At 38.5% G+C, this 71805-nt stretch overlaps 6 protein-coding genes across 7 annotated transcripts; all 6 read right to left on the reverse strand.

Moving 5' to 3' along the window:
* Positions 1 to 1768: 1768 nt before the first annotated feature.
* LOC114541456 (putative ankyrin repeat protein RF_0381) lies at positions 1769 to 4902 on the reverse strand. Its single transcript, XM_028561375.1, has 5 exons — positions 4740 to 4902; positions 3446 to 4000; positions 2283 to 3337; positions 1977 to 2213; positions 1769 to 1789 (listed from the first exon to the last, which is right to left on the reverse strand). The coding sequence occupies exons 1-5, from the start codon at positions 4900 to 4902 to the stop codon at positions 1769 to 1771; spliced, it is 2031 nt and encodes a 676-aa protein (XP_028417176.1).
* Positions 4903 to 18389: 13487 nt separating this feature from the next.
* On the reverse strand, positions 18390 to 24310 carry LOC114541457 (serine/threonine-protein kinase pakC-like). The gene is made up of 5 exons (XM_028561377.1): positions 24124 to 24310; positions 23137 to 23654; positions 22992 to 23076; positions 21288 to 21361; positions 18390 to 19199 (listed from the first exon to the last, which is right to left on the reverse strand). The coding sequence occupies exons 1-5, from the start codon at positions 24308 to 24310 to the stop codon at positions 18390 to 18392; spliced, it is 1674 nt and encodes a 557-aa protein (XP_028417178.1).
* Positions 24311 to 24743: 433 nt separating this feature from the next.
* Positions 24744 to 27850, reverse strand: LOC114541458 (putative ankyrin repeat protein RF_0381). The gene is made up of 6 exons (XM_028561378.1): positions 27661 to 27850; positions 27040 to 27153; positions 25501 to 26655; positions 25204 to 25425; positions 24808 to 25005; positions 24744 to 24751 (listed from the first exon to the last, which is right to left on the reverse strand). The coding sequence occupies exons 1-6, from the start codon at positions 27848 to 27850 to the stop codon at positions 24744 to 24746; spliced, it is 1887 nt and encodes a 628-aa protein (XP_028417179.1).
* A 4154-nt stretch (positions 27851 to 32004) lies between these two features.
* Positions 32005 to 37740, reverse strand: LOC114541459. Its single transcript, XM_028561379.1, has 2 exons — positions 37330 to 37740; positions 32005 to 32343 (listed from the first exon to the last, which is right to left on the reverse strand). Exons 1-2 carry the CDS (start codon positions 37738 to 37740, stop codon positions 32005 to 32007), a joined length of 750 nt encoding a protein of 249 aa, XP_028417180.1.
* Positions 37741 to 41548, reverse strand: LOC114541460 (putative ankyrin repeat protein RF_0381). Its single transcript, XM_028561380.1, has 6 exons — positions 41359 to 41548; positions 39292 to 40577; positions 38940 to 39180; positions 38643 to 38882; positions 38346 to 38585; positions 37741 to 37994 (listed from the first exon to the last, which is right to left on the reverse strand). The coding sequence occupies exons 1-6, from the start codon at positions 41546 to 41548 to the stop codon at positions 37741 to 37743; spliced, it is 2451 nt and encodes an 816-aa protein (XP_028417181.1).
* Positions 41549 to 49491: 7943 nt separating this feature from the next.
* Positions 49492 to 57284, reverse strand: LOC114541462 (serine/threonine-protein phosphatase 6 regulatory ankyrin repeat subunit B-like). Of its 2 annotated transcripts, XM_028561383.1 has the most exons (4): positions 57246 to 57284; positions 56081 to 56553; positions 52999 to 55334; positions 49492 to 51235 (listed from the first exon to the last, which is right to left on the reverse strand). In XM_028561383.1, the coding sequence occupies exons 2-4, from the start codon at positions 56268 to 56270 to the stop codon at positions 50426 to 50428; spliced, it is 3336 nt and encodes a 1111-aa protein (XP_028417184.1). In that variant the 5' UTR covers positions 56271 to 56553; positions 57246 to 57284; the 3' UTR covers positions 49492 to 50425. The 2 variants fall into 2 exon arrangements, with proteins under 2 accessions (XP_028417184.1, XP_028417183.1); XM_028561382.1 differs by lacking the exon at positions 57246 to 57284 and having other exon boundaries at positions 56081 to 56997.
* Positions 57285 to 71805: the final 14521 nt, after the last annotated feature.

Raw genomic sequence — 71805 nt, forward strand, 5'->3', positions numbered from 1 at the left:
TTTTGGCTCAACCTAAACCACGGGAACCACAGTAGCCCGCTAACAGGCGCGCACGGAGCACGCTGAAGTATTTATTACATCACATGTATATAGTTTCATAAGGTTGGCAACACTCGCTAAAATGTTTCAATTTACGAACTGTGTTCACAAACTTACAGTCTTATACATGAAAATACTCGTACTTAAATAGAAAAATATACACAAAAAAATTAAATCTATGAATTAATGAATTAATGTGAATTTCTTGAGCGCAAATTAGCATGAGAATGTTTAGATACGCTGTAAAATCTGATTTACATAATAATAAGACTGATATATAAATTACAGGGTTAAAATTGAAGTAATTACTGCATCTCTTATGGGTATGATAATTACAATATTAGTTCTAAGAGTAGATAAGAATGAAACAATAAGAAACGTCAGGTAATGTCATAAGCTATGCAAAATAAATGAGTTTTTAATTTTTTTCTAAAATTACAAATTGTATCTAAATTTCTGTGCTATTTTGGAAGACGATTCCATAACTTTGGTGCTGCAAATTTAAAGGCTCTATATCTCAAATTGAGTTAAATGATTTCTGAGGCGGTACATCCAGGAGTACTTCATTATTTATTCGCAGGTAAAAATTTGGCGTCTGTGATTCGAATTAGATCACGCAAATACTCAGGAACTAGTCCATGGATTACTTGAAAGGTTAATAAGAGAATATTGAATTCAATCCAAAATTTAAGGGCTGATGTGCCCATATTTTGAAGCCATATAAATCAACGATATCGTTGCAAACTAGCAAACTGAATATAAAATTAAATTCGAGCGATTCATCAAGTTACCGCGAGCCTTTGTACGACCCACATCGAATGGCAGAAAATCCCAAAGTTTTTATACAATACGCAGTGCTTCCCAATAATAAAGCCCCACTACTGCAAGCCACCTGCTATACAAGCAGCACCACTTCAACCGAAACAACAAGATCGGCAGAATGAGGACGTTCCATCTATGCCAGTAAATCAACAACAGGAGCAGCCACAAGACGAGTTAGAGGTTTATGCACGTTCTTCATGTCCATTTTTCGTGTTAGTGTTTTTCGCGCTATACCCTCTTAACTCAGATTTTAGCGTTTGATATGCGTAGACGTGAGCTTAAACAATCTTATATATTTGGGCGGGATTTCGCCGTATATTTCACTGTTGGATACACTTGGATTAAAATTTCTCGTTTCTTTGTGGGCGAGGCTTCGCTGTCGTGCATGTGTGTATGCTTGTGTGAGATTACTAGAAAAATTACTTCACTCAAAGTACGTTTCAGTCAAAACTCTCCAACGTCTCGTCGGTAAATGCACTTCGTTTTCCCTCGCTATGCTAGCAGCACGTTTCTTCGAGAGATGAACGCAGCCATCTCCCGCGGCCTCCGCACCTTAAAACCCCAGCTATTAACGGGTGCGCTACATCAGGAAATTTCTCATTTTCTTGGAGATTGGGATAGCCCGCTTCCTTAGCAGGAGGAGATCAATCATCAAGGAGGTAATCAAGCCGTCATAAACGCTTGGGACAATCAAGGTGGAAAAAGCCCCCGTCTTAACCGAGCGATGAAAGAGTTAATTTTTTTTAATCTTTTTTAACCATATTAAACCTCACGTATGTCCGGACTCAAGCGAACTCCGCCGACGCTCTTTCCAGACGATCATCAGAATATGACCATACTTTGACGCCTGCCATTTGGGCAACAATTCAACAACAGTTCGCGGAAGGCCAGGGTCATACATGTGGCCTCATGGCCCTCGACTCCAACGCTATGGTGGATAGCGTTGAAAATATGCCTTTTTCAACCAGGCATTTTACCATTTCTAGCCACTCCTTATTAACAGCACTCTCCAATACTGTCCATTTCTTATTATTTTTTCCATTTACATCAGCGCCTTTTCCCACAAGATATTTCACCATTTCTAGCGTACCCTCAGAAACAGCAGAGTGCAGCACTGTTTCCCGGTGAGTATTCTTGGCATTTACATCAGCGCCCTTCTCGACAAGATATTCTACCATTTCTAGCGAACCTTTTACAACAGCACTGTGCAACACTGTCCATCCGCTATTCTTTTTTCCATTTACATCAGCGCCATTTCCCACAAGATATTTTACCATTTCCAGCGTACCTTCAGAAACAGCAGAGTGCAGCGCTGTCTCCCCGCGAGTATTCTTGGCATTTACATCAGCACCCTTCTGAACAAGATATTTTACTATTTCTAGCGAACCTTTTCCCACAGCACTGTGTAGGACTATCGTTACGTTATCCTTTTTTGCATTAACATCAGCTCCATTTCCCGCAAGATATTTCACCATTTCTATAGTACCTCTAGAAACCGCAGACTGCAGGACTGTCTCCCCGTGAATATTCTCGGGATTTACATCAGCGCCATTCTCGACAAGATATTCTACCATTTCTAACAAACCTTTTACAACAACACTGTGCAACACTGTCCTTCCGTGAGTATTCTTGACATTTACATCAGCGCCATTTCCCACAAGATATTTCACCATTTCTAAGTTGCTTTCAGTAACAGCAGAATGCAGCACTGTCTTCCCGTAAGTATTCTTGTCATTTACCTTAGCGCCTTTCTTAACAAGATTTTTTACTATATCTGTCCTGCCTTTAGAAAAAGCAGTGTGTAACATTGTTTCCCCGTTAGTCTTCTTACAAGTGACGTCAGCGCCCGTCTCAACAGGGCAGTTTACTATTTCTAAAGTATCTTGAGTAACACACAGTGCACAGTGCAGAACTGATTTCATTTCAGTTTTTTCATTAGCATCAGCACCATGTTCAACAAGATATTCTATTATTTCTAGTGTGCCTTTGAAAATCGCATTGCGCAGCACCGTCCATCCCTTACTATCCTCGCTATTTACATTAGCTCCCATTTCAAGAAGATATTTTACCATTGCTGGCGTACCCTCAGTAACAGCAGAGTGAAGCATTGTCCAATCGTAAGTGGCATCCTTGGCATTCACATCAGCGCCCATTTCTACTAGATATTTTACAACTTCTAGCGTACCTTTAGAAATAGCATCGTAAAGCACCGTCCACCCGCCATTCCTCTTACCATTTACATTAGCGCCCATTTGAACCAGATATTTTACCTTTTCTAGCGTACCGTTTGTAACAGCATCATGCAGCACTGTCCACCCATCGGTCTTTTTGCCATTTACATCTGCCCCCAGTTCAACAAGATATTTAACCATATCTAATGAACTGTAGGACACAGCATAGTGCAGTACTGTCCAGCCGTCTGTAGTATCCTTGCCGTTTACTACAGCGCCATTTTCAACAAGATATTTTACAACTTCTGGAGTAGATTTTGTAATAGCAGCGTGCAGCACTGTCCACCCGTCAGTACCCTGGCCATTTACATCAGCGCCCTGTTCAACAAGATATTTCACCAATTCTAGCGTACCTTCTGTAACAGCAAGTTGTAGCATTGTCCCCCCGTCTGGAGTCCTAGCATTCATGTCTGCACCACATTGTTTAACTAAGTACTTGACAATTTCTGTTCCACCAAAATAAACAGCATGATGTAAGGCACTATTTCCCGAATCATCTTTACCATGTATATCAGCCCCACAATCTTCAACGAAATATTTCACAATTTCTAATGACCGAGACTGTATTGCACTCTGAAGAACTTTAAAATCGTCTTGAAAATTATGTTCCGGGCCATATTGAACAAAATACTTAACAAGATCAAATAAACCATTTCTTGTCGCTATCGACAAAACTGTTTCACCATCTTCGTTCTGGGAATAAATGCTTGCTCCATGGTCAACTAAATATTTAACTAATTTTTGATCTACTGGACTAAACTGAAAAGCACGCCAAAGAATTGTTTTCTTCCAACGATCTTCTTTGTTTTCACCACATTCAACTTGCTTTCTTATTTCGTCCCAAAATTTCTGTTTCCCTTCTTCACAGAAATTTATGCTTCCACTTGCCTCTTTCTTTTTCTTAATACCTATAAATATGCAACATTAAGATGCAATTTACATGAAAAAGAAAGATTAAAAATAAATAACCGGGCCGTGCCCAAAGAAATTTAATTGCGGGTGAGACTCCCGCATTGTATCAGGTGATAAGAAAGTTAAAAATGTGTCAACGGGTTATAGGGTAGAAATTTAAATTATTGAATAGGCTGAATGGTTCCCACGGGATATTTATTATTTTACCCATTTATATTTAGTATCGCCTTTGGTGATAGCGAACGCAATTGCCTAGGCCAATTATTGTGGGACCTTGATGGTTAGGGCCGTCAAACCAGAAGCTTAATTATGGGGGGTTTATTATCATATATTAATCTTAAGGCGGATTTGCTGGATGGAAATGTTGCGAGATCGACTTTTTGCGATCACTTTTTTATGAAATACAAACAATAAAGCGGAACTAAGCCCATGCATTAGATGAGCTTGAGTTAACACATTTCAAAGAAAGCGTTGGCAAAAAAATCGGTTGCGCGACATTTTGCACTGAATGGTTCGAAAGCCGCCTTTATACCACCCGTCTGATTTCTTTGCTACGCTATTGTTCCTACGGTATAAACGTGAATATATGAATATGCAACACCCCTCCCCCCCCCAATTACACGGTCTAGCTACAGCCCTGATCAAAATGTCCGAGTTATAGTAGAGGATAGGATTTTTCCTCTATCATAGGACACTTTAAATTCTTAATACCATCACATTCTTTGTTTTGAATACCTTTTTCTTGGAGTTCATCTTCAACTTCTTTCTGTTTATTAACAGACTGGGCTTGTTTATTTTCGGACGAAGCGATATTATTGTTTTCCATAAAGCTTGAAGTTACGTCGCTGTCCTCAGCCTGGGACATCATAACATTATCATCTTCCTTGAGTTCAGTCATTCTTATATTATTTTTTACAATCTTCTTTGGTGCTTATAACAAAGTCATATCATCTTGCCTGACCGTCATCTTCGAAATAGCGCGCTGGGAACCTGAAAACCAAGTTATTAATTACTGTTAGCTCCAAATGTTTAAAACTGTGGAAAAATCACTATCCGGGGGAAGCACTATCTAATTTTCGTCAAATCGGCCCTAGAAGGATAACAGCTATCTTTGGAGCCAATTTTTAGCCGAATTTAGACCATCGCCAGTCACGTTTCTTTGTTTACGTCGGCGCGATTGTCTACGGTGAAGCCACAAAAGCAGACGAGATAACAGCCGTGGAGTCGTTCCAGTTTAACTGTTTAAGTAAAGTGCACGGCTTTATCTAATGCACTGGCAAAACAGATCAGTAAATAGATTTAGTGTTTAAATAAAGTGTATGTATGTATGTATGTATGTATGTATGTATGTATGTATGTATGTATGTATGTATGTATGTATGTAACTTTATGTTTCGGTTGTATATCGCGTATCGACGATCGACAAACAAACGAACGAAAAATGCTTTACATGCAATAGACCCTCCATGCAGCCATAAGAATAGCCAATACTCGCCGATATTGCTCGACCTTCATATGATCACTCGATCTTTCTAGTATAATGAGCTTCTTAATTCACAATGCTGTTTGCTAACTTGCTACCCTGAGTCCCTAATTATCAATGATGATGTGAAGTCTGTTCTACGAATATTTTCTGTTCAAAACAAATTAAGCAACATTTCAAAAGTTGTCCTCAACGGAAAATTAATTAAAATGAATTCAAATAAGACAAAGCTTCTTTTAGTATCCAACTGACATGACGCGAGCTCTGAAATATTGGCAAGTTTTTTATGAAACTAAAATATGTCTAAAACAGACTTTACAAAAATCTAAGCAACACAACAGCTATGGGGTTTAGACCAGTCACCACAGAAAGTGTCAACTGTACCGATCAGAGTGTATATTCTTTATACATGTATATTAATGTTCATAAACCGTAACTAAAACAATCGTCTTTAAAAGGGAATCAGTCGGGGATACAATGTATGAATACGCACCCTCGATTTTGCCATCTTGTTATAGACTATTCTAGGGCTATTCTAGGTATAGTTTGGGTCTCTACGGTTAATTAACACTGCTACACACAATATGCCTCGTACAAATATGATACTCGATAATCCCGTGATTATTAGTTGCGTCTCAGTTCTGTGGTATTGAACATATTACTGACTAAGCAGGGTTATTCATTAACTTTCTACCTTAAATGGTTGATATCCAACGATGACGACACGGCATCCAAAATAAAGCAAATATAATTTGGATAAAAAATGTTTGTAGTCTTCTTTCCAAACTAATCTTCGATCACGAAATCAAATGTCGTCAATAATATTATTAGTTATCCAATAATAATAGTTAAAGCCATCCAATCACTTTGTTGTATGAACTTGTATCATAGTTAATATGGTTGTATGCTGTATGTTCTGTCGATGAAGTAATCCCGCCGGAAGTAGAATTGCCCCGAATAGTAAACGAAACTAGTTCTCAGGCTTTAGTAGCGTAAAAACCGTCCAAAGTATACAATATAATTGGCACGGCCGTATTTTGTGCAAAACATTTTCAAAACTAAATTTTGCCATTTTACTAATTCTAGTATGAATTTACTAGCTGTCGTGATTTATTTCCGTCTTCTTGCCTAGATACAAAGTTAGACTGACATGCAATATGTGCCATTTTGGTAATATTTCGTTATTAAACGATTACTTAGATTACTTTACAAATCTCGGAAACACAAATCATTTTTCCGTTTCCATCATCTGAAATATTTTATTTTTAATTTTTGTACTAGTTTATTAGTACAAAATAACTGTACTAGTTTACTGTACTAGTAACTGTACTAGTTTTTGTACTAGTTTATTAGTTTTTTGTACTAGTTTATTATTTTATCTAGTTTAATATTGAATTTATTAACCAGATATTTTAAACATAGGGGTTTAAGGGTCTTAGTATCGCTGCCACCAATGTAGAATAGGATTTATTTGAATAAATGCTTTACAACAAGGTATCGTCAAAACCAAAAGACCAACAACTCAGACAACAAGCTCACGTCAACATCAAGCGAGTAACCGTAACAAGCAAACGTGATACCACATTTAAATATTAGTCTAACAGTCATACTACATCATCCCCCTCTACAGAAAAGGCGGAGGCTTTATTAGTTATCATATAAATAATAGAAATGTCAATAAGTGTCGAAAAATCAATCCCCGAGAACATAGTCACGCATCCATGTTGGCTGTTGTCGATTACGCCTCGGTCTGTTTGTCATTAGCGGTTGAGTTGTAACTGGATCAACGTTACTGGGGGTTCCTCCGGCTGCCTGGCTACTGCTTCTCAGTGTCTCTGTTCCGGATTGAGTGGAGAGGAATGGTTGATTGCTTGATTCCCACAACCAATCATCATCGTCCTCGTCATAAGTGGCATGCTGCTGGAACGTCTTTACAGTCTTTTTGTTCGCTGTGCTGGATTGCTCGCCCCTCTGACTGACCGGTTGGTCCAACGTTTTCTCCGAGCGCTCGGGATTCTGCGAATGTCTACATCTCTTTATGTTGTTGAAATGCACAACCACCCGTTTGCGGCTACCTAACTTCTTTAAGCGGTACACCACATCAGTTATTTTCTTTACGATCATATATGGACCCTCCCATGATGCTGACAGTTTCTTCGATTGTCCTTTTTTGACAAAGTGCACCATTCGCCAAACTCGATCGCCAAATTTGTAGGGTGTTCCTTGTACTCTTGCATCATAGTAGTCCTTATACCTTCGAGTAGCTCTCTTTGTCTTCTCACGTGCCAACTCGTGTGCTGCTTGGAATCGACCTTTCAATTCTTTAACATACTCGGAAGCACTCTGTGCTGGTTGGGTTGGAATATCTCCAGGTACTAGGATATCTACAGGCAAGCGAGCTTCTCTGCCGAACATCATGCGAAATGGTGTGACGCCAGTTGATGATTGTACACTTGTTCGGTATGCCATAAGCACTTGTGGAATCCAAATGTCCCAGTCTTGTTGGTTGTCATCCACACACTTAGATAGCATATTCTTCAATGTGCGGTTAAATCGCTCCACCAACCCGTCGCTTTCTGGGTGATATGGAGTGGTTCGAGTTTTGTGGATGCCCAGCATTTTGACCACCTCTTGGAAGACGTTGCTTTCGAAGTCCCGACCCTGGTCGGAGTGTAGCGTTTGCATTACCCCGTACCGCGTTATCCACTCGTCCACCAGTTTTCTTGCCACAGTCGGTGCCTTGTGATTAGAGATCGGGTAAGCCTCTGCCCACCTGGTGAAGTAATCTGAGATGACCAGTATAAATCGGTTTCCTCTAGCTGTTGTGGGTAACGGACCGACAATGTCAAGGGCAACTCGTTCCATGGGGTATCCGGTCGAACTGGTTACCAGCGGTGCTCTTCCTTTCTTTTGTGGTGGGTTGTGTTTCTCGCATTTCTCACAGTTGCGACAATGTTCCTCTACATCCGTTTCCCAGCCTTTCCAATAGTAGCGCGCTTTCACTTTCTGAGTCATCTTGTTAATTCTTAGATGACCAGAGGTTGGAATGTCATGTAATGTGCTGAGTACAACTGGGATTAGTTTTCTCGGGAGGCATATCTGCAGGAAGATGGACTTTCCATCCTCGGATTCGTACTCGCGACAAAGGACACCGTCATCCCGCATCTTGAGTCTACCAAACTGACTCCACAGCGATGATACCAAGGGGCCCAGCCCCGCAATCTCGCTTCGCGGCGGACGTTTGCCTTCTTTAACCCACAAGATCGCTTGGCTGATGTAAGGGTCCTCGTCCTGGTACCGTGCCATCTCCCGACCACTCGTGACCACAGCTAGAGGTGAAACAGCTGACACACGTCTCCCGTTCTCTTCCGGCGCACTCTCCTTCCTGTTACAGGGTATTCGCGACATGCCGTCAGCGTTTCCATGCATGACTCCCGATCGGTGTACCACGGTAAACTCGAATTCAGCTAGCCTCTCCAACCACCGAGCCATCTGGCCCTTGGGGTTTTTGAAACTTCGTAGCCATTTCAACGCACTGTGGTCAGTACGGACAGTGAAGTGCTGTCCCCACAGGTATGGTTCAAAATGTTCCATCCCCCACACCATAGCCTGCGCCGCAGACCCATGCCCGAAATAGAAAGGCGGGGAAAAAGAGGGTCTGCGTATCAGAGCCAAATTTCGTGTACTGTAATTTATGCAAAATGTGACGTAAATTGAAATTAGTAATTAATTTTCGCATTTTATGCACGAAACATTTATGATCAAATTTCACAATTCACATGTCCGTCGATCTTCCTTTGAGTCTGCAACAAAAACCTTATCGTCTTTTTGATCTTCATTAACAATTTGCAATGCAAATGCCAATGTCGAGTACTCACGAGTGTATCCTTTGTAAAGAGATTATCGGGAGAGCGAAGGACAAATACCTAGTTCAAGGACGGAGCAAAGAAGACTTTGTGTTTGAGCTTACTGCTATTTGAAATCAAACGCGCCGCGAGCCGAATTTTTACCGTTGTTTATTAGCAGTCAACGTTACTTTAACCTCTACTAAACGTTACGTTCACCCAAACTCAACGTTACGTTGGGGCTATTGTCAACGCAACGATTCACGAGTGATTATCAACGTAAGATGCTGTATATTCCTACATTTATATAAGATTCACTGCACACTTTCGCCAGTAGAGTGTTTACATCTACATCTACATCTACAAACGTTAGGTCGGTAAAGTCCATATCCGGGTATCACACCAACCAATACTGAATACTGAATAAAATTAGCCAACAATAAAATGCGTATGTTTTGATTAGCCAGTTCTAATGAGTTGACGGTTGAAATATTTTTTAAACTGTCACTCAAATCATCGTGTATATTGAATCAGAACATAAAGTTGATCAGGGCAGAACTTAACGTTGAGTAGGGGTGAACGTCACGTTGGCTGCTAGCAAACAACGATAAAAATTCGGCGCACGACGCGTTTGAATTTTAATTGCAAATAGCAGTAACAGCTTGCCATTTGTTGTTGACTCCCACGAAAAATAGTTTTATTATTCCACTCTAAACCAATCAAAGCTTTGTTGATCGTGAGTAACCAATTAGGCTTCGTAATTAAATATGTAGCCAATCACACAGCGTCCCCCAGATTCTGGGGATAAATAATTATAGAACACGGAATTTGGCGCTGTCACATAGACGGTATTTCCGCCATTTTCCGTCTATGCGTAGACTACCCACACCATCGCTAGCAGTTCTTTACGTGTCGTGCTGTAATTTCTCTCAGCTTTGGACAGGGACTTCGCGGCGAACGCAATGACTCTCTCTTTTCCCTGCTGTACCTGCGACAACACGGCACCGAGTCCTTCATTACTCGCGTCGGTGTCTAAGATGAATGGGGTCTCGAATTCAGGATACGCCAGCACTGGTGCAGTTGTTAGCTTATTCTTCAAAACCTGGAACGCGTTTTCACACTCTCGACTCCATCGGTAGGCTGTCCCTTTCTGCTCCAGCTTGTATAGAGGAGATGCTATGTCCGCGAACTTTGGTATGAACTGTCGGTAGTAGCCGGCACAGCCCAGGAAGGAGCGGAGACTCGTTAAATCACCAGGACTAGGCCATTCTCGCAACGCTCTTATCTTCTCTGGATCTGTAGAAATCCCCTTCCGGCTCACAACGTGTCCCAAGACCACCGTTTCTTCTTTCAACAGCTGACACTTCCGAGCGTTTAACTTTAGACCAGCCTTCCCCAGGCGACTCAGCACCGCGTTCAACCGTTCATAATGTTCATCGAGGTTACGTGCGAAGATAATTATGTCATCCAGGTAGACGAGGCAGTCTAGCCAGTTAAGTCCGCCCAAGATGGTGTTCATAGCGCGCTGGAAGGTAGCTGGAGCATTAGTTAGGCCAAACGGCATTCGTTTAAATTGGAAGTGTCCGTTGGGCGTCGAGAATGCCGTCTTCTCTCTGTCATTTTCATCCACGCTAACCTGCCAGTATCCTTTGACTAGATCAAGGTGGGTAAAGTAAGCAGCTCCCGACATGGTATGGAGGATGTCTTCGCACCTTGGTAGGGGGTACACGTCCTTCTTTGTTACTTCGTTTAGTTTTCGATAATCCACGCAAAACCTCTTCGACCCGTCCTTTTTCGACACTAGGATGACCGGAGCGCACTACGGAGAGGTCGACGGCTCGATGACGTCATTCGATAGCATCACTTCCACTTCTTGTTGGACCTCTTGACGCTGTTTAAAAGGAATTCTTCGAGGCGGTACTCGGACTGGCGCAGCATCACCTGTTGGGATACGGTGTTTGACACCCGATACTTCGCCAAGGTCATGGGATCCTTTCGCCAATACCATGTTATGACGTACAAGCAGGTCATAGATGCGGTTCTTCTCGTGGCTCGGCACAGCCGGGTTATCAATAGGGAATAGTTCGGCCAAATCTCTTCGCATCTTACCAATATTCTCTCTTTGCGCAGTCATGCAATAGGAGTGCGTTGTTTCGTCAGGCGGGTCCATTGTTTTGACGCACTCGTACCATGGAGATTCAGTTCTTAATTCCGTAAGGGGAATTAGGTTTCCCATAGTACTACACCGATAGATTCGTCGTGGCTTGGACCTCGAGTTGAAAATTCGTACTGGGATCGTTCCCTTTGTTACGGTCGCAGCTACCTTTATGATTCCTATCGCATAACGTTCCTCAAACCGCGATTCTGGTTCCAGTACACCAGTCATTTCCTCCACAGTTGTACCACCGTCTACCCTACACGCGATGTTTATCATCGAGTACGGAGGAATAGTAACTGTCTCTGCCACTCTTACTCGACAAATCTGTTTGTTCTGTTTAGAAATCAGTTCGCTTGTCCCGCCATTGGCCTCGAGCATTCCTTTCGCAAAGTTAATAACGAAATTGTGGGGTTGTAAAAAGTCTGCCCCAATAAGCATGTCTTGTGCTAGATCATCGCACACTTGTATCTCGTGACTTGCGATAACTCCCGCTAGTTTTATCTTAACATCCGCCACAGTATGGACTAGCAGCGGACTGTTGTTCGCTCCCACCACCGGTTGACTTGTTGGTCGTGTTTTGGTATCAACGGTTCTCACCCTGTTGAACACGTCCCTGTGCATCAGAGTCACAGCGGCTCCGGTGTCTACCAAAGTTGTCACCTGTTTTCCGTTAACTCTGCATTCAGCGTAGATGGCGTTGTTTGTCGTTGCACTGGCAATCTTTCGAGCGGGTGGTGGTGGTGAGCGCGCGGGCGGATTCACTTCTGGTGTGAACCCGCCCTGGTCGCGTTTCCCTGGTTCTCGTCACGTGCGACTCTACTCGAACAGTTTCGTTGAAAGTGGCCTTCCTCACCACACTGGTAACACTCGTTTCTCCTAGCTCTTCGTTCTCGTCTTGGCTGACCGCGTTCACTACTCTCCAACAATTTCTCGATTTTGCTATTTCGTTATTAAACGATTACTTAGATTACTTTACAAATCTCGGAAACACAAATCATTTTTCCGTTTCCATCATCTGAAATATTTTATTTTTAATTTTTGTACTAGTTTATTAGTACAAAATAACTGTACTAGTTTACTGTACTAGTAACTGTACTAGATTTTGTACTAGTTTATTAGTTTTTTGTACTAGTTTATTAGTTTATCTAGTTTAATATTGAATTTATTAACCAGATATTTTAAACATAGGGGTTTAAAGGGTCTTAATTTCGAGTGGAATTAAACTATAGTTTCATATCGTCTTCAGAGTCTGCGAGAGCAAAGAAAAATAATAGAAATCTGAAACAATCGATAGATTGGGTTCTAGAGAGGGAAAGTGGTTTAGCCTCTTTGAAAGGCGTTTAACTTAAACGGTGGTGAAACCCAAGTTTAAAAATACCCTCATACATCTTGTGCACGACTGAACCAGCCTCTTCAACCAGCCTTAATATATAAGTACTTCCACTGAAAATTAAATTAATTACATCGAAATATTTCAGCTCAGTTGTTTAAAGATAAATGATTTTGCTTTCCATTTTGAACTTATCTGCCGTTTAAGCTAAAAGACTTTCAAACAACCGGCTTCTAGATCGCGTTCAGCTATACTGATAGATCAGAGTCTAAGGAAGCGCGCGTATAATTTCAAGCCAATCTTTTAGAACTGGTCGAATAACTGGTGATAACCAGGTTGGAAAACAGGTGACTTCTATTCCTAATGCCTGACAATCAAACAACGTTTCGAGCGATTTTTTTTCTATCCTAGCCAAGAAGATTTCTAAACTCTGCAGCAATTAAAAATAACTCTCAATAAAAGTGTACGTCTTTACGAGCTGCTTTTTAAAATCTTTAATCTACCTCTTTCAGTAAACTGGTGGAACATAGTTAATAATAGAAAAGGTCGTTTGTTATTATTATCCGCCCTTCTACCCAAGATACGACTTGTCGAAATCAGGTTGGTCATACTGCATGCGTCCATACCCGGTAAAACAGTTACATTCAGGAACTTATTGAGATCAGCGGCTGGAGGAGGTAGTGGTGCTGGTTTTAACAAACTTTTGTCGCCATGGTTATAAATTTTGTTTTATAATTTATGGTTTCTAATTTTAATGATCAAAATTACAGATTACGATACTTATAAAAGTTATAAACGTCACGTGACAAAGGACAGAACGTGTAACTATTATACTATACTGATATGCATACAAAAAGAACAAGTTTATTTGGTGTTTTTCAACTGTCATGAACCGTTTATATTTTTCAAACTAAGTCAATAAAATCATCCGGGATGAATTGAAATTAACATCTTGGTAGGTGCAAACAGTGGACAAAAGCAATTCAACCGTGGTCGGTAGCCCGTTGTCACTATCAATTAAGCTCTCTATCGGAATGGACGTTGGATCATGAGGCTAAAAGAGATATTTTGAAACAAACCAATAATTTATGCGAAATATTTTATAACAAATCATTAGCTTCTAAAAAACAATACCTTCTACAATTTATTGGCAACAAAAAGTATAGTAACCATGAATTTTAACTGTAGCAGCAAAATATTTTGACGGAAAAAGTACCATCCAGTTGGGCTGTAATAGTCTTCGAGTTGTGTTTATAGGAAATACCATATTTTCTGAATTGACCGATACGGCATTTTGAGGGTATGTGTAGTACATTAGTTGCGTTCTGTCTTCAATAATACCACTTGCGCCTTTTAGATAGACGTTTATGAAACTTTCTGACCCTGTGTTTGGTGTGTGACCAGAATAAACTTTCGCAAAAACCACGATATCAACTGCATCACTGAGAACTCCAGCATCAGCTAGAGAGATCACAACTCCTGTTGGGGTGATAACGTGATTCATACTAGAAAGCTTGTGGAACTAATAATAAACAACTAAAAATTCTGGTGAGGAATAAATTATTATCATCACCAATGGCGTAACTAGAACGATGATTGCTCTCACGTAGTCTAGTGTGGTCTATAGAGTTTCCTGTGTCTGCTAAATAATGTGCCCTTTTCTAAAACCTGCAACTCTCGTCATGAACTGCTTTAGACGCCACTAACAAGTTAACTCAGCCAATTATTTGCAAGTGATTTAACTAATAAACATGCAATACCTACCGTTTTATGACAATCCAGTTGAACTTTGAAGTTCTCGGTTTTTATTATCTAAATCCTTGTAGCAAACATAGTTTAATTTTTTAATACATTAACTTTGCCAAATGTATAAAATAATTTTGCATGCGTTGCGACTGTACACAAAAAATGACAAGGCTGTATTTTCTGCATTTCACAACATTTTGTAAACCAAACTTTGCAATTTTACTAATTCCAGTATGCTCTTACAAGCTGTGGTGACGATCATGGTGATTGCTAATGGCCCATTTAAACTATGCAATTTGTCGTATGCTAAACAACGTGTGGAAATCATCCCAGTACAGCATCAAGACCAAACTAAGACTGTACCAGAGCTGCGTACTTTCCACCCTATTGTATGGCTCAAAATGCTGGAGGATGACTGAAAGCGACCTCAAACAACTGCCCACCTTCCATACCAAGAACCTTAGAAGAATCCTGCCAATATTCTGGCCCGAGACAATCTCCAACCAACATCTTCTCGCCCGCTGCAACCAAGACAGCATGGGCACCGTCGTCATGCAAAGGCGATGGGGATGGATCGGATATGTGATGAGAAGAAAACTTGGCAACATTTCCCGCACAGCCCTTCACTGGACGCCAGAGAGGAAACGGAAACGGGGGCGACCCAAGAACACCTGTCGTCGAACCGTAGAAGGGGAGCTTAAGACCCTCCATCACACATGGGGGACTGTTCAAAAGCTGGCCCAGAACAGACAGGAGTGAAGTACCTTTGTTTCCGCCCTACATGCCAGCCGGCATAACGGGCATGAGTGAGTGAGTGATTTTTCGTATATGATTAGTATCCTGGCGTATGTGAACGTATGAACACACGTACCAGCGTGACACTTTAATCCAACCTGAACTAAATTAAATGAAGATTGTGGCCGTAGGTCCTCTTCTGCATTTGTCGGAATGATAATTCCATACAACTTATCGTGTAGTGTAAATAGACCTTATCATGTACTCAAATACCTCACTCTTGTATAACAATTACTTATTTTACAAGAAAACTTCGATTATAATTTCATGTTCTCTTTAGGATCTGGGAAAGTACACAATAGAGAATTAACACTGAATTGCTTCGAAAATTCTTGGAAATATGAAAGCGAGATATAAAACAACTGGGTGATGTTTACGATGGATTGGCTTCTATGAAGGTAATGTGTACCCAGTATCTTACCTATAGAGTCTTTAGAGCGCGATAAATGCATGATATCGTGCAGTCACTCCAGTATACAAATCAGTGACTGAGAAAGCGAGCGCGTCAAATCTGAACCACTGAACTATGACGAACACAACCGGAATGATAACTGGTAATAAACCTGTTTGCAATCAGGTGACTTCTCCTCCTAAAGACAAACAATCAAAAGTCTCTTAGGGCATTCGCTGGAGGCGATTTTCGTGTAAAGCAATTCAATATTCTTTGCGGAAAGTGCTTTTTAAGCCATCTTACATCATCACATCGACAGAAATAGTAAAATATGAGTGGGTGAGGCGCCGTTCGAACTAGCTTAGTACTATATTTAGAGATAAGGCGCTTAGAACGGGCGGGGTTCTGGTTTTGCCAAACTTGTTTAAAGCTCGAATGGATACAAATAATTATAATATTAATCCATAGACAATCAAACGAAAGGAATGTCCATGAATGTCGTCCTTTGAATTTCTATGACTAGACCAAGTCGTGAAAAATTTTAGGTCAGACTTAACGGACAATCTCCTGAACAATTTAAACAAGTTTTTAAATATTAAAAATTCATAACAACATATTAAGACAAGTATGTGTCTTTGTTTGGATGAAGTTTAAGCCCGGCGCACACTGGAGGAAACAGCTGAGCTGAGCGTCACTCGTGGCTGTTGGCTGAGCTGTTTCCTCAGGTGTGCGGTGTCGTGTTCCGCGATTTTCGCCACGCGTGCCATGAGCGCAGAATATTCAACATGTTGAATAATTTTGTGCACGAGTGAACATTTCCTCACAGTGTGCGCGCGTTCTAAACTATCAGCTCAGCAATCAATGCCAACGCGCATGCGTCTTTTCCATGTTTTACTGAAGTCAAGATGGCGGCAAACAACTCACCAGTTGCTGAAGCAGTGTTGGAAGATAAATTGGCCGATTTTTGGCCCGATTACCCTTGTCTGTACGACGTTCGAAGTCCAGACTTTAAGAACCGGGAGATACGCGATAAGGCGCTTCAAGAACTGGCCGAAAAACTCGGAACAACATGTAAGATAATTCAGATTTTATTAGCGCAAATTAATGCACAAACAATTATAATTTTGAAGCTAAGCTTTTATATATATTTTTGAAGGTAAGACCGCGCTTGTGTTTAGCAGCTTATAACTAAACAACCCATAATAGTTCCTTCATATAACTCACCCGATTGTTTGTGTGCCTCTAGTAATGCAACAGTAATCTTAGGCCTAGATAATGAGACGATAACATCACTAAGCTCATTACCATCTCATTATCTATTGTTCGAATTGTACTATTCTACGCCAGTGGCGTAGGAACCGGGAAGACACGGGGAGCACGTGCCCCTCCCCTCAAACAAATTAAGGGGATAGCAGGCCCATAAAAAATTAATTTGATTAGAGACTAATAATGCAGAACGCGAATATATGAATATTAGTTGTAGTTGCATTATGTCTGGAAGGTTCAATTAGCAAAAATATGGATTTGCATCGATTTGAAACGAGATTTTTCCAGTGTGATTATAGTTCTTATATTTAGTTATTTATATATTGATATTACAACAATAAAAATTCATAAAAACCAGTAAGTGTCATTACAGAGGTCAGTAGACTATGAAGGTATATGTTAAGGTATATCACTAGACTATGTTGCCATACATACAAATGGAACAAGTTTACGTGAAGTTTGACTCACATGCTCTCTACGGTTATAAACAGTATATATTTTCAGGCTAATCTACTTTTGTGTAGATTCGCACTAAACGACCTACTAGTTTGTTAAAACACACACACACGATTGTTTTTGGCCCTTAATGAACAAGAATTATTGAAGAATGGTAATCAACCGTCATGCTTTGCAATTATTATCGCTAACATCTTGCCTTAAAAGTGATCCACTAACTGTCTTGCATTTTCATTAGAAGGGTAAATTAGCAAATAAATTTCGCATGGATTATAAACAGAAATCTAGATTTTTAGGCGTGAAATGTGACTGAGTTGATTTGACCACGCAAAGCATGATGGTAAACACACAATCCTTAAAATATTCCTTGCATCAATAAACACCGACAAATACACCCTATGCAATCTCCCAGCCATCTTCATAGTTCATCCTTGTACCAAACCCTTTGTATCCTCGCATGTTAACGTTGCACGCAGTATACGGAAGGACCAAGGCACGAGTATGAACCGACTAGGCATGTGCTAGGAACCGATTAGGGCGGTAAAAATAACCCAAATTACATTATGACTGCAACAACTATTGCCGAAAATTATAGTCCGTTTATTCAGATGAGCAGTTCACCAACGTTTATAATTTATATAATGATTATCAGGTTAACTAACTGTTCTTTGTACAAGTTTGTCTAGATTACTAGATGATCCTCTCCGTAGTAGAGCTAAAATGTAGCACACATGCACACAAAAAATGGATACAAAAGTAAATACGATTATGTTGATTTACTCAGTTCAACAACAAAGGAATACCATGTTGTGAAATTCAGATAATTCTTTTCCTTACGAACTCGTCGTTCATAATGTGAAAATATTGGGATAATTTCTCATAACATTGCTTTCCTCTCCGTTAAATAGTTCTGAATCAATCTTTATTAATGAAAGAGTCCCACAGCGCTTCCTCAGCAAAAGGTCTCTTATCAATCTTGTGATGAATCAGCCACGCCACAAACTTTCGAGCTTTACGATCACCAAGTTTCTTCAAATTCACAGGGTTTCCTTTCAAAATATTTCTCATTCGATCAAACTGAGATCCAAAAGGGTGTTCACCTTTTGTTAAGATGAAGAAAGCAATCATACCCGCTACCTGGACATCCGATTTCTTTTTGAAAGGACCTTTTTCTTGTTTCTCTACTGCTTCAATTACTTCTGTTGGCACCCATCCGGGAGTGCCGTTAGCGTCTGTTTTAACCGTCGTTTCATCCTCTTTTAGAACGCGGCTTAATCCAAAATCTGCCAATTTCATGCAACCCTCGATATCAGCCAGGACGTTTGATGGTTTTAGATCTCTGTGCAATATTCCTTTACCATGAAGAAATTTAAGTCCTGATAGAATTTCTTTGATCATTCGTGGACCACGCTCTTGTAGATGTTCAATGCTGGATGCATGAACAAGTTCCTTTAAGGTTTCTTCGCAAAGATCAAGAATAAGATACATGGAGGTATCGTCACGGTGAAAATGTCGATAACTCACTATAAATGGCGAGTCGCTTGTTTTAATAAGATCCATAATTTCCCTTTCGTTTTCAGCTACTTTATCACACTTTTCTACCTGCATTTTCTTTACAGCAACTTCAGTCCCATCCTTCATGAGACCAACATAGACACTTGAATATCCACCATCGCCAATTCTGAATTGCTTTTCGGCGACAAAGGCCTGCATCGGAATGCCAATCTTTGAAAAAAAAACACGATAAATATTCCACAGTGAGAAGAAAAAAGCAAGAACACATTCACAGTTTAAAAAGTATATTCTCAACTTCTGATTATCGAAATCTCAAATCAATGCTATATTTGCAAGTGATTTTATCAGAAAGACATAATTCTAATGAAAATATTGTACATTGTACACAATAGGCTTATGCGAGCCGGGGCGTTGGTAGCTGCTGCTTGAGCCCCTCCCCGGTTTTCCGTTCATTCTTTGAGCAAAATATTCTTAACAAATAAACCGTTCTTTTGATGCTGTTCGTTTAAGCTTAGATTTAATCGGGTAAGAATATATTTAATACATATAGATTCTGGTCCTATTTTACTAATATCGCTGCTATTTCGCCGTTTAACAAGATGTGGTCGTGTATGGGCGCGTTGACACGTCGTTGTTTGCATAAGAACGACGGGAAAGTATAAGACAAAGTGAACGTATCATGCGGTTTATTTACAATTTTAAACTATTGAACTTCTATACTTTTCAAAGTGCGATGTGCTTCTGAATGTCGCGATCGAACAACATTTAGGTTTGCAAGGCATCAAAATTAAATGAGTATGAACTGTATTGTTTATGTCCAGAAGCTTCATATTGAAGACTCGCACGTGCGCGGCACGCCGGAGTTAACGCCAGAACGGGCGTATTGTTGGATTATATTTTGAGGAGTTACTCGATTTTTGCGTCCGAAATGTTTTAAGCAACCCTCAGTCATCGTTTCTTTACATTGTGAATGTAATTTGATTTGAGCACGCAAAGCATGATGCTAAACACACAATCTTTAAAATATTTCTTGCATCAATAAACACTGACAAAATACATCGCATGCAATGTCGCATCCATCCCCATTATAGTTCATCTCCGTACCAAACTCTGCGAATTCATGTGCGACGGCACATGCGCCGTCTTTAGGGGGATAAATTCCTTTCAAACAAAACCCACACCGCGGAAAAGCAATATTTCAATTTACAGTAACGGTAAGATTCCTCAACATTTTTGTGAACTTAGCAAAATGGATAGAGAATTAATAAATAATACAAATTAAACTGATGACCTAACTAAAAAAATAAACCACGACTACCCCCCGAAAAGTTTACTCTATGACTGACTGACGCTTTGCACTAAAAATATTTCTCCAGGAAAAACAAAACAAAACAACTGGGCCGCTTGTGTAAAACTATTTAACAACAAGTTGCATATTTAAATCCTAGTTAACTCAGAAATACACGACTCTGATTAACTACAGTTAGAAGTTAACTAGTCTTTTATAAAACTGGCCCCTGGTGGTAGAATGCTACATCAGATGGTGTAGAAAAAATCGATTGGAAAATTCGGAAGACAAAAATTTTTTGCGGAATATTTGCCTCAGCCACTCCCCTCAATGGACGACTTGCGCTTTAGACTAATTTTTGATCGAAGTAACTAGAGGAAAATAAATCATCACAGCTGGAAAGATCTTACTTAAATTAGTGCAAATGCAAAGTTTGGCTGCGAAATTTTGTAAAATACGGAAAATATAGCCATGCGAAGTTGGCAAATTTTGTATACTTTTGCATTACGTGCGGAAATGTGTAACTAAATTAGTTACAAACTTTTGGCCGTAATACAAAAGTATACAAAATTCGTCAACTTCGCATGGCTATATTTCCCGTAATTTACAGCAATTCGCAGCCAAACTTGGCAGTTTTACTAATTTTAGTAAGCTCTTTCAGTAAATGTCCTTTTTATCGCCAAAGTAAGAAATAAGTCTAAAGCGCAAGTCGTCCATTGAAATGGGCCCCTCACGCCATTGGTTCTTTTACCTGCCCAGTCTTACATCACTATACTCATCCATGTATATATGCATGGTTTGGTGCGGATCTGAATGGTTAATCTTAGTTTTGGTAAACTGAACCCTAGCCTGCAACGCAGACTATATATTGGGGATATATAGTCTGCTAATCAGCGGCACAAAGCTTGTATGGTCACGTGGGTTTCCCGAGAAATTGTGGGACTCATTTTGATTGGTTAGCTTATAATCATGCAAAATAATCAAAATTTCAGAATATTTATAATTTTCACAAACAACATGACGTCCTTCATCGAACCATCTTCGCTTGAGAAGAGCACTTTTCGGAAGCTATTCGGATTGTATGCTGTTTTTTTCAAGTGGAAAGTCTTCATCGAGAGCAAGTCGAGGCACTCAAAGCCTTCTTACTCGCTAAGAATATCTTCTTTAGTGCCGGCACAGGCTACGGGAAGTCTCTAGTCTTCCAAGCGGTTCCTCTCCTCGCTGACCTTCTCGAAGAACAAGTCGTTGGAACCAGCATTGTCATCGTAATATGTCGGCCGCAATGTCGAGAGAATGCTTTCCTTTTATAAGATTTATATCTGACTTCTTTTCCAGCACAGAGAAACACAGCACGCACATCAGCGCGGCCATGTTGTCACAAATAATTATGCAATTTGCGCGCAAATCATATACATAATCAAATTATAATACCGGAAATGATTCGAACATTCACGTGACCATACAAGCTTTGTGCCGCTGATTAGCAGACTATATATACCCCAATATACAGGGTGTATAAAAAAAATGTCCCAAATGTAAAATTTCCGTTTTTCAGGATATTTTGCAGAATTTGGCAAATTTTTGTGTTCCTAGAGATAGTTAAGACTTATCTGGTATACCTAGGCCAAGTTTGGTTTTTCATTAACAAAATTATGTTACCGGGGGGGTGGTTCCTTTCCACTGATATTGAGAGGGCTTGCGCGCGAAAATGTGAAGCTGAAATTGAGATATTATTTAGCTGTCTAAAAGTAGGAAAGCTTTTTAATAAACTGTCAAAGTTTCAGGAAAAATAATGCATACTGGGAGCAACGCGCGACCCCTAAAAGTGACAAATATTTCATTGCGCGCAGTGGATTAAATGCATGGTTGATTTTAGCGTGACCGATCTCATATAAGGCTGGGTAAATGAATAAATTAAAGCGAGAAACTGAACACAAAAACAAAGCGATTTAATAATAAGATTCTTATTCTTGATGTTAATCCTCAACATTTCCACCATTTCTTTCTAAGCAAACTGCGGCTCGTCTGAGCATGGTAAACACTGAACGGCAAACCACATTTGTCTGTCCTGCCTCAAATTATCCATTTCGTTCGAAATTCTTTCTTGCAAATCGCCTACGCTACCACCGGCAAATCTAGGCGAATGGACAGACAAATGGTTCGCTGTTCAGTGCTTAGTATGCTCAGACAAGCAGCAGTTTGCTTAGAATGAAATGGTGGACATGCTGAGGATTAACATCACGAATAAATCGCTTTGTTTTTGTGTTCAGTTTCTCGCTTTAATTTATTCATTTACCCAGCCTTACATGAGATCGGTCACGCTAAAATCAACCATGCATTTAATCCACTGCGCGCAATGAAATATTTGTCACTTTTAGGGGTCGCGCGTTGCTCCCAGTATGCATTATTTTTCCTGAAACTTTGACAGTTTATTAAAAAGCTTTCCTACTTTTAGACAGCTAAATAATATCTCAATTTCAGCTTCACATTTTCGCGCGCAAGCCCTCTCAATATCAGTGGAAAGGAGCCACCCCCCCCGGTAACATAATTTTGTTAATGAAAAACCAAACTTTGCCTAGGTATACCAGATAAGTCTTATCTATCTCTTGGAACACAAAAATTTGCCAAATTCTGCAAAATATCCTGCTAAACGGAAATTTTACATTTGGGACATTTTTTTGATACACCCTGTATAGTCTGCGTTGCAGGCTAACTGAACCCGTGCGCGAAACCAAATGCGCGAAACCAAATTCGCGTCAGCGAGCTGCGATGTCGTTTGTTTGTAAACTTCCCAATAACCTTAGATAGGATATTTTGCAAAACTTATTACTCAATCTAACATATGTTTAAAAATATTACCTCTTCTAACTGGTTACAGTTCGTTATTTTCAACTTCTGAATTTTCTCACGATGTTTTACGGAACTTTTAAAGATAGTTGCAATTTCATCATGACCAAGGTGGATGCTCCATTCAAGAAGATTCATTCCTTGACCTTTAACAATAATCTTTTGCTCTCTCCACATCGCGATGTCCTTCTCATAAAGAAGATTGACCAAGGCGACGAAATTGTTTCTAACAGCCATTTGGAGGATGACAATACCAACAGAAAAGAGGTATTCATTTCTAACAGTTATATCAGCACCTTGTTCAACTAAATATTTGACAGTTACTAAATCACCAACACGAACAGCAGACTGCACCACTGTCTCCCCGTTAGAATCATTGGCATTCACATCAGCACCGTTCTCGACAAGATATTCTACCATTTCTAGCGAACCTTTTCTAACAGCACTGTGCAGCACTGTCAATCCGCTATTCTTTATTGCATTTACATCAGCGCCAATTCCGACAAGATATTTCACCATTTCTGGCTTACCTTTAGAGATAGCAGAGTACAGCACTGTCTCCCCAAGAGTATTCTTGGCATTTACATCAGCGCCTTTCTCAACAAGATATTTCACCATTTCTAGCGAACCTTTTAAAACAGCACTGTGGAGGACTGTCCATCTGTTGTTCTTTTTTGCATTTACATCAGCGCCATTTCCCACAAGATATTTCAGCAGACTGCAGCACTGTCTCCCCGTGAGTATTCTTGGCATTTACATCAGCGCCTTTCTCAACAAGATATATAACCATTTCTAGCGTACCTTTTACAACAGCACAGTGCAACACTGTCAATCCGCTATAGTTTTTTCCATTTACATCAGCCCCATTTCCCACAAGACATTTCACCATTTCTAGCGTACCCTCAGAAACAGCAGAGTGCAGCACTGTTTTCCCGTCAGTATCCTTGGCATTTACATCAGCGCCTTTCTCAACAAGATATTTCACCATTTCTAGCTTACCTTCAGAAATAGCAGAATGCAGCACTGTTTGCAGGTGAGTATTCTTCACATTTACATCAACGCCCTTCTCAAGAAGATATTCCACCATTTCTAGCGAACCTTTTACAACAGCACAGTGCAACACTGTCAATCCGCTATTGTTTTTTCCATTTACATCAGCCCCATTTCCCACAAGACATTTCACCATTTCTAGCGTACCCTCAGAAACAGCAGAGTGCAGCACTGTCTCCCCGTGAATATTGCTGCTATTTACATCAGCACCTTGTTCAACGAGATATTGAACAATGTCTAAATTACCAACTGCAACAGCAAAATGCAAAGCTCTCCACCCGTCAGCATCTGTTCCATTTACATCTGCGCCATTTTCAACAAAATATTTTACCATTTCTAGCCACTCCTTATTAACAGCACTCTCCAGTACTGTCCATCTCTTATTATTTTTACAAATATATATCAGATGTGGATATTTCACCATTTCTGGCGTACCCTCAGAAACAGCAGAGTGCAGCACTGTCTCCCCGTGAGTATTCTTGGCATTGACATCAGCGCCCTTCTCAACAAGATATTTCACCATTTCTAGCGTACCCTCAGAAACAGCAGAGTGCAGCACTGTTTTCCCGTCAGTATCCTTGGCATTTACATCAGCGCCCTTCTCAACAAGATATTCTACCATTTCTAGCCTACCTTTAGAAACAGCAGAGTGCAACACTGTCCATCCGCTATTCTCTTTTACATTTACATCAGCGCCACTTCCCACAAGATATTTCACCATTTCTAGCGAACCATTTACAACAGCACTGTGCAACACTGTCCATCCGCTGTTCTTTTTTCCTTTTACATCAGCGCCATTTCTCACAAGATATTTTGCTATTTCTAGCCTACCTTTAGAAACAGCTGAGTGCAGCACTGTCTTCCTATCAGTATCCTTGGCATTTACATCGGCGCCCTTCTCAACAAGATATTCCACAATTTCTAGGGAACCATTTACAACAGCACTGTGGAGGACTGTCCATAGGCTGTTCTTTTTTACATTTACATCAGCGCCATTTCCCACAAGATATTTCACCATCTCTAGCGCACCTTCAGAAACAGCAGAGTGCAGCGCTGTCTCCCCATGAGTATCCTTAGCATTTACATCGGCGCCCTTCTCAAGAAGATATTTTACCATTTCAAAGGTACCTTCAGTAACAGCCGAACGCAGCACTGTCTCCCCGTGAGTATTCTTAGCATTTACATTAGCGCCCTTCTCAACAAGATATTCCACCATTCCTAGCGAACCTTTTACAACAGCACTGTGCAACACTGTCCATCCGCTGTTCTTTTTGCTATTTACATCAGCGCCATTTACCACAAGATATTTCACCATTTCTAGCGCACCTTCAGAAACAGCAGAGTGCAGCGCTGTCTTCCCTTGAGTATCCTTAGCATTTACATCAGCGCCATTCTCGACAAAATATTCTACCATTTCTAACAAACCTTTTAGAACAACACTGTGCAACACTGTCCTTCCGTGAGTATTCTTAACATTTATATCAGCGCCGTTTCCCACAAAATATTTCACAATTTCTAAGTTACCTTCAGTAACAGCAGAGTGAAGCACTGTCTTCCCGTAAGTATTCTTGACATTTACATCAGCGCCCCTCTGAACAAGATATTTTACTATATCTGTCCTGCCTTTAGAAAAAGCAGAGTGCAACGCTGTTTCCCCGGTAGTCTTCTTACAATTGACATCAGCGCTCTTCTCAACAGGGCAGTTTACTATTTCTAAAGTATCTTGAGTAACACACAGTGCACAGTGCAGAACTGATGGCATTTGAATTTTGTCATTAACATCAGCGCCATGTTCAACAAGATACTCTATTATTTCTAGTGTGCCTTTAAAAATCGCATGGCGCAGCACCATCCATCCCCTACTATCCTCGCTATTTACATTAGCGCCCATGTCAACAAGATATTTTACCATTGCTGGCGTACCTTCAGTAACAGCAGAGTGAAGCATTGTCCAATCGTAAGTGGTATCCTTGGCATTCACATCAGCGCCCATTTCTACTAGATATTTTACAACTTCTAGCGTACCTTTAGAAATAGCATCGTAAAGCACCATCCACCCGCCATTTCTCTTACCATTTACATTAGCGCCCATTTGAACAAGACATTTTACCTTTTCTAGCGTACCTTTTGTAACAGCATCATGCAGCACTGTCCACCCATCGGTCTTTTTGCCATTTACATCTGCCCCCAGTTCAACAAGATATTTCACCATATCCAATGAACTATAAGAAACAGCATAGTGCAGTACTGTCCAGCCGTCTGTAGTATCCTTGCCGTTTACAACAGCGCCATTTTCAACAAGATATTTTACAACTTCTGGAGTAGTTTTTTTAACAGCAGCGTGCAGCACTGTCCACCCGTCAGTACCCTGGCCATTTACATCAGCGCCCTGTTCAACAAGATATTTCACCAATTCTAACGTACCTTCTGTAACAGCAAGTTGTAGCATTGTCCCCCCGTCTGGAGTCCTAGCATTCATGTCTGCACCACATTGTTTGACTAAGTATTTGACAATTTCTGTTCGACCAAAATAAACAGCATGATGTAAGGCAGTATTTCCGGAATCATCTTTACAATGTATATCAGTCCCACAATCTTCAACGAATTATTTCACAATTTCTAATGATCGAGACTGTATTGCACTCTGAAGAACTTTAGAATCGTCTTGAAAATTATGTTCAGGACCATATTGAACAAAATACTTAACAAGATCAAATAAACCATTTCTCGTCGCTATCGACAAAACTGTTTCACCATCTTCGTTCTGGGAATAAATGCTTGCTCCATGGTCAACTAAATATTTAACAAATTTTTGATCTACTGGACTAAATTGAAAAGCACGCCAATGAATTGTTTTCTTCCAACGATTTTCTTTGTTTTCACCACGTTCAACTTGCTTTTTTATTTCGTCCCGAAATTTCTGTTTCCCTTCTTCACAGACATTTATGCTTCCACTTGCCTCTTTCTCGTTCTCAATACCTATAAATATGCAACATTAAGATGCAATTTACATGAAAAAGAAAGATGAAAAATAAACCGAACGAAATTTCATTGCGGATCAGACTCCCGCAATAATTTATCGTTCGCATTACGCAGGCATAAATGATTTCCGGAAGAGGTGAAATTATACAATAGTCGGGAGAAAACGGCTGTAAACTGTAATATCTATAACTTAATTTGTCTTCCGAAAAAGGCCTAAAATCCGTTCATGTCAGGGATTTATTTCGTGGAGTCAAGCACCTTTAAGGAGTCTTAAATTTTAAAAGGGGATATTTATTATTTTACTCATTTATTTAGTATCGCCTTTGCCAAAAGCGAACGCAATTGCCTAGGCCAATTATTGTGGGACCTTGATGGTTAGGGCCGTATAGCCAGAAGCTTAATTATGGGGGGTGTATATTCATATATTCATCTTAAGGCGGATTTCCTGGATGGAAGAGAATAGGATTTTTACTTCTATCATAGGACGCTTGTTTTAATTCTCACCGCTATCACATTCTTTGTTTTGAATGCCTTTTTCTTGGAGTTCATCATCAACTTCTTTCTGTTTATTAACAGACTGGGCTTGTTTATTTTCGGACGAAGCGATATTATTGTTTTCCGTAAAGCTTGAAGTTACGTCGCTGTCCTCAGCCTGGGACATCATAACATTATCATCTTCCATGAGTTCAGTCATTCTTATATTATTTTTTACAATCTTCTTCGGTGCTTATAACAAAGTCATATCATCCTGCCTGACCAACATCTTCGAAATAGCGCGATGGGAACCTGAAAACCAAGTAATTAATTACTGTTAGCTTCAAATGTTTACTGAAAACTGTGGAAAAATCACTATCCGGCGGAAGCACTATCTAATTTTCGTCAAATCGGCCCTGGAAGGATAACAGCTATCTTTGGAGCCAATTTATAGGTGAATCTAGACCATTACCAGTCACATTTCTCGGCGCGTAAAAACGTCGGCACTCTTACGTCGGCGCGATTGTCCACGGTGAAGACAAAAGCAGACGACATAGGAGCCGAGAAGTCGTTCCAGTTTAACTGTTTAAGTAAAGTTCACTGCTTTATCTAATGTACTGGCAAAACAGATCAGTGTACACGACCCAATTTTTGTTTTCTAACGTTAATCTAGGCCAACTATTTGTTTCGGTTGTATATCGCGTATCGACGATCAACAAACAAACGAACGAAAAATGCTTTACATGCAATAGACCCTCCACGCAGCCATAACAATAGCCAATATAATGATTCTAGTCATGCGCTTCTTAATTCACAATGCTGTTTGCTAACTTGCTACCCTTAATCCTTAGTTATCAATGATGATGTGAAGTCTGTTCTACGAATAATTTCTGTTCAAAACAAATTAAGCAACATTTCAAAGGTTATCTTCAACGGAAAATTAATTAAAATGAAATCAAATAAGACAAAGCTTCTTTTAGTATCCAACTGTCATGACGCGAGCTTTGAAATATTGGCGAGTTTTTTATGAAACGAAAATATGTCTAAAACAGACTTTACAAAATTCAAAGCAACACAACAGCTAAGGGGTTTAGACCAGTCACCATAGAAAGGGTCAACTGTACGATCAGAGTGTATATTCTTTATATATTCATGTTCATAAACCGTAACTGAAACAATCGTCTTTAAAAGGGAATCAGTCGGGCATACAAGACGGATGTTTGAATATGCACCCTCGATTTTGCTATCTTGTTATTGACTATTCTAGGGCTATTCTAGGTATAGTTTGGGTCTCTACGGTTAATTAACACTGCTACACACAATATGCCTCGCACAAATATGATACTCGATAATCCCATGATTATTAGTTGCGTCTCAGTTCTGTAGTACTGGACAAATTACTGACTAAGCAGGGTTCTTTATTAACTTTCTACCTTAAATAGTTGATATCCAACGATGACGACACGGCATCCAAAATAAAACAAATATAATTTGGATAAAAAACCTTTGTAGTCTTCTTTTCAGACTTAATCTTCGATCACGAAATCAAATATCGTCAATAATATTATTAGTTATCCAATAATATTAGTTATAGCCATCCAATCACTTTGCTGTATGAACTTGTACCATCATTAATATGGTTGTATGCTGTATGTTCTGTCGATGAAGTAATCCCGCCGGAAGTAGGATTGCCCCGAATAGTAAACGAAACTAGTTCTCAGGCTTTAGAAGGGTAAAAACCGTCAAAAGTATACAATAATTGGCACGGCCGTATTTTGTGGATTTTAAAACATTTTACAACTAAACTTTGCCATTTTACTAATTCTAATATGAATTTACTAGCTGTCGTGATTTATTTCCGTTTTCTTGCCCAGATACAAAGGTAATAGACTGACATGCAAATTGTGCCATTTTGGTAATATTTCGTTATCAAATACTAAACGATTACTTAGATTACTTTACAAATCTCGGAAATACGAATAATTTTTCCGTTTCCATCATCTGAAATATTTTATTTTTAATTTTTGTACCAACCCACTAGCCAGATATTGAATTTATCAACCAGATATTTTAAACATAGGGGTTTAAAGAGTCTTAATTTCGAGTGGAATTAAACTAGTTTCCGAAGACTATATAGTTTCATATAGTCTTCAGAGTCTGCGAGAGCAAAGAAAAATAATAAAAATCTTGAACAATCTATAGATTGGGTTCTAGAAAGGTAAAGTGGTTTAGCCTCTTTGAAAGGCGTTTAACTTAAACCGTGGTGAAACCCAAGTTTAGAAAATACCATCATACATTTTGTGCACGACTGAACCAGCCTCTTTCACCAGCTTTAATATATAAGTACTTCCACTGAAAATTAAATTATTTACATAGAAATATTTCAGCTCAGTTGTTTAAAAAATAAATGATTTTGCTTTCCAGTTTGAACTTATCTGCCGTTTAAGCTAAAAGACTTTCGAACAGCTGGCTCCTAGATCACGTTCAGCTATACTGATAGATCAGAGTCTAAGGAAGCTCGCGTATAATTTCAAGCCAATCTTTTAGAACTTGTTGAATAACTCGTGATAACCAGGTTGGAAAACAAGTGACTTTTATTCCTAATGCCTGACAATCAAACAGCGTTTCGAGCGATTTTTTTTCTATCATAGCCAAGAAGAATTCTAAACTCTGCAGCAATTAAAAATAACTCTCAATAAAAGTGTACGTCGTTACGAGCTGCTTTTTAAAATCTTTAGTCTACCTCTTTCAATAAACTGGTGGAACATAGCTAATAATATAAAAGGTCGTTTGTTACTATTTTCCGCGCTTCGACCCAAGATACGACTTGTCGAAATCAAATCGCTCATACTGCATGCGTCCATACCTGGTAAAACAGTTGCATTCAGGAACAATTGAGATCAGCGGCTGGGGGAGGCAGTGGTGCTGGTTTTGACAAACTTTTGTCGCCATGGTTATAATTTTGTTTTATCATTTATGGTTCCTAATTTTAATGATCAAAATTACAGATTACGAAAGTTATAAAAGTTATAAACGTCACGTGACAAAGGACAGAACGTGTATCTATTATACTATACTGATATGCATACAAAAAGAACAAGTTTATTTGGTGTTTTTCTACTGTCATGAACAGTTTATATTTTTCAAACTAAGTCAATAAAATCATCCGGGATGAATTGTAAATAACATCTTGGTAGGTGCAAACAGTCGCCAAAAACAATTCAACCGTAGTCGGTAGCCCGTTGTCACTATCAAAAGCTCTCTATTGGAATGTCTGTTGAATCGCGAGGCTGACATCGTGGTTTTTGCGAAAGTTTATTCTGGTCAAACACCAACGACAGGGTCTGAAAGTTTCATAAACGTCTATCTAAAGGGCGCAAGTGGTATTATTGAAGACGAAAGGCAACTAATGTACTGCACATACCCTCAAACTGCCGTATCGGTTAATTCAGAAAATATGGTTTTTCCCATAAACAGCAACTCGAAGACTATTACAGCCCAAGTGGATGGTACTTTTCCGTCAAGAAATTTTGCTGCTACAGTTAAAATTCATGCTTACTATACTTTTTGTTGCCAATAAATTGTAGAAGGTATTGTTTTTTAGAAGCTAATACAACATTTCGCATAAATGACCTAGAATTGTTTTGTTTCAAATTATCTCTTCAACTGCATCACTGGGAACTCCGGCATCAGCTAGAGAGATCACAACTCCTGTTGGGGTGACAACGTGATTCATACTAGAAAGCCTGTGGAACTAGTAATAAACAATTAAAAATTCTGGTGAGGAATAAATTTTCATCATCACCAATGGCGTAACTAGAACGATGATTGCTTTCACGTAGTTTAATGTGGTCTATAGAGTTTCTTGTGTCTGCAAAATAATGTGCCCTTTCCTAAAACCTACAACTCTCGTCATGAACTGCTTTAGACACCGCTAACAAGTTAATTCAGGCATTTATTTGCAAGTGGTTTAACTAATAAACATGCAATACTTACCGTTTTATGACAATCCAGTTGAACTTTGAAGTCTTCGCTTTTTATTATCTATATCAATTGTAGCAAACATAGTTTAATTTTTAATACATTAACTTTGCCAAATGAGTAAAATAATCTTTGCATGCGTTACGACTGTACACAAAAAATGACAAGGCTGTATTTTCTGCATTTTACAACATTTTGTAAACCAAACTTTGCAATTTTACTAATTCCAGTATGCTCTTACAAGCTGTGGTGACGATCATGGTGATTGCTAATGGCCCATTTACACTATGCAATTTGTCGTATGCTAAACTTCTTGTGGAAATCATCCCAGTACAGCACCAAGACAAACTAAGACTGTACCAGAGCTGCGTACTTTCCTCCCTATTGTATGGCTCAGAATGCTGGAGGATGACTGAAAGCGACCTCAAACAACTGTCCACCTTCTACACCAAGAACCTTAGAAGAATCCTGCGAATATTCTGGCCCGAGACCATCTCGAACCAACATCTTCTCGCCCGCTGCAACCAAGACAGCATGGGCACCATCATCATGCAAAGGCGATGGAGATGGATCGGGCATGTAATAAGAAGAGAACCTGGCAACATTTCCCGCACAGCCCTCCACTGGACACCAGAGGGGAAACGGAAACGCGGGCGACCCAAGAACACCTGGCGTCGAACCGTAGAAGGGGAGTTTAAGACCTTCCATCACACATGGGGAACAGTTCAAAAGCTAGCCCAGAACAGACAGGAGTGAAGTATACCGTTGCTTTCACCCTCCATGTCAGCCGGCATAACGGGCATGAGTAAGTGAGTGATTTGTCGTATATGATTCGTACCCTGGCGTATGTGAACGTATGAACAGAACGTATGAACACTCTCTGGGAGAGTACAGAAGAGAATGAACGCTGAATTTCTTCGAAAATTTTTGGAAATCTGAAAGGGAGATATAAAACAACTGGGTGATGTTTACGATGGATTGGCTTCTATGAAGGTAATGTACCTCAGTATCTTACCTACTAACGCGATAAATGCATGATATCGTGCAGTCACTCCGGTATACAAATCAGTGACTGAGAAAGCGAGTGCGTCAAGTCTGAACCACTGAACTATGACGAACACAACCGGAATGATAACTGGTAATAAACATGTTTGCAATCAGGTGACTTCTCCTCCTAATGACAAACAATCAAAACGTCTCTTAGGGCATTCGCTGGAGGCGATTTTTGTGTACAGCAATTCAATATTCTTTGCGGAAACTGCTTTTTAAGCCATCTTACATCCTCACATCGACAGATAAAGTAATAGTAAAATATGACCGTTCCATTACGGGAAAGTGCCGGTCCATTACGGGAAAGTAATGGAGTAATGCAGCGCTGAAAACTCTTCTCCGCCAATCACTGAGCTCTATTTCGCCGGAAGTGACACTTGCAATATAATAACAACTGATTATTGACCGAGCGTGAGGTCTGTACTGTGAAATATCAGATATGGCTGAACTGCATGAGACATGATAGTTGTCCAGATTCGAAATATACGGACCACCGTCCGATTATGAATTTCATGGACCGCTCGTCAACCAATAAGAATAGAGGATTTTGAAAAGCCATATGATAATGTGTAATACACAACCTGTTTCATAATGCTCTGGACAGTTTAGATAGCCATGCTCGATAGTTAAGTGCAAGTGTGAATAGAATAATCTAACTTCGGTTAAACTTATTTTAACGACAAAATGAATTGCATATGAAAGAAGCTTCTGGCGACCGTCTACGCAATCAAAACGCCCGTAAACTCTATTATGCAACTACTGTAATTGTAAATTCAATAAATAAACTAATTTAGAATTCAGTAAATGGACTTAGCTCTGGGAACCACCCCCTCTCGGCTCTACGTGAATTTGGACTTTTAAGCTTGCCCGATGAAAATTGTTCAAGTTACAAGCGAACAAATAAACAGGGCCCGCTGAGCGTGTCAGAGAGTGGGGCTAAGCCCTAAAAAGAACTCCCAGTAAAATTTCAGTTTGCTATAAGTAACTCTTTAACGCTAATTAAAGCTGACTTTTACTTCAATAATTTTAGCCACCAAAAAATGGTGGGGCACTAAATCCCAGACCCCAGTCTGCGCGAGCCATTATGATGATATGGCAAAATATAATCGCGAGTGTGTTAGGGCGGCGTTCAAGTCAGCCTTGCTCCATGAATGCAGTGGCGTAGCCAGCATAAGTGAAGTGGACATATTCATATATTCGTGTTTTATATTATTCATTTCTTTTCTGAAATTGAATGTTTTAGTGGTCTGTGAACAGGAATATATGAATATGTCCACCCCACTTATCGATGCTGGCGACGCCACTGCATGCATGGTAGCATGTAACAAACCTACAGGTTGTACCTGAATATTAGCTAAACTGCAGTCAGCAGCTGGCATGATTGAGGGTGCTGGTTTTCCTAAAATCTTCTTTAAAATATCAGAGACTCGTTATGGTTCTTCAATTTTAATTATCTATATAGAGATTATAATATTAAAATGTCATATACTAAACCAGTAAATGTCATCACAAAATGCAGTAGACTATCGCCTGTATTCAAAAAGCTCACACTCATTGAGTGGGACATATGAATTTTGTTAATGCTGATCAGTGGAAAGTTTTTTTCTGAATGATGGAAACATATAAGATTAATCATTGAAAATCAAGCCCCTGTTCGGCTGGAAATACCGCCATTGAAACGTTATGAGAAGATTAAGATCTCCCACTCAATGAGTTTGAGTGTGAGTGAGCTTTTAGAATACAGCCGTATGAATGTATTTCATTAGGTATATCAGTAGACTATGCTGTTATACATTAAATTGGAACAAGTTTACGTGAAGTTTGACTCACAAACTCTATACGGTTATGAACAGTTTATATTTTCAGGCTACCTAAGTCCGTGATTGTGCAGATTCGCCCTAAACAACCCACACGAATACACACACACACGAATGTTTTGCGCCGTTGATAAACAAGAATTGTTGGAGAATGGTAATCAACATTCAAGCTTTGCAGTTATTTTTTCGAACATCTTGCCGTTGAAAAGTGAGCCACTAACTGTCTTGCATTTTCATTAGAAAGGTAAGATAGCAAATAAATCCAAGGATGGTTCAAATTTTGCATAGATTGTAAACAGAAATCTAGATTTTTACGCTTGGAGTGTGAAGTTGAATTGAGCACTCAATTATGGTAAACACACAATCTTTAAAATATTCCTTGAATCAATAAACACCGAGAAATTACATCGCATGGAATCTCCCTGCTATCCTCATTATAGTTCGTCTCCGTACCAAGCCCTTCGCATTCTCCCGTAATAACGTCGCACGTAGTACTGAGAAAGGCCTGGGCACGAGGATTAACCGACTAGGCATACATTAGGAGCCGATTAAAATTGTCCCCCAGCGCTTCCTCGGCATAAGGTCTGTTATCAATCTTTAGATTAATCAGCCACGACACATATTTTCGAGCTCTGCGATCACCAAGTTTCTTCAAATTGACAGAGTTTCCTTTCAAAATATTTTTCATTCGATCTAACTTTGATCCAAAAGGGTGTTCACCTCTGGTTAAGATGAAGAAGGCAATCATACCTGCGACGTGGACATCCGATTTCTTTTTGAACGGACCTTTTTCGTCTTTGTCTATTGCCTTAATTACTTCCGGTGGCATCCATCCAGGAGTACCTTTGGCAAATGTTTCAACTGTCGTTTCATCGTCATTAAGAACGCGGCTTATCCCAAAGTCTGCCAATTTCATGCGACCTTTGATATCAACCAGGACGTTTGATGGTTTTAGATCTCTGTGTAATATTCCTTTGCCGTGAAGAAATTGAAGTCCTGATAGAATTTCCCTAATCATTCGTGGACCATGCTCTTGTAGATGTTCAATACTGCAAGCATGAACAAGTTCCCTCAAGGTTTCTTCGCAAAGATCAACAATAAGATACATGAATATGTCGTCCCGGTGAAAATGTCGATAGCTCACTATAAACGGAGATTTGTCAGTTTCAATAAGACTCATGATTTCCTTTTCGTTTTCGACTGTTGTATCTTCACTTTGTACTAAAATTCTCTTAACAGCAACTTCACTCCCATCTTTCATGAGACCAACATAGACACAAGAAAAACCACCACCGCCAATTTGGAATTGATTGTTTGCGACAAAAGCCTGCATGGGTATTTCAATCTATGGACGGAACAAAGAATTTTAAGCCTTCTGATAAATGGAGGCTAGATTCAATAAAAACTTGCTAGTAAATATCTAAATCTGAAATCAACACAATATTTAGCTGCAGAATATTTTAGCACATGCAGATACATGATTCAAATACTATACATTGTATTATTTTCTCTTATTCTTATTCTTATTGGGTGAAATACTCTGTTTGTGTCTGGCAGTGATGCAGGCAAATTAATTCTCGTGTATAGCTAGCGGCATGTGCATATCACAAATAAGTATCACATCTGTAGGTGCCCGTGTATTTTTACCGGTAATTCACGTGAATTTCAAAAAGGCAGGGAAAGTTGTTTTCTTTAAATGGCATCTGCTCAACCTCGTACCCAGGACCTTCTCGTAGGGGAGGGAGAAGCCTCTGGAAAAGGCTGCCCACGTGACTGCTATCCGAATACTGCAAAAAATGTTGAGTCACGTGGGCAGCCTTTTGCAGGGCCTTCTCCTCCCCCCCGCGAAAAGGCCTTGGGTACGAGGTTGGCATCTGCTCGTTTCGTTTCGAATTCTTTTCTAGTGAAGAAAATAGAAAGAACAGTGGAAGATAAAGTTGATATTGAATTTGGCTAATCGTAGGATAATTTTGATATCCTGCTCGGCATCATGAAATAATTCTTGAATAATTTTATTCAATATAGGTAATGAACTCATAAGAGTAAGTTTACTCTCGTAGTGTATAGTTATACACCAAGTTGTTGTCCATATTGCTGCATACATATTTCCTAAGAACACAAAATCCCTGTGTAAATAAACACATTATCAGTGTTCATATTGTTGCGGAAATTTACACTGATTTTGGTGTTCTGGTGACACCCCGAGATTTACAGTGTAACTGTATGTGAGTTATTCGGAATTTCAGGCAAGTATGTCACGCTAACGTAGCCAACGGAGCCTGAAAGACGAAGCGAGTTGCGTACAGTCTCGTTGCGGGTTAAATTATGGCACTGCATGTCTAAAGAATCTACATAACAGAAATTCAGGACATTAATTACCATAAAAGTTCATAATGCCAGGATTTCGCAATCAAAGATGGCTGTCTTGTTATTATAGAATTATATAAGGCAGGAGACAATATTTGAAATTAAAGCAACTTCTGTCTTACATATTGCAGTTGCGGAGCTTGATTTAAGAAGGGAAGAAACTCAGTACTGTTATGACATTTTTTTTTATTTTTATATTACCTTTAACAGGTTCTCCAGTAATGTTATTTCCGCAATTAATTTAGTTGCTGCTGCAATATGTAAGACAGAAGTTGCTTTAATTTTATTTATATAATTCTATAATAACAAGGCAGCCATCTTTGATTGCGAAATCCTGGCATTATGAACTTTTATGGTAATTATTGTCCCCAATTTCTGGTTATGAAAAGCGCATAGTCGAGCTGACGCGATGAAGATGGTAAACTTCCTATATACACAAAAGTCAATTGCTACATAAACTCATTTAAATGTTTTCAACTATTACCTTGTCTAACTTATTGCAATTCGTTGTTTTCAAAATCTGAATTTTCTCACGATGTTTTACGGAGCGCCCGAGGATAGTTGCAATCTCATCATGACCAAAGTGAACACTCCATTGATAAAGACTCATTTGTCCGCCTTCAACAGAAAGTGTTGGAGCTTTGCACATAGTAACGTTCTTTTCCAGCAAAAGGTTGACCAAAACAGCTGAATTGTGCACAACAGCCATCTCCAGAATATCAGTACCAAGTGTATGAGCGTTAACTTTACTTTCAAGTGTTATGTCAGCACCTTGTTCAACTAAATACTCGACCTTTTTTAATGCACCCATATCAACAGCAGTATGCAAGACTGTCGATCCATCAGCACCTTTGCAATTTACATCAGCGCCGTTTTCAACTAGATATTTCACCATTTAGCGTACTTCTTGTAACAGCATGTGCAGCACTGTCCTCAAGTGAATATCCTTCCCATTAACATCAGCGCCGATTGCAACAAGATACTTTACAATTTCTAGCGCATCTTTGGCCATGGTAGAAGCATAGTGCAGAACTGTCTTCCCGATAAAATCCTTTCCATTTACGTTAGCACCTTGTTTAACTAAATACTTGACCTTTTTTAATGCACCCATATCAACAGCAGTATGCAAGACTGTCGATCCATCAGCACCTTTGCAATTTACATCAGCGCCGTTTTCAACTAGATATTTCACCATTTCTAGCGTACTTCTTGTAACAGCATTGTGCAGCACTGTCCTCAAGTGAATATCCTTCCCATTAACATGCGCCGATTGCAACAAGATACTTTACAATTTCTAGCGCATCTTTGGTAGCGCATAGTGCAGAACTGTCTTCCCGATAAAATCCTTTCCATTTACGTCAGCACCTTGTTCAACTAAATACTTGGCATTGTTGTAATGCACCCTATCAACAGCAGCATGCAAGACTGTCGATTCATCAGCACCTTTGCAATTTACATCAGCGCCGTTTTCAACTAGATATTTCACCATTTCTAGCGTACTTCTTGTAACAGCATTGTGCAGCACTGTCCTCAAGTGAATATCCTTCCCATTAACATCAGCGCCGATTGCAACAAGATACTTTACAATTTCTAGCGCATCTTTGGTAGCAGCATAGTGCAGAACTGTCTTCCCGATAAAATCCTTTCCATTTACGTCAGCACCTTGTTCAACTAAATACTTGGCATTTTGTAATGCACCCGTATCAACAGCAGCATGCAAGACTGTCGATTCATCAGCACCTTTGCAATTTACATCAGCGCCGTTTTCAACTAGATATTTCACCATTTCTAGCGTACTTCTTGTAACAGCATTGTGCAGCACTGTCCTCAAGTGAATATCCTTCCCATTAACATCAGCGCCGATTGCAACAAGATACTTTACAATTTCTAGCGCATCTTTGGTAGCAGCATAGTGCAGAACTGTCTTCCCGATAAAATCCTTTCCATTTACGTCAGCACCTTGTTCAACTAAATACTTGACCTTTTTAAATGCACCCATATCAACAGCAGTATGCAAGACTGTCGATTCATCAGCACCTTTGCAATTTACATCAGCGCCGTTTTCAACTAGATATTTCACCATTTCTAGCGTACTTCTTGTAACAGCATTGTGCAGCCCTGTCCTCAAGTGAATATCCTTTCTATTTACGTCTGCACCGTTTTCAACAAGATATTTTACAATTTCCAGCGCATCTTTGGTAGCAGCATAGTGCAGAACTGTCTTCCCGATAAAATCCTTTCCATTTACATCAGCGCCGTTTTCAACAAGATACTTCACAATTTCTAGCGCGTCTTCATAAACAACAACGTGCAGAACTGTCCTTCCGAAATTATCCTTTTCATTTACATCAGCGCCGATTTCAACAAGATATTTGACCATTTCTAGTTTACCTTCAGTTACAGCACTGCGCAGCACTGTCCACCCGTTAGTATCCTTTCCATTTACATCAGCGCCGTTTTCAGCAAGACACTTTATAATTTCTAGCGCATCTTTATAAACAGCAGCGTCCAAAACTGTGCATCCGTCAGTATCCTTTGCATTTACATCAGCGCCGATTTCAACAAGACATTTCACCATTTCTAGTTTACCTTCGGTAACAGCAACGTGCAGCACTGTCCACTCGTGAATACCCTTCTCATTTACATCAGCGCCCTTTTCAACAAGATATTTTACCATTTTTAGTGTACCTTCACTAACAGCACTGCGCAGTACAGTCCACCCGTGAGTATTCTTTCCTTTTACATTAGCGCCATTTTGAACAAGATATTTTACCATTTCTAGCGTACCTTTGGTGAAAGCATAGTGCAGCGGAGTAGATCCGTCAGTATTCATGATACTCACATCAGCACCCTTTTCAACAAGATATTTCACCATTTCTAGTGTACCTTCACAAACTGCATAGTGCAAGACCGTCCATCCATCCATGCACTTGCAATTTACATCAGCGCCTTTTTCAACAAGACTTTTTACCATTTCAAGCGTACCTTCAGTAACCGCAAAGTGCAGCGCAGTCCACCCGTTATTCTTCTTTCCATTTACATCAGCGCCAATTTCAACAAGATATTTCAACATTTCCAGCGTACCTTTACTAATCGCGGCGTGCAACACTGTCGTCCCTTCAGTATCCCCTCCATTTACATCAGCGCCCTTTTCCACAACATATTTCACTATTTCTAGCGAATCTTTAGTAACAGCATTGTGCAGGATTGTCCATTCCTCGTCATCTTTTGCGTTTACATCAGCGCCACATTGTTCAACTAAATATTTGACAATGTCTATTTCGGCAACAATAACAGCATGATGTAAAACGGTTTTTCCTGACTTATCCTTACAATTTACAAGATCACCACAAAACTTAGCTCGATTTTTCGCCATTTTTGACTCTAATGTACTTGGAAGATCTTTGTTATCGTCTAGGAAATTATGTTTATGGCTAACTCGAACAAAATACTTAACAAGATCGAGTAAACCATTCCTCGTCGCCATCATCAGAAATGTCTCACCATCTTCGTTCTGGGAATAAATGTCTGCTCCATGGTCAACTAAATATTCAACAATTTTTTGATCTACTGGACTAAACTGAAAAGCACGCCAAAGAATTGTCTTCTTCCAACGATTTTCTTTGTTTTCACCACATTCAACTTGCTTTTTTATTTCATCCCAAAAGTTTTGTTTTCCCGCTTCTTCGCAGACATTTATGCTTCCACTTGCCTCTTGCTCCTTCTCAATACCTATATAATTATGCAACATTCAGATGCAATTTACAGAGAGATGCAATTTACAAAATAAGATGAAAAATAAACAACCGGGCCGTACGAACGAAATTTCATTCCGGGTGAGACCTCTGCAACAATTTTATGTGGTCAAAACAGGCGCGCATAACGCAGGCATGATTGAGTTCTGGAAGAGGTGAAGTTATATAATCGTCGGGAGAAAACGGCTGTAAACTGTTACATTTCTGTTACTTTAATAAAAATAGCTATCTATAGCTTTGTTTCCCAAACAAAACCTAAATGCGTACACGTCAGGGATTTGCGGGGTGGAGCCATACACCTCCAAGGAGGCACGCCCTAGCTTGTCTTAAATTTTAAAAGTACAGGATAAATGAATATTTTCATCACATAGGGAGCTTTGGCAAAGTATGCTAAATATAGTTTTTCCTTGAGCACGAGCAACATTTTATCCGGTGATAGAAAAGTTCAAAATGTGTCAACGGCTATAGGGTAGAAATACTTGATTAAGTTCAATTATTGAATAAGCTGAATGATATTTATTAATTTATTCATTTATTTAGTATCGCTTTTGCCTTAAAACAGCGAATGCTGAGCGCAATTGCCTAGGCTAATTCCTGCCGGACCATCAGAGTCAGGGCCGTAGCCAGAAGCTTAATTATGGGGATACATATGAATATTAAAAAATTAATCGCTCTAGCTACGGCCCTGATCAAAATGTACGAGTTAGTAGAGGATAGGATCTTTACTTCAATCATAGGAAACTTGTTTTAATTCTCACCGCCATCACATTGTTCGTTTTGAATGCCTTTTTCTTGGAGTTCATCTTCAACTTCTTTCTGTTTATTAACAGACTGGGATTGTTTATTTTCAGACGAAGCGATATTATTGTTTTCCGTAAAGCTTGAAGTTACGTCGCTGACCTCAGCCTGGGACATCATAACATTATCATCTTCCATAAGTTCAGTCATTCTTATATTTTTTTTTGCAATCTTCTTTGGTGCTTATAACAAAGTCATATCATCTTGCCTGACCGACATCTTCGAAAAAGCGCGATGGGAACCTAAAAACCAAGTTACTAATTATTGTTAGCTCCAAATGTTTAAAACTGTGGAAAAATCACTATCCGGCGGAAGCACTATCTAATTTTCGTCAAATCGGCCCTGGAAGGATAACAGCTATCTTTGGAGCCAATTTTTAGCCGAATTTAGACCATTGACCAGTCACTTTTCTTTGTTTACGTCGGCACGATTGTCCACGGTGAAGACAAAAGCAGACGACATAGCAGCCGAGTATAGTCGTTCCAGTTTAACTGTTTGAGTAAAGTTCACTGCTTTATTTAATGTACTGGCATAACAGATCAGTGTACACGACCCAATTTTTTTTAACGTTAATCTAGGCCAACTATATGTCTCGGTTGTATATCGCGTATCGATGATCGAAAAACAAACGAAGGAAGAATGCTTTACATGCACTTCTTAATTCAAAATGCTGTTTGCTAACTTGCTACCCTTAATGCCAAATTATTAAGGATGATGTGGAGTCCGTTCTACGAATATCTTCCGTTCAAAACAAATTAAGCAACATTTCAAAAGTGGTCCTTAACGGGAAGTTTAATTAAAATGAAATCACTTAAGCTAGACAAAGCTTCTTTTTGTATCCAACTGTCATGACGCGAGCCCTGAAACATTGGCAAGTTTTTTTATGAAACGAAAATATGTCTAAAACAGACTTTACAAAATTCTAAGCAACACAACAGCTATGGGGTTTAGACCAGTCACGATAGAAAGGGTCAACTGTACGATCAGAGTGTATATTTTTTATAATTTTATATTCATGTTCATAAACCGTATAAACAATCGACTTTAAAGGGAATCAGTCGGGCAAAGAAGACGGATGTATGAATACGCACCCTCGATTTTGCCACCTTGTTATTGACTATTCTAGGGCTATTCTAGGTATAGTTTGGGTCTCTACGGTTAATTAACACTGCTACACACAATATGCCTCACACAAGTATGCTACTCGATAATCGCATGATTATTAGTTGCGTCTTAGTTCTGTCGTACTGGACAAATTAGTGACTAAGCAGGATTATTCATTAACTTTCTACCTTAAATAGTTGATATTCAACGATGACGACCGGCATCCAAAATAATGATTATAAGTTTCGTCTCAGTTCTGTAGTACTGAACGAATTACTGACTAAGCAGGGTTCTTCATTAACTTCCTACCTTAAATACTTGATATCCAACGATGATGACACGGAATCCAAAATAAACAAATATAAGTTGGATAAAAATGTTATTAGTCTTTTCCTCAGACTAATCTTCGATCACGAAATCAAATATCGTCAATAATATTATTAGTTATCCAATATTATTAGTTATAACCATCCAGTCACTTTGTTGTATGAACTTGTATCATAGTTAATATGGTTGTATGGTGTACGTTCTGTCGATGAGGTAATCCCACCGGAAGTAGGATTGCCGCGAATAGTAAACGAAACTAGTTCTCAGGCTTTAGTAGGATAAAAACCGTCGAAAGTATACAATAATTGGCACGGCCGTATTTTGTGCATTTTAAAACATTTTACTACTAAACTTTGCCATCTTACTAATTCTAGTGTGAATTTACTAGCTGTCTTGATTTATTTCCGTCTTCTTGCCTGGATACAAAGTTAGACTAACTAACATGCAATGATGCTGCTTGCATGAAATTTAAATTATTTACATCGAAATATTTCAGCTTAGTTGTTCAAGGAATAACAGATTTTGCTTTCCATTTTGAACTTATCCGCCGTTTAAGCTTTCGAACAACCGGCCCCTAGTCCTTTACAGCATTTGAATGTCATTTAAAGAAATGAGAGAAACAATAAAGTGATCGGTATTTCAATACCGCTGAAAGAACTACAATAGTGCTGATTGAAAATCAATTGTAGTAGTGCGAAAGTTCAACAACAACGCCTTATTATATATTCCGTAAAGTGAATATCAATAAAACGAAACGCAGAACAATTGCGTTAACTTATTGATTATTAACATTTTCGGAATAACAATAGCAATAAGTCAAACGACATTTAGCATAGAGAAATACTCATTTACACAAAGTTCTCTCATCTGCGTTCTAATATGTATACATGTACATAAATTACAAACAAAAGATAGCTGTAAAGGTACAGATGAGAAGACGTTGTTGACTTCAAAACGTTGAATTTCAAAAACAAATTCTGATAGCAGCTGCTGAACGGAATGTGCACTGCCTAACCAGGGCGCTGTAAAACACCCTGGTTAGATTATGGAAACACTGGAAACACCAGGGCGATTCTACAGCGCCCTGGCCTAACCATTGCGAAATGTACACAGCATGGGGTAGACTTATGAATGCAGACCTACTTGAAAGAGAACACATCTAGGGATAAAACATACTGCACATATATTGCTGTTGTGTGAACAGACAAATATGATAGAATGGGAATTCTAATATTTACTTTGTACACCTTTACATTAATGAATATTTCTCTATGCTAAATGTCGTTTGATTTATTGCTATTGTTGTTGCGAAAATGTTAATGATCAATAAGTTAACGCAATTGTTCTTCGTTTCGTTCTATTGATTTTCACTTTACGGAATATATAATAAGGCGTTGTTGTTGAACTTCCGCACTAATGCAATTGATGTTAAATCAGCGTTATTGTAGTTCTTTCAGCGCTATTGATCATTTTAATGTACTTCTTTTTTCTTTAAATGACATTCAAATGCTGTACATACACTGGAATTATATAGACGACCGCGTTCAGCGATAACTTTACACTGGAATTATATAGACGATCGCGTTCAGCGCGCGTATAATTTTAAGCCAATCTTTTACAACTGGATGGATAACTGGTGATAAACATGTTGGAAAACAGGTGACTTTTCTTTCTAATGGCTGGAAATCAAACAACGTTTCGAGCGAATTTCTTTCTATCATAACCAAGAAGAATTCTCTGCAGCTATTTTTAACTCTCAATAAAAGTGTACCTCTTTGCTTTTTAAGATCTTTAATCTACCTCTTTCAGTAAACTGGTGGAACATAGTTAATAATTAACACTTAATTACTGCGAACGAAGGAAACATTATGTTTTGTGGACCCGAGACCTGTCAATATTTCACGAGGCGAAGCCGAGTGTAATATCGATGGTCGAGGGTCCACAAAACATAATGTTTCCTGAGTTATCGGTAAATAAGTTTTTTATTATATACCATTTGTCAAAGAAAAACCAAACTACAAGGTAAACAACGAAATATCTATAATGATAAAAGACCTAATTTCATATAGATAAACAGTCTAAAGGTCGCAGGATTAAAGTTATTTCCCATGAGATAACACGTTATCTCACTCTGCAGGGGGTCGCGCTGGCGACATCAAAATTTCGTCACCCTCGCGTGATTCGCTCTCGATCAATGAAATGCTACGAACACCAAACTTTGACAAGTGGTATATAATAATATAAAAGGTCGTTTGTTATTTTTTTCAGCGCTTCGACCGAAGATACGACTTGTCGAAGGTCGCTCATACTGCATGCGTCCATACCTGGTAAAACAGTTGCATTCAGGAACTTATTGAGATCAGCGGCTGGGGGAGGCAGCGGTGCTGGTTTTGAAAAACTTTTGTCGCCATGGTTATAATTTTGTTTTATCATTTATGGTTCTTAATTTTAATGATCAAAATTACAGATTACGATAGTTATAAAAGTTGTAAACGTCATGTGACAAAGGACAGAACGTGTATCTATTATACTATACTGATATGCATACAAAAAGAACAAGTTTATTTTGTGTTTTTCTACTGTCATGAACAGTTTATATTTTTCAAACTAAGTCAATAAAATCATATGGGATGAATTGTAAATAACATCTTGGTAGGTGCAAACAGTCGCCAAAAACAATTCAACCGTGGTCGGTAGCCCGTTGTCACTATCATTAAGCTCTCTATTAGAATAAACGTTGGATCGCGAGGCTAAAAGAGATAATTTGAAACAAATCAATTCTAGGTCATTTATGGGAAATGTTGTATAACAAATCATTAGCTTCTAAAAAAACAATACCTTCTACAATTTATTGGCAACAAAAAGTATAGTAACCATGAATTTTAACTGTAGCAGCAAAATTTCTTGGCGGAAAAGTACCATCCACTTGGGCTGTAATAGTCTTAGAGTTGCTGTTTATTGGAAAAACCATATTTTCTGAATTGACTGATACGGCATTTTGAGGGTATGTGTAGTACATTAATTGCCTTTCGTTCTCAATAATACCACTTGCGCCCTTTAGATAGACGTTTATGAAACTTTCTGACCCTGTCGTTGGTGTGTGACCAGAATAAACTTTCGCAAAAACCACGATGTCAACTGCATCACTGGGAACTCCGGCATCAGCTAGAGAGATCACAACTCCTGTTGGGGTGACATCGTGATTCATACTAGAAAGCTTGTGGAACTAGCTAGCAATAAACAATTAAAAATTCTGGTGAGGAATAAATTTTTATCATCACCAATGGCGTAACTAGAACGATGATTGCTTTCACGTAGCTAATGTGGTCCCTAGAGTTTCTTGAAATTTGTTAGATGCACAATTTAAACAGAGATATTATAAGCATCTAAATGTTTTACTGCATGGAAGACTTTCGCAAACTTGGTAGCCTGTTCTCTTTGTCACCATTACATTTGTTTGTACATTTAGATATTTAAAAATAGGCGAGGTGTTTACAAGCCTATATTTACTAAGCCGAAGGCAAAGTAAATATAGGCTTGTAATCACCAAGCCTGAGGCGGCTAATTTTTTAGTATAAATTTCCAGGTATTTACAAATACGAATCAACACAATTTGATTAAAAAAATTTAAATTCCTACTTCAAATTTCGTATTTGAAAAAAGGATAAAAAAGCTATTTTTACTGGCCAGTGACTGTCACTTCAGAGTCAGTGAATTTTGACCAATCAGAATGCAGGAAAACTGGAAAACCAATAGTCACCTTGAAATTTATACTAAGAGGATATATTGTGACGCGTGCTGTTTCTATGAAAAGTTACAGAATATATTAAGTGAAAAACAATTATCTTTTCTGCGTCTGCAAATGTGCCCTTTCCTAAAACCTGCCACTCTCGCCATGAACTGCTTTAGACGCCACTAACAAGTTAACTCAGGCAATTATTTGCAAGTGGTTTAACTAATAAACATGCAATATCTACCGTTTTATGACAATCCAGTTGAACTTTGAAGTTTTCGCTTTTTATTATTTAAATCAATTGTAGCAAACATATTTTAATTTTTTAATACATTAACTTTGCCAAATGAGTAAAATAATTTTGCATGCGTTACGACTATACACAAAAAATGACAAGGCTGTATTTTCTGCATTTCACAACATTTTGTAAACCAAACTTTGCAATTTTACTAATTCCAGTATGCTCTTACTAGCTGTGGTGACGATCATGGTGATTGCTAATGGCCCATTTACACTACGCGATTTGTCGTATATGATTCGTACCCTGGCGTATGTCAACGTACGAACACACGTACCAGCGTGACACTTTAAATTCCCACCTGAACTAAATTGAATGAAGATTAGTTCTTGCATTTGTCAGAATGATAATTGCATACAACTTATCGTGTAGTGTAAATAGGCCTTATCATGTACTCAAATACCTCACTCTTGTATAACAATTACTTATTTTACAAGAAAACTTCGATTATAGTTTCATGTTGTCTTTAGGATCTGGGAGAGTACAAAAGAGAATTAACGCTAAATTGCTTCGAAAATTCTTGGAAATCTGAAAGGGAAATATGAAACAACTGGGTGATGTTTACGATGGATTGGCTTCTATGAAGGTAATGCACCTCAGAATCTTAACTATCACACTCTTTAGAATGCGATAAATGCTTGATATCGTGCAGTCTCTCCAGTATAAAAAATAGTGACTGATAAAGCGAGCGCGTCAAGTCTGAAGGACTGAACTATGACGAACACAACCGGAATGATCACTGGTAATAAACATGTTTACAATCAGGTGACTTCTCTTCCTAATGACAAACAATCAAAAGTCTCTTAGGGTATTCGCTTGAGGCGATTTTCGTGTACAGCAATTCAATCTTCTTTGCGGAAAGTGCTTTTTAAGCCATCTTACATCATCACATCGACAGATAAAGAAATAGAAAAATATGAGTGGGTGAGGCGCCGTTCGAACTAGCTTAGTACTATATATAGAGATAAGGCGCTTAGAACGGGCGCTTCCTTTGAATTTCTAATGTCGACTAGACCATGTCATGAAAAAGTTTAGGTCAGGTTTAACGGACAATCTCCTGAAGATTTTAAACATGTTTTTAAAGATTAAAAATGCATAACAACATATTAAGACAAGTATGTTTCTTTGTTTGGATGAAGTTTAACGCATAAACGGTATATTTTTGAAGGTAAGACTGCGCTTGTGTTTAGCAGCTTATCACTAAACAACCTATAATAGTTCGTTCAGGCCTAGATAATGAGACGATACACCTCACTAAGCTCATCACCATATCATTATCTATTGTTCGAATTGCACTATTCGACGCCAGTGGCGAAGGAACCTGGAGGACACAGGGGGCATGTACCCCTCCCCCCCCCAAAAAAAAAAATTTCAAGGGACGAAAGGTGCCCTATTTGTGATGAAAATTTTTTCGGCGAAGCTAATGTAGCTGCAAATGCTATTTAAAATCCTACACATGCCCAAATCGTTTTTAGAGCATAAATATAAACCACACTAGCGGTGTCCTTGCAGCTTTGGCAATCAAACCGTCCTAATACATATTTTCAGCTGCCTTTTTTATTAAACAAAATTTGCCCCTGGAAGCTGATGCCCCCTCCCCCTAATCTCTTGATGCTTCTACGCCCCTGTTCGACGCGACCAAATGCGACGTTTAACCTAGGCCTTAAAGTTGGTTCAGGGGCCTTCAATGGAGGGTGGGGTTAGCAGGCCCGTAAAAAATATGCGCGAATATATGAACATTAGTTGTAGTTGCATTATGTCTTGAAGGTTCAATTAGCCAAAATATGGATTTTGCATGGATTTGAAACGAGATTTTTCCAGTGTGATTCAAAATCAGGAATATTCTGTCAAAACAACCCACATAAAAAAAATGTTGGAAATTTAAGATCATGTAAAGTCAGGAAAAATCTATATCAGAAAACGATATTGCAACAAATTACAGCAAAACATTTAATGTTCGTTCCTAAATGTGTCTGTCTGGCTCTACGTGTATTTGGACTTTTAAGTTTGCCCGATGAAAATTGTTTAAGTTACAAGCGAACAAATAAACAGGGCCCGCGGAGCGTGTCAGAGAGTGGGGCTAAGTCCTAAATAGAAACCCCAGTAAAATTTCAATTTGCTATAAGTAACTCTTTAACCGACGTTAATTAAAGCTGACTTTTACTTCAATAATTTTGGCCGCCAAAAAATGTCGGGGGACTAAAGCCCAGACCCCTGTCTGCGCGAGCCATTAAATGATATGGCAAAATATAATCGGGCGGCGTTCAAGTCAGCCTTGCTCCATGAATGCAGTGGCGTACTCAGCATGATAAGTGGGGTGGACATATTCATTTATTCGTGTTTTACATTATTCACTTCTTTTCTGGAATTGAATGTTTTTGCGGTCTGTGAACATGAATATATGAATATGTCCACCACACTAATCGATGCTGCCGACGCCACTACATGCATGGTAGCATGTAACAAACCTACAGGTTGTACTCAAATACTAAACTGAAGTCTGCAGCTGGCATGATTGAGGGTGCTGGTTTTCCAAAAATCTTCTTTAAAATATTGGAGACTCGTTATTGTTCTTCAATTTTAATGATCTATATAGAGATTACAATATTAAAATGTCATAATAAACCAGTAAATGTTATCACAAAGTTCAGTAGACTATGAATGTATATCATTTGGTCTATCAGTAGACTATGCTGTTATACATACAAATGGAACAAGTTTTCGTGAAGTTTGACTCACAAACTCTCTATATATATTTTCAGGCTAACTAAGTCCGTGGTTGTGCAGATTCGCCCTAAACAACTAACACAAACACAAACACACACACAGGATTGTTTTGCGCCGTTAATTAACAAGAATTGTTGAAGAATGGTAATCAACTGTCCTGCATTTTCATTAGAAAGGTAAATTAGCAAATAAATTCAAATGTGGTTTTTAGGCGTGGAGTGTAAAGTTGACTTGAGCACGCAATTACGGTAAACACACAATCTTTAAAATGTTCCTTGAATCGATAAACACCGAGAAATTACATCGCATGGAATTTCCCTGCCATCCTCATTATAGTTCGTCCCCGTGCCAAGCCCTTCACATTCTCCCGTAATAACGTTGCACGTAATACTGAGAAAGGCCTGGGAACGAAGATGAACCGACTAGGCCTACACTAGGAACCGATTAAAACTGGACAAACTATTTCCAAAAATTGGACTTCGTTCATATTCAGACGAGCAGTTCACCAACGTTTATATACAATGATTATCAGGTTAACCAACTTTTCTTTGTACAAGTTTGTCCACTTGGCTAGATGATCCTCTATTAATTGTATAAATGGAGCTAAATTACAGCACACATGAAAAAGACGCATACAAAAGTAAATATAATTATTTTGATTTATCCAGTTCAACAACAAAAGAATACCATGTTGTGAAATTCAGGAATATGAAATGCCAAGTCAAGATAATTGTTTTTCTTTACGAACTCCGCGTTGATAATGTATAGTGAAGACATTGCGATAATTTCGAATAACGTTGGCTTCATCTTCGTAGAAAAATTCTGTGTTTTGACTGTATCAATATTCATTAATGAAAGAGTCCCCCAGCGCTTCCTCGGCATAAGGTCTATTGTCAATCTTGTGATTAATCAGCCACGCCACAAATTTTCGAGCTCTGCGATCACTAAGTTTCTTCAAATTCACAGAGCTTCCTTTCAAAATATTTTTCATTCGATCTAACTTGGATCCAAAAGGGTGTTCACCTTTTGTTAAGATGAAGAAGGCAATCATACCTGCGACGTGCATATCCGATTTCTTTTTGAACGGACCTTTTTCGTCTTTGTCTATTGCCTTAATTACTTCCGGTGGCATCCATCCAGGAGTACCTTTGGCAAATGTTTCAACTGTCGTTTCATCGTCATTTAGAACGCGGCTTATTCCAAAGTCTGCCAATTTCATGCGACCTTCGATATCAACCAGGACATTTGATGGTTTTAGATCTCTGTGTAATATTCCTTTGCCGTGAAGAAATTGAAGTCCTGATAGAATTTCCCTAATCATTCGTGGACCACGCTCTTGTAGATGTTCATTACTAGATGCATGAACAAGTTCCCTCAACGTTTCTTCGCAAAGATCAATAATAAGATACATGAATATGTCGTCCCGGTGAAAATATCGATAGCTCACTATAAACGGAGATTTGTCAGTTTCAATAAGACTCATGATTTCCTTTTCGTTTTCGACTGTTTTATCTTCACTTTGTACTAAAATTCTCTTAACAGCAACTTCACTCCCATCTTTCATGAGACCAACATAGACACAAGAAAAACCACCACCGCCAATTTGGAATTGATTGTTTGCGACAAAAGCCTGCATCGGTATTTCAATCTATGGACGGAACGAAGAATTTTAAGCCTTCTGGGGCCGGTTGTATCAAGCCAGTTAAGCTTAAACGGTGGATAAGTCAAAATTAAATAACACTCTTACATCTCTCTTGAATAAGTCAACTTGAATATTATGCATTGAATATGCATGTAGTTGTAAACAGTATCTTTGTATTAAGGTCAAAAACTTTTAGTTTGCTTGTTGCATAAAACGACAGACTTGCTTTCTATTTTGAACTTATCCACCGTTTAAACTAAACGGGCTTGATACAACCGGCCCCTGATAAATAGAGCCTAGATTCAATAAAAACTTGCTAGTAAATATCTAAATCTGAAATCAACACAATATTTAGCTGCAGAATATTTTAGCACATGCAGATACATGATTCAAATACTATACATTGTAAAAACTATTATTTTCTCTTATTCTTATTCTTTTTGGGTGAATGACTCTGTTTGTGTCTGGCAGTGATGCAGGCAAATTAATTCTCGTGTATAGCTAACGGCATGTGCATATGACAAATAAGTATCACATCTGTAGGTGCCCGTGTATTTTTACCGGTAATTCGCGTGAATTTCAAAAAGGCAAGGAAAGTTGTTTTCTTTAAATGGCATCTGCTCAACCTCGTACCCAGGACCTTCTCGTAGGGGAGGGAGAAGCCTCTGGAAAAGGCTGCCCACGTGACTAGTATCCGAATACTGCAAAAAATGTTGAGTCACGTGGGCAGCCTTTTCCAGGGCCTTCTCCTCCCCCCTGCAAAAAGGCCTTGGGTACGAGGTTGGCATCTGCTCGTTTCGTTTCGAATTCTTTTCTAGTGAAGAAAATAGAAAGAACAGTGGAAGATAAAGTTGATATTGAATTTGGCTAATCGCAGGATAATTTTGATATCCTGCTCGGCATCATGAAATAATTCTTGAATAATTTTATTCAATATAGGTAATGAACTCATAAGAGTAAGTTTACTCTCGTAGTGTATATTTATACACCAAGTTGGTGTCCATATTGCTGCATACATATTTCCTTAGAACACAAAATCCGTGTGTGAATAAACACAATATCAGTGTTCATATTGTTGCGGAAATTTACGCTGATTTTGGTGTTCTGGTGACACCCCGAGATTTACAGTGTAACTGTATGTGAGTTATTCGGAATTTCAGGCAAGTATGTCACGCTAACGTAGCCAACGGAGCCTGAAAGACGAAGCGAGTTGCGTACAGTCTCGTTGCGGGTTAAATTATGGCACTGCATGCATGTCTAAAGAATCTACATAACAGAAATTCAGGACATTAATTACCATAAAAGTTCATAATGCCAGGATTTCGCAATCAAAGATGGCTGTCTTGTTATTATAGAATCATATAAGGCAGGAGACAATATTTGAAATTAAAGCAACTTCTGTCTTACATATTGCAGTTGCGGAGCTTGATTTAAGAAGGGATGAAACTCAGTACTGTTATGACATTTTTTTATATTTTTATATTACCTTTAACAGGTTCTCCAGTAATGTCATTTCCGCAATTAATTTAGTTGCTGCTGCAATATGTAAGACAGAAGTTGCTTTAATTTCATTTATATAATTCTATAATAACAAGGCAGCCATCTTTGATTGCGAAATCCTGGCATTATGAACTTTTATGGTAATTATTGTCCCCAATTTCTGGTTATGAAAAGCGCATAGTCGAGCTGACACGATGAAGATGGTAAACTTCCTATATACACAAAAGTCAATTGCTACATAAACTCATTTAAATGTTTTCAACTATTACCTTGTCTAACTTATTGCAATTCGTTGTTTTCAAAATCTGAATTTTCTCACGATGTTTTACGGAGCGCCCGAGGATAGTTGCAATCTCATCATGACCAAAGTGAACACTCCATTGATAAAGACTCATTTGTCTTCCTTCAACAAAAAATGTTGGAGCTTTGCACACAGTAACGTTCTTTTCCAGCAAAAGGTTGACCAAAACAGCTGAATTGTGCACAACAGCCATCTCCAGAATATCAGTACCAAGTGTATGAGCGTTAATTTTACTTTCAACTGTTATGTCAGCACCTTGTTCAACTAAATACTTGACCTTTTTTAATGCACCCATATCAACAGCAGTATGCAAGACTGTCGATCCATCAGCACTTTTGCAATTTACATCAGCGCCGTTTTCAACTAGATATTTCACCATTTCTAGCGTACTTCTAGTAACAGCACTGTGCAGCACTGTCCTCAAGTAAGTATCTTTTCCATTAACATCAGCGCCCATTGCAACAAGATACTTTACAATTTCTAGCGCATCTTTGGTAGCAGCATAATGCAGAACTGTCTTCCCAATAAAATCCTTCTGGCGCATAATTCCTCGCGGATATTCATAAACAGCAGCATGCAGAACTGTCCATCCGTCAGTATCCTGTGCATTTACATCAGCGCCGTTTTCAACAAGATACTTTATAATTTCTGGCGCATCTTTATAAACAGCAGTGCGCAGAACTGTCCATCCGTCAGTATCCTTTGCATTTACATCAGCGCCGTTTTCAACAAGATACTTCACAATTTCTAGAACATCTTCATAAACAGCAGCGTGCAGAACTGTCCTCCCGGTAATATCCTTTACATTTACATCAGCGCCGATTTCAACAAGACATTTCACCATTTCTAGTTTACCTTCGGTAACAGCAACGTGCAGCACTGTCCACTCGTGAATACCCTTCTCATTTACATCAGCGCCCTTTTCAACAAGATATTTTACCATTTCCAGTGTACCTTCACTAACAGCACTGCGCAGTACAGTCCACCCGTGAGTATTCTTTCCTTTTACATTAGCGCCATTTTCCACAAGATATTTTACCATTTCTAGCGTACCTTTGGTGAAAGCATAAACAGCAGCGTGCAGAACTGTCCTCCCGGTAATATCCTTTACATTTACATCAGCGCCGATTTCAACAAGACATTTCACCATTTCTAGTTTACCTTCGGTAACAGCAACGTGCAGCACTGTCCACTCGTGAATACCCTTCTCATTTACATCAGCGCCCTTTTCAACAAGATATTTTACCATTTCCAGTGTACCTTCACTAACAGCACTGCGCAGTACAGTCCACCCGTGAGTATTCTTTCCTTTTACATCAGCGCCATTTTCAACAAGATATTTTGCCATTTCTAGCGTACCTTTGGTGACAGCATAGTGCAGCACAGTAGATCCGTCAGTTTTCATGATACTCACATCAGCACCCTTTTCAACAAGATATTTCACCATGTCTAGTGTACCTTCACAAACAGCATAGTGCAAGACCGTCCATTCATCCATGTACTTGCAATTTACATCAGCGCCCTTTTCAACAAGACTTTTTACCATTTCAAGCGTACCTTCAGTAACCGCAACGTGCAGCGCAGTCCACCCGTTCTTCTTTTTTCCATTTACATCAGCGCCAATTTCAACAAGATATTTCAACATTTCCAGCGTACCTTTGCTAATCGCGGCATGCAACACTGTCGTCCCTTCAGTATCCCGTCCATTTACATCAGCGCCCTTTTCCACAACATATTTCACTATTTCTAGCGAATCTTTAGTAACAGCATTGTGCAGAACTGTCCATTCCTCGTCATCTTTTGCGTTTACATCAGCGCCACATTGTTCAACTAAATATTTGACAATGTCTATTTCGGCAACATTAACAGCATGATGCAAAACGGTTTTTCCTGACTTATCCTTACAATTTACAAGATCACCACAAATCTTAGCGCGATTTTTCGCCATTTTTGACTGTAATGTACTTGGAAGATCTTTGTTATCGTCTAGGAAATTATGTTTATGGCTAACTCGAACAAAATACTTAACAAGATCGAGTAAACCATTCCTTGTCGCCATCATCAGAAATGTCTCACCATCTTCGTTCTGGGAATAAACGTCTGCTCCATGATCAACTAAATATTCAACAATTTTTTGATCTACTGGATTAAACTGAAAAGCACGCCAAAGAATTGACTTCTTCCAACGATTTTCCTTGTTTTTACCACATTCAACTTGCTTTTTTATTTCATCCCAAAAGTTCTGTTTTCCCGCTTCTTCGTAGACATTTATGCTTCCACTTGCCTCTTGCTTCTTCTCAATACCTATATAATTATGCAACATTCAGATGCAATTTACCGAGAGAAGCAATTTACAAAATAAGATGAAAAATAAACAACCGGGCCGTGCGAACGAAATTTCATTCCGGGTGAGACCTCCGCAACAATTTATGGGCTTTTGGGCCCCTTGTTTATGTGGTCAAAACAGGCGCGCATAACGCAGGCATGATTGAGTTCTGGAAGAGGTGAAGTTATATAATCGTCTGGAAAAAACGGCTGTAAACTGTTACATTTCTGTTACTTTAATAAAAATACCTATCTATAGCTTTCTCCCAAACAAGGCCTAAATCCGTTCACGTCAGGGATTTGTTGGGTGGAGCCATACACCTCCAAGGAGGCACACCCTAGCTTGTCTTAAATTTTAAAAGTACAAAGTATGCTAAATATAGTTTTTCCTTCAGCACGAGCAACATTTTATCCAATGATAGAAAAGTTCAAAATATGTCAACGGCTATAGGGTATAAATACTTAATCAAGTTCAATTATTGAATAGGCTGAATGATATTCATTAATTTATTAATTATTTAGTATCGCTTTTGCCTTAAAATAGCGAATGGTGAGCGCAATTGCCTAGACCAATTCCTGCGGACTATGAAAGTCAGGGCCGTAGCCAGAAGCTTAATTAAGGGGCCTTCAATTGAGCGGTCTAGCTACGGTCCGGATCAAAATGTCCGAGTTAGTAGAGGATAGGATTTTTACTTCTATCATAGGACACTTGTTCTAATTCTCACCGCCATCACATTCTTCATTTTGAATGCCTTTTTCTTGGAGTTCATCATCAACTTCTTTCTGTTTATTAACAGACTGGGCTTGTTTATTTTCGGACGAAGCGATATTATTGTTTTCCGTAAAGCTTGAAGTTACGTCGCTGTCCTCAGCCTGGGACATCATAACATTATCATCTTCCTTGAGTTGAGTCATTCTTATATTATTTGTTTACAATCTTCTTTGGTGCTTATAACAAAGTCATATCATCTTGCCTGACCGTCGTCTTCGAAAAAGCGCGATGGGAACCTGAAAACCAAGTTACTAATTACTGTTAGCACCAAATGTTTAAAATTGTGGAAAAATCACTATCCGGCGGCAGCACAATCTAATTTTCGTCAAATCGGCTCTGGAAGGATAACAGCTATCTTTGGAGCCAATTTTTACCCAATTTAGACCATTGCCAGTCACTTTTCTTTGTTTACGTCGGCGCGATTGTCTATAGTGAAGAGAAAGCAGACGAGATAGCAGCCGAATAGTCGTTCCAGTTTAACTGTTTAAGTAAAGTTCACGGCTTTATCTAATGTACTAGCATAACATATCAGTGTACACGACCCAATTTTGGTTTTCTAACGTTAATCTAGCCCAACTATATGTTTCGGTTGTATATCGCGTATCGATGATCGACAAACAAACGAAGGAAGAATGCTTTACATGCACTTCTTAATTCAAAATGCTGTTTGCTAACTTGCTACGCTAGCCCTGAAATATTGGCAAGTTTTTTATGAAACGAAAATATGTCTAAAAAAGACTTTACAAAATTCTAAGCAACACAACAGCTAAGGGGTTTAGACCAGTCACCATAGAAAGGGTCAACTGTACGATCAAAGTGTGTATTATTTATACCTTCATGTTCATAAACTGTAACTGAAACAATCGTCTTTAAAAGGGAATCAGTCGGGGATACAAGACGAATGTATGAATACGCACCCTCGATTTTGCCATTTTGTTATTGACTATTCTAGGGCTATTCTAGGTATACTTTGGGTCTCTACGGTTAATTAACACTGCTACACACAATATGCCTCGCACAAATATGATACTCGATAGTCCCATGATTATTAGTTGCGTCTCAGTTCTGTAGTATTGAACAAATTACTGACTAAGCAGGGTTCTTCATTAACTTCCTACCTTAAATAGTTGATATCCAACGATGTCGACACCGCACCTAAAATAAAACAAATATAATTTAGATAAAAAACCCTTGTAGTCTTCTTTCCAGACTAATCTTCAATCATGAAATGAATGTCGTCAATAATATTATTAGTTATCCAATAATATTAGTTATAGCCATTCAATCACTTTGTTGTATGAACTTGTATCATATAATTAATATGGTTGTATGCTGTATGTTCTGTCGATGAAGTAATCACGGCGGAAGTAAGATTGCCCCGAATAGTAAACGAAACTAGTTCTCAGCCTTTAGTAGGGTAAAAACCGTCAAAAGTACACAATAATTGGCACGGCCGTATTTTGTGCATTTTAAAACATTTTCAAACTAAACTTTGCCATTTTAGTAATGCTAGTATGAATTTAGTAGCTAGCTGTCGTTATTTATTTCCGTCTTCTTGCCTAGATACAAAGTTAATAGACTAACATGCAAATTGTGCCATTCTGGTAATATTTCGTTATCAAACTAAACGATTGCTGTGATTACTTTACAAATCTCGGAAACACGAATAATTTTTCCGTTTCCATCATCTGAAATATTTTATTTTTAATTTTTGTACCAATGAATTTATTAACAAGATATTTTAAAGTGCTACTGCAACGAAATTTTCGACCCCCTTTTTTATTAGCTCAATTTAAAGTGCTTACTTTCCTGATTTCATTTCTGAAAACAGAATCAAAATTGGCTTTCTCAAAATGTTTTTATAGCTCTCCAAAGTCGCGTTTTTTGCCACTTCCTGTGCGAACTTTTGCTCCACCATATTGTGGTTTGTGACGTAGAAAAGAGTACCGATTCGTAGCATGGCGTAAAAATACTAGTGTTAGGTAGCCTCGTCAAGGAAGAAGCTGTGTTTCTTACAGTCGCGACTAAGCCAGTATTCATCAAAATTATTAAATATCTATACATATGTTCCTAACGAAAAGATGGATCGCCAAGTGGAAGAAAATATTGAATTTTGTTCCGACTTTCTGTTTCATGGTGCGGTTCTTTGCGCGGCTAAGTCGATTTTAAAGATTCGTATATGACTCTTGTTTAGCAAGATTCCTTAAATAAAAGAGTATTGAAAGACGATTCTGTGCATACATTTGATGTCTGAAGAATCGTAGCACAAGTTGAAAGCTAACAGATATATAGGCAAAGGCTGATTTTATCATCAATGCGAAGATACTTCGCGCGCACATGCATTCATGATGAATTATGGTGATGTTGGCCTTGGTGTCTATAGTAATGTTAACAAACATAAAGGACACGCCCACATGGGAATTAAGGTTATTCTAAATATAGCGATTATGATAGAGTTGTTGACAAGTAGCCGAAGCGAAAGGAGCGAATAAAATATATGTCTATTATACGATCGTACGATCTCGCGAGATATAAAAGAACATTATATTGGCGACGAAGATAAAATAATAATACTTGAACGATGGCCGAAGAGCTAGATCAACCGCAACAACAACCGGCAATACAGATCATGCAATCTGTAACGATAAATCCTATGCCAGAATTTTCCCCAAATGCAAAAATTGGCACAAGTTTAGCCACAAGATGGAACAATTGGCAAGCAGACTTTGAGATGTATTTAACGGCAAGTAGCATTACGGATGCAACCAGAAAACGAGCATTGTTACTCTACCAAGCCGGACCAAGAGTGCGAGAGATTTTCAAGCAAATCCCCGAGACTGGAACAGACGCAGATTACGACGTCGCGAAGCAAAAATTGAAGACGTATTTCGATCCCCAAAAGAATCGAAGGTACGAAGTATATCAATTCAGACAGGAAACACAAGGAAACAACGAGACCTTAGACCAATTTCATACAAGGCTAAGAACATGCAATGTCAGAAACATGTGAATTCGGAGACGTTAATTTTGAAATTGAGGAACAAATAATAATAGGCGGAAATTCATCGAAAATACGAAAGCGAGCATTGCGAGACCCTACATTTGATTTAAAAGCCATGATGTTAGAAGGACGGCGTGACGAACAGAGCACATATCAAGCAAGACAGATCGAATCAAAAGAACCAAAAGACGGTGAGACAAATAAATTAGAACAAAAACCTAGTACTAGCGTAATTTGTAGAAATTGCGGGCGTAATTATCCACACACAGGAGCATGCCCAGCGAAAGACAAAACCTGTAATAACTGTGGAAAATCGAATCATTTCACCAATGTTTGTCGAGGAAAACAAAATCAAAAACAGCGGACACTGCGAAATCAAACATATAGATCAAATACGAAGTATAAGCCCAAGAATCTAAAAACATTAGACCAGGAACCAAACTCCTCGGACGATGACTATTTATATTCAATGACAGATCAGAAAGAAAATAGCAAAGTCAATGTAACGGTAAGCGGGGCCAAATTTAAAATAACAATTGACACTGGCGCGACAGTAAATGTCATTGATCGTAACACTTTCAACAAAATGCAAGACGTAAGATCGAACAAGCACGAAAGCTTTTGCACACGATACGAAATCACCAGTCCAATTCTTAGGCAAATTCGAAGCGGTTATAGAAACACGGAAGCAGATTTCGGTGGCAACATTTTACGTAGCAAAAGGTGAAAATAGTGGAAATTTACTTTCGCTATCCACAGCCCAAGACCTCGGACTTGTTAGCTTGCATATAGACAAACTCGCACCAGTAAAGGATACAGCACTTGAAAACATCATCCATAAGCACTCTAAAGTGTTTTCGGGACTCGGAAAATTAAAAGGGCAGAAAATTAAACTAGACATTGATAAAACCCAAACACCGAAAGCACAGCCACGGCGGCGTATACCATATCATATTAGAGAGAAAGTGAAAATGCGCTAACTGAGCTTGAAAAACAAGATATCATTGAGAAAGTTCCGGAAAACGAAGCCACACCATGGGTTTCTCCCATTGTGGCAGTTCCCAAAAAAGACGGACAGGTTAGAATATGTGTTGATATGAGACTCGCAAACGAAGCTATAAGACGAGTACGTCATCCGATACCAACAGTTAATGACGTGAGTTTCGCCCTAAACGGAACTAAATTCTTTTCGAAACTCGATTTGAGTCAAGCGTATCACCAGTTAGAATTAGAAGAACAGTCTAGATATGTGACCACATTTAGCACGCATGTAGGATTGTATCGATACAAAAGACTGAACTATGGTACTAACGCTGCCGCGGAAATATTCCAATACACTCTCCAAACTGCACTTCAAGGACTTGAAGGCGTAAAAAACATAGCGGACGATATCATTGTCTTTGGGTCGACAAGAGCTGAGCACGACGCCAATCTTGATAGATGTCTTGCAATAAAAGGTTTGAGACTAAACCAAAGCAAGTGCGATTTCCTAAGAAACACGTTGTCATTCTTCGGACAAATTTTCTCGGAAGAAGGTACGAGACCTGATTCTAAGAGAGTCGTGATTTACTAAACGCACCTCAGCCAAATAATGCGCATGAAACCAGAAGCCTTCTTGGTATGGCTAACTATTCTAGTAAATACATTAGAGATTTTGCAACCCTGACCGCTCCACTGCGTGAACTGACAAGAAAAGACGTTCGATTTGAGTGGACGCAAAAACACCAAAAGCATTTGAAAAGCTAAAGAACACACTCGCGACTGCGCCATGTATGGCATACTTCGACAAAACGAAGGAAACATTTGTAGTCGTTGACGCAAGCCCAGTAGGAGTTTCGGCGATTTTGTCCCAAAAAACCAAAAAAGGTGACATTAACAACCAGCAGATCATTGCGTATGCCAGCCGAGCGTTGACCGACACTGAGAAAAGATATTCTCAAACGGAAAAAGAAGCGTTAGCGATAATTGGGCAGTTGAACACTTCCATCTATTTTTATTTGGTAGTGAATTCACATTAGTAACAGACCATAAACCTCTAGAAATAATATATGGACAGCGTACAGCTAAAACATCCGCACGTATCGAAAGATGGGTACTTCGCCTCCAACCATATGCGTTCAAGATAATATATAAATCAGGTGCAAACAACCCAGCGGATTATCTTTCTCGTCATCCAACCAATGAAAGTAAGCGAAAACAAGAGAAGATGACAGAACCGTACATCAATTTCGTAACTCAAAACAGTGTTCCTAAGGCAATGAAGGTCCCTTAAAGGAAATACTTGATGCAACTAATGCTGACGCGGCATTATTAGAACTGCGTGACGCAATCAAAACCAACAAATGGGATTCCCCCGTAGTGAAACCATTCAAAACAGTGAAGAATGAATTGACAACCACCACAGACGGCATAATATTGAGAGGAACGCGAATTGTTGTCCCTGCTGCTTTGCAACAACGGGCAATAGACATTGCGCATGAAACGCACTTAGGCATTGAGAAGGCGAAATCACTAATTCGCGAGAAAATATGGTTTCCGGAAATTGATAATCGAGTAAAGGACACAATCGAACAGCATGCCAGGCTGCAGGTAGACCAAAACACCAGAGCCTTTACGCATGACAGAAATGCCAGAATTACCATGGAGTGTCGTACACGTAGACTTTTATGGACCACTACCTACATCTGAATACTCTTAGTCGTAGTGGATAGATACTCAAGATTCCCAAAGTGGAGATCGTTCATCCACACGAGCTTCAACTGTAATTCCGAAACTGGACAAAATTTTCTTGTCCATGGAATACCTGACACAATCATATCGGACAATGGACCTCCGTTCAATGGAGACGAATATGCACGATATATGAAAACCCTTGGCATTCAAACCAAGTTCTCAACCCCTTATTGGCCTCAAGGGAACGCCACGGTAGAAAGATTCATGCAACCGTTAGGAAAGGCATTAAGACAGCAAGGTAGAAGGACGACCATGGAAACAAGAATTATTGTTTCCTCCTTCAATATCGGACAACCCCGCATTGTAGCACAGGTGTACCACCATCAGAACTATTATTTAATCGAACGGTAAAAGGAAAGATCCCAGTGATAACGCGGAAGAAAGTCATTAATAGACACAAAGAAGCTCGAGACAACGAAAGAACAAAGAAGGAAAGAAATAAAGAATACGCTGATCATAGAAGAAATGTAAAAAAGAGCGAGATACAAGTTGGTGATTATGTGTTAGTAAGACAGGAAAAGAAAAACAAACTAACAACGAATTTCAAACCAGAACCATACAAAGTCATTTCGAAGAATGGTGTAGAAGTAACAGCTGAACAAAAGAATGGTCACAAAGTCACAAGAAATATATCGCATTTCAAGAAAATAATGAAGCAAGAGGACGACACAGATGATGAATATTTGGATGAAAGAATACCAGCAGAAATCCAACCAAGACCTAATTACCATCCTCATCGGAATGATGATAGTATAAGAAGATAATCTCGGAACAGACGACCGCCAGAGCGATACGGACTACAGTATCCTTCTGATATGATAAGATAATTAGTATGAACAGTATCATGAACAACTATATGATTCGTGATAGATTTATACATATATATAGACACATTAATAATATAGACATAACATTCAAATTGGGGATTTTGTTTAAAACAAGGGAAGTGATATAGTAATGTTAACACGCATAAAGGACACGCCCACATGGGAATTAAGGTTATTCTAAATATAGCGATTATGATAGAGTTGTTGTTGACAAGTAGCCGAAGCGAAAGGAGCGAATAAAATATATATCTATTAAACGATGTATTAAAAGAACATTATAGTGTCTTAATGTGCACCACTTGTACGCGGCCAGTTTCGTTTCTTAAGACATTGAAGTTCAATTTAAACCAGCAAGGATGGTGTTTCTTGAGTATTTATGTAGATAAACGGACCTGTGTTAGTGTGTGTTTCAGTTTGATATATTTCGATACGCGCTATTGCAAAACAGTGGCCATGTGGCATTTACAATAGTGCAGTATCATATTACTGTTTATGGTTTGCAGGAATATATCGCATAGCATACACCAATATTATCAGTAACAAGGACATCATATCATTGCCTTCGTCTTCTTTTACTGAAAGGCTAAGCAGTTTTTTTAAGTTCTTCAAGATCGTCTTACGTAGGACTTTGTGACATAAAGGACTATGCGGCACAACATATACATGCTTATATAATTATGGCATATATTACTACATTATATCCCTGTCAGACGGGCTAAGACTAATTTGAAATTTTTAACAAATCGGCGTATATTTTCAGACCCTTCACCAGGCATTATTTGAATATATGTTAGTTAACAGAATTAACTTCCATTTCAAAATAAAATGATTTGGTTCTCCGCGTCAAGCTCGAAAATTCGAAGCGAACAACACACAAGCTATATATATTACCATAAGCTTCCTGCTTCCAAACATCGGTACTTGTTATCACGTCACATCAGCAAACATGGCGGCTATAAAAGTTCGCATTTGATACCGAGGTTTGAGGGCAAAATTAGTCAACTTCTACTGGTATAGCCCACAATATAGAAAGCACTTCATTTAAGCCTGATACATTCATTTCTGCATTGCTCCGTGAGAAACATATCGCAAAGCACTCTGGTATACTATGGCAACGATAGGCTCTCTAAAAATTTTTAATTAAAAAAGATTTAATTTTAGAATTTAGATAATCTTGTATTTGGCAACGATAGGCTCGCTAAAATTCGTATTCAATTTTAAAATGAACTGGTTTTTATTTTATTTATATTTCTTCATTTCATTTTGTTTTTAATTTAATTTTTTATTTTTTTAAAGGAAAATTTTTAATGGCAACGATAGGCCACCATAGATGTGGAACTATAGTGTCATATAGTCTTCAGAGTCTGCGAGAGCAAAGAAAAATAATAGAAATCTGGGACAATCGATGAATCGGGTTCTAGAGAGGTAAAGTGGTTTAGCTTTTTGAAAGGCGCGTTAAACGGTGGTGAAAACGAAGTTTAAAAATAACCTTATACATCTTGTGCACGACAGAACCAGCCTCTTCAACCAGCCTTAATATATAAGTACTTCCACTGAAAATTAAATTATTTACATCGAAACAAATTAAGCAACATTTCAAAAGTTGTTCTCAACGGAAAATTAATTAAAATGAAATCACATAAGACAAAGCTTCTTTTAGTATCCAACTGTTATGACGCGAGCTCTGAAATATTGGCAAGTTTTTTATGAAACGAAAATATGTCTAAAACAGACTTTACAAAATTCTAAGCAACACAACAGCTAAGGGGTTTAGACCAGTCACCATAGAAAGGGTCAACTGTACGATCAGAGTGTATATTCTTTATAAATTCATGTTCATAAACGGTAACTGAAACAATCGTCTTTAAAAGGGAATTAGTCGGGCATACAAGACGGATGTATGAATACACACCCTCGATTTTGCCATCTTGTTATTGACTATTCTAGGGCTATTCTAGGTATAGTTTGGGTCTCTACGGTTAATTAACACTGCTACACACAATATGCCTCGTACAAATATGATACTCGATAATCCCATGATTATTAGTTGCGTCTCAGTTCTGTGGTATTGAACAAATTACTGACTAATCAGGGTTCTTCATTAACTTCCTACCTTAAATACTTGATATTCAACGATGAGGACACCGCATCCAAAATAAAGGATATATAATTTTGATAAAAAACCTTTGTAGTCTTCTTTCCAGACTTAAAAATACCCTCATACATGTTGTGCACGACTGAACCAGCCTCTTCAACCAGCCTTAATATACACTGGCGGTCAAAAAGAACTGCTCAAATGTTGCTATTGTCGAATGTAACAGGAATCGGAACAATCTATCTTTCATTGTACATGCACTAGCGGTCAAAAAGAACTGTTTAGATACAAATTCATAAAGAAGAAGCGAATATAGGAGAGAGCTTCATACGCATTTTGGCTAATTCTCTTATTCCAAGCAATATTTCAGTAATGTAATGCAACCTGCCACACTTCCAAGATAGTCAAACAATGGTTTCATGGGAAGAGGGAGTGACACAAATGGATTGGCCTGCACAGTCAAAATACCTTAACCCTATTGAAAATCTGTGGGACAATGTCAAGGGGATAGTGCAAGAGAGGAATTAATTCATAAAGCGTCCATTATTTATGGGTTGCTGTAAAGACTGTTCATAGGATGAATTTCTTTTGACCGTTAAGATTACCACCTTAACAAAAAGTATGCCACGCCGGTGTAAGGCCGTCATCAATTATAAGGCCAAAGGAGGGTCAACAAAATATTAATATTTCATATAGCTTAGCATGCAATCTATAGTCTATATTTTACTCGTATATATTGTTAGAGGTACAGTTACGTTAATTTGAGAGCATTTCAACTTCTTTTGAGCAGTTCTTTTTGACCGCCAATGTATAAGTACTTCTGTATAAGAAAATTAAATTATTTACATCGAAATATTTCAGCTCAGTTGTTCAATAAATAAATGATTTAACTTTCCATTTTGAACTTATCCGCTGTTTAAGCTAAAAGACTTTCGAACAGCCGGCCCCTAGACCGCGTTCATCTATACCGAAAGATCAGAGTCTAAGCAAGCGCGCTTATAATTTTAAGCCACTCTTTTACAACTGGATGGATAACTGCATGGTGATAAGCATGTTGGAAAACAGGTGACTTCTCTTCCTAATGCCTGACAATCAAACAGCGTTTCGAGCGATTTTTTCGGGTGATCATAGCCAAGAAGAATTCTAAACTCTGCAGCAACTCTCAATAAAAGTGTAGCCTACTATATAAACTACTGCATGCATATTATATATTGTTAAGGTTGGCAACTTAATTTCCAAGCCAACACGTACCTTGGTAGAAAAAGCTTTCGAGCTACGCAGGAACGAACACAAAAAACTACATAGAGTTAATTAAGATACCTTTCTAGTCATGCGCTTCTTAATTCACAATGCTGTTTGCTAACTTGCTACCCTGAATCCCTATAGTTATCAATGATGATGCGAAGTCTGTTCTACGAATATTTTCTGTTCAAAACAAATTAAGCAACATTCCAAAGGTTGTCCTCAAGGGAAAATTAATTAAAATGAAATCAAATAAGACAAAGCTTCTTTTAGTATCCAATTGTCATGACGCGAGCTCTGAAATATTGGCAAGTTTTTTATAAAACGAAAATATGTCTAAAACAGACTTTACAAAAATCTAAGCAACACAACAGCTAGGGGGTTTAGACCAGTCACCATAGAGAGTGTCAACTGTACCGGCGATCAGAGTGTTTATTCTTTATATATTCATGTTCATAAACCGTAACTGAAACAATCGTCTTTAAAAGGGAATCAGTCGGGCATACAAGAATGTATGAATACGCACCCTCGATTTTGCCATCTTGTTATTGACTATTCTAGGGCTATTCTAGGTATAGTTTGGTCTCTACGGTTAATTAACATTATTATGCATTACTAATGCAATCTCGATTGTGATTGGCTAAAAACCTACAAAAAATTCTCAATGTCTTGCCACCTACACGACATTGAAAATTATCCGTAGGTGACGTAATTTTTTGCCGCTAGTTTGTGGTCAATAATGGCGCAGGCTTCCTCTCTAAAAAGGAAATACATAATAAAATAATTATTGAATTCGGTTTTCGCATGATATCGAGAATTATCAAGCCTCAGTTTGCGTTATCCGCCTCAGCTTCGCTTCGGCAAATAACCCAAACTTCGGCTTGATAATTCTCGATATCATACTCAATCTCATCCAATAATTGTTAACTGCTACACACAATATGCCTCGCACAAATATGATACTCGAGAATCGCATGATAATTAGTTGCGTGACCGTGTGAACCACTGAGCTATATATGTAACTGAAAGGGCAGTCATACTCACGAAGTGTGCGATCAACCTGGGTTCAGTGCGTTGTCGCAAACAAGAAAAATTTTTAAATTTGAAATCTCTGGAGCATCATAAACAAGTTTTTAAGATCACACATCCACCTCTTTGATCTATCTAACCCGTTAGATCGTAATCTAAAGGTAGGGTACAGTCCGTATTGTAAACAATATCGTGTACTGTTAGACTTCACACTATTTTGGTTAAACACCTCTCAGTGACAATGAATATGAGCTAGAGTTTATGTTTAGAAAAAACAGGGAACTAGATCAAATCCAAATTTGAGTAATTTTAGATCTAATAATGTAGTAAAATCAAGCAAGTAGTCTAACTATTGTTGAAACACTCTTATTTTTACTTGCATCCTGAACTTAGAACCTGGAACCTGTATGTCTTCAGGGTAATAACCAACCCACCTCCTCTACCGCGCTACGGTATTTGTACATATAATTTAGTTCCAGTTTGTTATGTACTTTGTTTACACTGTTTATCAATTTTAGGATATTGCAATGATCAAATTTATATGCTTATCCTATAAAAGTATTTTGGGTCATATCATACCTATTTTACCCCTCTTTTTGCCCACAGAAGAATTAGACCTGTAGTTATAGGCATTCACTTTGTGAAATCTAGCCAATATTTAATAGTAGGCGCCAATATTTTGTTGTTGTTTTACTTTCGAAACCAATTATTGTGTTCATTGGAGTAATTGCATTAATCTTTTAGTCATCTGTACTCGTTTGTTACTTTGTTAACTGCCAGTTTTTTAATGTTAATGGCAAATATAACTTTGTTATGGTGTTATACGGTATAATGTGGTTGACTATCATTTATAAAATAATATTATGTGCATGAGAAGGTAAATTGCAGGGCTGATGTCACCACATCTAGGTTGAGGTATTACAATAAAGATTTTATTTTTCTTGTCAATGCATTAAATAATAACAGCCACAAAAATAGCTAGCAATATTTGATATCCAGTTTGCACAAGCAAGTGAATTTGATCACATTTGTAGCGCACATCCTGTCTAAATTACCACATTTAGTTCTCCTACTCATGTAAATTTGCTGTAAAGCCTGGTTTCCATATGACGCCGACGTCGGCAAAGTATTATTGTCGGTGATTACTGATGAATGAAATCTTTTGTCTTTCTGAAATAATTTTCTCCTTGGATGATTACAGACAATGAGTCGGCGACAGGTCGGCGTCATATGGAAACCAGGCTTAAGTTACATGACTGTACTGCTTTGGTTTTAAGATCCAATCCACCAGTACAAGCAATGAATTTTTGATAATTTAACTTTTGGAACAATATAAATTGCTGCATGTATCTGTAATTGATTGTGAAAAAATTTTTATTACCCAATGATGTTTTCATTTTTTTGAATTTTTAAAAGCAAAAGTGAGGGTTGTACATGTGCTCCCATATATAGCTCATTTATAAATAGATGGACTTTTGTTTTTAGGATTTGGCCAGGCAGAGTACCACATTGACTTGACATTATCTTCTATATTAAAATAAAGATTTTGCTAATTAGTTTAAAAGAATCAGCCCACTGCCTGAAAAAGTCTTTGCTCTTATCAAGCCTGTCAGGTCTTATCTAAGACCAAGTTCCTTCATTGTGCTTTTAAGGAATGCTTTCGTTTGGGACACAATATTTTGTTACCATTTTTATATAATTGAAATTTATTTTAAATTAAAATTGATATCTACCATATCACACAAGTATATATATAAATATTAAGATCAATAACTCCATCTTATTTCAAAATACACTATTATACCTTTAAAGCCCTATTGCGAGGCCTGTGGTACTTTTTTAACATAGGATCCTTTGACCAATATGTTTTTAAACTTCTGTTGCAAAATAGCCCTATTTCCTCTTAGCTCTATGAAAAAAAAATTTCCTTGAATATTTTGATGAATATTCAGTTCTTTTCAGCTATACTTTCACAAACAACTAAACTATTTGATTCAAGGTTTAACAACACATTTCTGAAGTTGAGTTTATGCGAGATAGTAAAATTCCTGGAATTCCTTAAATGGACTTCTAGCAGATACGTAATTGTTTATGTTTAAAGGACGTAATTTGTCCATGTTGAGTAAACTGGCGAACACGCGAAGTTTGGGGACTTTTCACAAGAAAGGGCTCTCCCTTGTTATGAGCAGAACCGATTAACAGAACGGATTTGATAAATCACGGGATAAATATATTCAACAAACACTGGGATAAACATTCTACAGCTGGCTTTAATGACGTTGCGAGACGCGAGTGTAGAGTGTAGAATGTTTACGAGAGTAGATCATAGTATGACGACGGGTGAACAAAGGCGAACGAGCAACCGCCAGAACTTAATTCTATAATGCTTTGTGAACGAACGTTTCTGAAGTTGCTCTCAGGAAATAAAACAAGAGCATCGAAGTGGCGGAACTATAAATAATACTCGCACAAATATTGCTCAACGCATGGTTTCCATGCCTATGGTCGCTTCTAAATTCTGTCGTTACTGCAACTACACGGTCTACACCACTTTAAATACTAATTTTCTCCCCTAAACCCTATGTATACCCTACAAGATAAAAAAGCCAGGAAAAAGTGTCGAAAATATACAAATTAGTACACAACACTCGGTCATCACATGATTACCACCAGTCTTGATCGGCTGCTGCGTTGTTGCAAATTACTGTGATATTATTACATAATTTATCAATTTCCTACCTTCCGGGGATTATATCCAAAACATCGTAAAGAGCGACGATCAATAGAACATCGAAATGAGATTTTTTGATTTTTCGACGCAAAAGTTTAATAATATTCTGCGTTTTGGCTCAACTTAAACCACAGGAACCACAGTAGCCCGCTAACAGGCGCGCACGGAGCACGCTGAAGTATGTATTACATCACATGTATATAGTTTCATAAGGTTGGCAACACTCGCTAAAATGTTTCAATTTACGAACTGTGTTCACAAACTTACAGTCTTTAGTCTTATACATGAAAATACTCGTACTTAAATACAAAAATATAAACAAAAAAATTAAATCTATGAATTAATGAATTAATGTGAATTTCTTGAGCGCAAATTAGCATGAGAATGTTTAGATGCGCTATAAAATCTGATCTACATAATAATAAGACTGATATAAATTAAGGATTAAAATTGAAGTAATTACTGCATCTCTTATGGGTATGATAATTACAATATTAGTTCTAAGAGTAGATAAGAATGAAACAATAAGAAACGTCAGGTAATGTCATAAGCTATGCAAAATAAATGAGTTTTTAATTTTTTTCTAAAATTACAAATTGTATCTAAATTTCTGTGCTATTTTGGAAGACGAGTCCATAACTTTGGTGCTGCAAATTTGAAGGCTCTATATCTCAAATTGAGTTGAATGATTTCTGAGGCGGTACATCCAGGAGTACCTTCATTATTTCTCGCAGGTAAAAATTTGGCGGTTCTGTGATTCGAATTAGATCACGCAAATACTCAGGAGCTAGTCCATGGATTACTTGAAAGGTTAATAAGAGAATCTTGAATTCAATCCAAAATTTAAGGGCTGATGTGCCCATATTTTGAAGCCATACAAATCAACGATATCTTGCAAACTAGCAAACTGAATATAAAATTAAATTCGAGCGATTCATCAAGTTACCGCGAGCCTTTGTACGACCCACATCGAATGGCAGAAAATCCCAAAGTTTTTATACAATACCCAGTGCTTCCAATAATAAAGCCCCACTACTGCAAGCCACCTGCTATACAGGGTGTATCAAAAAAAAGGTAATCCAACTTCAACACGCTATTGTACGTGAACTACTCAGTCTATGAACGAATTTTTTTTCACTTTCGGAAAGATCAGGATTTTAACTATCGGATGACATGTTTTTAATACGAAATGGTGAAAAAGTGAGCACATACGAGGCTGATAAAAAATGTTAGTCGCAATCGCATATTTTCACCTTTGAGCCTAATTAAAGCAGTGCATAACAAAAGAAAAGAGCAATTAATCACGAACATGTCACAGCTTACACTGGTTTTATCACTTTTATGCCGCATTGCTTGGAATGTTCTCCTGATGTGATTTATTCATACTTAATATGAATATGCGGGTCGCTTATTCAAAAGCAAAATTCTTCATTTAAATCCCAAAGAGATTTCATTTTCAATGGTTTTAGTCCCAACTCTCAGAGGTGAAAATATGCGATTTTGACTAACACTTTTAGCAGCCTCCTATTTGCTCATTTTTTCACCATTTGTTATCAAAAACATGTCATTCGATGGTTAAAAGCCTAACCTTTCGGAATGTGAAAAAAATTCGTTAATAGAATGAGTAATTCACGTACAATAGCGCACCAAAGTTGGATTACCTTTTTTTTGATACACCCTGTACAAGCAGCACCACTTCAACCGAAACAACAAGATCGGCAGAATGAGGACGTTCCATCTATGCCAGTAAATCAACAACAGGAGCAGCCACAAGACGAGTTAGAGGTTTATGCACGTTCTTCATGTCCATTTTTCGTGTTAGTCTTTTCGCGCTATACCTTTAAGGTCGACACAGACCGGACGCGATGCGGCAACGCGACGCGAATTGAAAATTCGCGCCCACCTTGCCAAATCGCGTCCGGTCTGTGTGGGCCTTTATGCTTGACTCAGATTTTAGCGTTTGATATGCTTCGTCGCGTAGACGTGAGATTAAACAATCTTATATATTTGGGCGGGATTT

The sequence above is a fragment of the Dendronephthya gigantea genome, unplaced genomic scaffold, assembly GCF_004324835.1.
Source record: "Dendronephthya gigantea isolate DGI-Jeju-01 unplaced genomic scaffold, DenGig_1.0 000292F, whole genome shotgun sequence".
Taxonomy (NCBI): domain Eukaryota; kingdom Metazoa; phylum Cnidaria; class Anthozoa; order Malacalcyonacea; family Nephtheidae; genus Dendronephthya; species Dendronephthya gigantea.

Excerpts from the sequence above, each read along its gene's own strand:
- LOC114541456 (XM_028561375.1), bottom strand. The coding sequence starts at position 4,902 with ATGACTGAACTCAAGGAAGATGATAATGTTATGATGTCCCAGGCTGAG. Across the intron at positions 3,338-3,445 it reads ACAACTTGCTGTTACAGAAG|AAGTTGTAAAATATCTTGTT; the intron begins GTACGCTAGAAT and ends AATCTACTCCAG. Across the intron at positions 2,214-2,282 it reads TTAATGCAAAAAAGGATAAC|GGTGCTGATGTAAATGCCAA; the intron begins GTAACGATAGTC and ends CTTGTTCAGAAG.
- LOC114541457 (XM_028561377.1), bottom strand. The coding sequence starts at position 24,310 with ATGGTGAAATGTCTTGTGGGAAATGGGGCTGATGTAAATGGAAAAAAC. Across the intron at positions 23,077-23,136 it reads ACTGTAACCAGTTAGAAGAG|GTTATTGGGAAGTTTACAAA; the intron begins GTAATATTTTTA and ends ATCCTATCTAAG. Across the intron at positions 21,362-22,991 it reads TGGTTTCGCGCACGGGTTCA|CATACAATCCGAATAGCTTC; the intron begins GTTAGCCTGCAA and ends TGAAAAAAACAG.
- LOC114541458 (XM_028561378.1), bottom strand. The coding sequence starts at position 27,850 with ATGACTGAACTCATGGAAGATGATAATGTTATGATGTCCCAGGCTGAG. Across the intron at positions 26,656-27,039 it reads TGGTGAAAACAAAGAAAATC|ACATGAATGCTAGGACTCCA; the intron begins GTTGGAAGAAAA and ends AATGTGGTGCAG. Across the intron at positions 25,006-25,203 it reads GCACTCTGCTGTTTCTGAAG|GTAGGCTAGAAATAGCAAAA; the intron begins GTGCGCTAGAGA and ends CTGTTTCTAAAG.
- LOC114541459 (XM_028561379.1), bottom strand. The coding sequence starts at position 37,740 with ATGGTGAAATATCTAGTTGAAAACGGCGCTGATGTAAATTGCAAAGGT. Across the intron at positions 32,344-37,329 it reads ATTGCAATAAGTTAGACAAG|CTTTTGAACTGTTCCCCATG; the intron begins GTAATAGTTGAA and ends GTTCTGGGCTAG.
- LOC114541460 (XM_028561380.1), bottom strand. The coding sequence starts at position 41,548 with ATGACTGAACTTATGGAAGATGATAATGTTATGATGTCCCAGGCTGAG. Across the intron at positions 40,578-41,358 it reads AAACGAACAATGTGATGGCG|GTATTGAGAAGGAGCAAGAG; the intron begins GTGAGAATTAAA and ends ATAATTATATAG. Across the intron at positions 38,586-38,642 it reads GCACAATGCTGTTACAAGAA|GTGCTGATGAATCGACAGTC; the intron begins GTACGCTAGAAA and ends TAAATTGCAAAG.
- LOC114541462 (XM_028561383.1), bottom strand. The coding sequence starts at position 56,270 with ATGACTCAACTCAAGGAAGATGATAATGTTATGATGTCCCAGGCTGAG. Across the intron at positions 55,335-56,080 it reads AAATGAAGAATGTGATGGCG|GTATTGAGAAGAAGCAAGAG; the intron begins GTGAGAATTAGA and ends ATAATTATATAG. Across the intron at positions 51,236-52,998 it reads ATTGCAATAAGTTAGACAAG|ATTGAAATACCGATGCAGGC; the intron begins GTAATAGTTGAA and ends TTCCGTCCATAG.